This window comes from Nicotiana sylvestris, chromosome 4 (assembly GCF_000393655.2).
Source record: "Nicotiana sylvestris chromosome 4, ASM39365v2, whole genome shotgun sequence".
Taxonomy (NCBI): Eukaryota; Viridiplantae; Streptophyta; class Magnoliopsida; order Solanales; family Solanaceae; genus Nicotiana; species Nicotiana sylvestris.
Window position 1 is genome coordinate 101,814,504 of NC_091060.1, and position 72,089 is coordinate 101,886,592.

Sequence of the window (72,089 nt, forward strand, 5' to 3'; positions counted from 1 at the left end):
GAAGCACTCTGGGACATGAGCTGGGCCTACTGGAGCTGGAACCCCCTCATTATAGTCAACATGAGGCTCCACCTCTGGGACTGCTGCTCGGCGCTGGGCTCTGCTCCAACCTCGGCCTCTAGCACGTCCTCGGCCTCGGCCTCTGCCCCTAATAGGAGTTGTTGCTGGGGGCTCGGGCTGCTGCGCGGTAGAGAGGGAAGCATGTGTTCTCACCATCTGCGAAAGAACAGAGTAGAACGACAATCAATATTGAGAAACAGAATTGCACGACAAGAAATAACAAGGTGAAATCTTTCCTAACTCTGTAGCCTCTAGGGGATAAATACAGACGTCTCTGTACTGATCCCTCAGACTCTACCGAGTTTGTCCGTGAGTTGTGAGACCTACGCAACCTAGAGCTTTGATACCAACTTGCCACGACCCGGATTTCCCCACTATCGGGAGTCATGATGGCGCCTACTAACGGAGCTAGGCCAGCCAAACTTTAAACATTCTCTGATAACTTCTCAACAATAACCATATACGAAAGCAATTAAATAAAAAAAATGGAAGACTTTAAGTTTATAAAACTGAATTTCAAATGCGGAAGTTTAAGACAAATCTCTACCCAAAATCTGGTGTCACTAGCTCACGGACTGCTCAAGAGTGCTACAAACAAGTCTGAATGGAAATACAAAATATCTGTCTCGGTACAATGAAGACAAACTAAATATGGAGAAAGACTTCAGCCTGCGAACGTCAGCTAGGCTACCTTGAAGTCTCTGGATTGAAGTCAGATCCCGATCAATACGCTACTGTTGCGGTCCTAAACCTGCTCTGGTACCGTAATCTATGCAAAAAGCACAGAAGTGCAGCATCAGCACAACCGACCCCATGTGCTGGTAAGTGCCTGGCCTAACCTCGACGAGCTAGTGACGAGGCTAGGACCAGACTCCAGATAAACCTGTGCAGATATATAATATATTGCGGAAAATAAACATGAATAAGCAGTTTAAAATGGAAGGGGTACATGCTTTCGAGAAACATATCAAGACCAACAAAAGAAACTTATTATAATATGAAAGGACAACTCAATATCTACAACGATACCATAACAATATTGTTGCGGCGCGAAACCCGATCCCTTATCATTTAACATTGTTGCGGCGTGCAGCCCGATCCACATATATATAGCTGTTGCGGCACGCAACCCGATCCAATATAATATCTGTTGTGGCGTGCAACCCGATCCAATATATATAGCAGTTGCGGTGTGCAACCTGATCCAATTCATTATCTTGTTGTAGGCGTACCACCCGCTCCCATTTTATCATATCTTGTGGTGGGCGTACCACCCGCTCCCATTTCATTATCTTGTGGTAGGCGTACCACCCGCTCCCATTTCATTATCTTGTGGTAGGCGTCCCACCCACTCCCATTTTAGTTCATCAATATCGTCAATGAAAACAATCACGAACAATTCCAAATAGGGAACATAAGGAATATACTAACTTCCCGGCAAGGGAGAAATAGCTATAACCAAACTTGTTACCACCTAACTACCTCAGCTACATCTAGACTTGTTACAACACCTAACTAACTCAGCTATATCTAAACTTGTTACAACACCTAACTACCTCAGCTATAACCAAACTCGTTACAACATCTAACTACTTCAGCTAGAACTAAACTTATTACAACACCTAACACAAACAATCATCAACCTAAGCATCCGTAATATCAAATAAGAACACAATGCAAGGGAACCACAACTCAACAATAGCCCGGCAAGGGTGCAACGTGATAATCTCTTCCCTTTCTCACTTTTACTTCACAACTCCCTTCACCACTCGAGCCAATATTCTAGAGTTTCAATTATCACTTATACTTTCACAATTCGTTACACAATGGAGTCAACGCTCTTCAATGTTCATAGGTCGCAATTCTTTCCACAACTTCATACAACAAAAATAGAAATATTCATCAAGGCATGAATAATACAACAAAATCATGGAAATCACAATATAAGACTCATGGTCATGCTTGACACCAACGTATAGATACTCGTCACCTTGCCTATACGTCGTACTCAACATGGAGCAAGTAGCAAATATGACTCAACTCCTAATCCCTCAAGCTAAGGTTAGTCAAACACTTACCTCGAATGCTCCAACTCAAGTCTTGATTATAGCTTTACCTCTCGAATTCACCACCCAACCGCTCGAATCTAGTCACAAATTATTTGAATGCATTAATAATTACTATTGGAACTAACCCCATTGCATAAAAATAGTTTTTACAAGGTTTTTCCCAAAAAGGTCAAAAATACCCCCGGACCCACGTGGTCGAAAGTCGAGGTTCAGACCAAAACCCGGTTACCCATTCTCCCACGAATCCAAATATATGTTTTGTTTTGAAATCGGACCCAAAATTGAGATCCATCTTCTCAATTTGTAGAAAACCTAGGTTCTACCCAATACACCCAATTTCCCCATGAAAATCTTTGATTTGAAGTTGAAATCATGTTAAAAGATGTTAAGAAGTAAAGAAATTAAGTTAAAAATCACATACCAATGGTTTTGGAGAAGAATAATTATTTGGAAAATCACCTCTTAGGTTTTGGGTTTTTGAAAAGTGGAAAAATGACTGAAAATCCCGAATATATACTTTTGCTGGGGGCTGGCGCGGACCGCGCAGAAATGTACCACAGCCGCGCCGATGGAGGGAAGAAGTGGGCTTTCTCTGAATCCACCCAGCGCGGACCGCACTGATTTGGTGCGCGGCCGCGCTGGTCGACCCTCTGAACCCCACCACGCGGACCGCACAGAAAAGCACCGCGGCCGCGTGGATGCCAGCGCAGACCGCGCGGAAATGACCGCGGCCGCACTGGGGCCTGCAACATCTGAACCTGCATTTTTAAGTCTAAGACCTCTCGGGCCCTACTCAAAACTCACCTGAGACCTTGGGGCTCCAAACCAAACATTCATATGATCTCGAAGACACTTTACAGACTTACTCGTGCGATCAAATCGCCAAAATAACATCATATACATAGGATCAAGCCTCAAAACTCATGATTTTCTTTCAACTTTCATAAAACTCAAATTCCCCATTTTAAGTCCGAAATACCTCATATGACGTCCGTTTTTAGCCAAACTTTACAGATAGTGCTTAAAACATATTTAAGACTCGTACCGGGGGTCGAAACCAAAATACGAGCCCGATACCATAGTCTTCTGATCAATTTTATTCTTCATTTTCCTTAATAAATTTTCAGGAAATAATTTCACACAAAAAATTATTTCTCGGGCTTGGCACCTCGGAATTTGATTCCGGGCACACGCCCAAGTCTCATATTTTTCTACGGACCCTCCAGGACAATCGAATTACAGGTCCGGGTCCATTTACTCAAAATATTGACCGAAGTCAATATTATACATATTAATATCAAAATTCATCAAATTTCTCACATAATTCGCATATTTCAACATAAAAGCTTTCTGGCTACGTGCCCGGACTGTGCATACAAATCGAGGCAATTAAAAGCGAGGTTTTCAAGGCCTCGGAAGCACGGAACAAGGAAGAATTACGGTGATGACACTTTGGGTCGTCACAACAAGCAAAAAGATTGGCCAGCTGACCTTGAAGGAGATCAAATTATTTGTCCCTCCTTTCTAGCTGACCTTGAAGGGTATCAAATCTCTTCTTTTCTCTAGCCTTGGTCTCTTCAAGCTCTGCCGTCAGCTTTGCGATCTTCTCTTCCGTAGACGATGTAGCCGAACTATCAATTGCCTCGTCTTGGGCGGAAGTCCCTATACCTTGCAATCCAGCCTTGTAGCGCCGGAACGATTTATCTGAAAGGCCGTATGTTATCCCTTTTTTATGACCACCAACAGTATCCAACCATATCCTCTTCTCTTCTTCGTCTGAAATGGGCGGTCGCTCGCCTTGCTCATTCGGTGGCAAGCTCTGAGTGTACTCCTCCAAATTGATCTTGTAGCGACCCTTTATTTACAAGATAGAAAATTACTAACTATATAATATCATAAACATTTATAGTAGTTATGAAACTTACATGTGTAGTCTCTGCCCGGTCCTCGACCCATTTAGTTGGATCTGTCGGTGTCTTCTTCTTCCGGATGTGAGTCTCCATGAAATACTCATCATGACTCATCTTCCTCCCCAATTTTTTTTCCTACAAATATAATAAACGTGTCAACGAAAGTTGTAGCTATACTCGCATTTTGTTGTAAAAGTAGAGTGCAATTTAAGAGATAGGAATTTTAAGTAACCTGATCCTTGAGAGAAACATAGAATAAAAAATACAACATGAAGTTGGGATTATATGGAGTCCACTTGAGCTTCACTGATTATCCCCTGTAAATTGATTTTTTTTCAGTGAGTGGATTGATTATTTCAAACTGTATATAAATTTCGTTCATCCAGCTAACAAACTAACCACAGTCAACTATCAATCCATTAAAATGCACACATTTTATTTTTACTATACTTGTATGTTATGGTACTGTATTTATATGGCAATATATATATTTCTCTAAGCCAGGAAGCTGAACGAAAACAACCTCATTTAGTATAAATATGGTAGTCACATAATTCTGCAGTTAATAATATATACTACTTCAGATTTGTGGGAGACCATTAGTAGAGGAATCAAAAGGTCATATTTTACTTAAGTGAATGTTAAAAGACTCAGTCGAGTAGTACAAAAACTAATAACAAATTTTTGCAGTACCAAAATGAAAACAAATAGTGCCACTGCCCCAAGAAACTTCATTCCCACCACTTCAGTGACACAAAAGAGGAATAAAGTTTGGAACTTTATTCAAGAATCCATATATATAAGTGAAGAAGCCCCTTTTTAGTGACTTATTTCAAGTCTGTCAAATCAAGAAAACCAAACTTGACTTAAAGAAACCAGCCCCTTATGGATTTTATAAGGTCCTAGAATTTGTCTGACTTTAAATAGCTAGTAATTTTCATGTGGGAAACAAGAAAACCAAATAGCTGTAAATAGAAATCTGAATATAACAGTAGTTTTCACAAGACCTCATTATTGTATATGTCTGTTTTATGCAGATGCTTTGTGAAGAACCAGTTCTGTTTGTGGAAATAGCAAACATAATAATAGGAATTGGCTTGACCATCTTACACTAACAATACTAATTACACTAACTCATATATAGATGCCTACTGCCACATTCTGAGGAAAAAAAATGACAAAGAGAATCGCCAACTCAAACAAGATTTGTGCACAAACCACTTTAAACTCCAATGTTTACAAGGTACCTGAAGTAGATAACAGTACGTAGCAGAACAGCAAAACCCTATTTCAAGTCTTACAGTACCCTCTATCAAGTCGTTCTACCAAGGTAAATTCCCGAATACGAAAAGTTATACAAGTTGGTCCAACCCCAAGCTGCTTCACAAGTTTCGCTCCAAGTCAAACCTGGTTCACCTATATTGCACAAGTGTAATTAGCATTACAAAGAAATGAGGGAAAATAGATAAATACAGGAAAATAAAAGGATGTGCCCAATCTTGGGCCATCAGGAAATAAATCATGAATGTGAGTTAACTCACAAAACGTATCTCAAGTAGAAAAGCACAAATATAGAGGAAATAGCTTCATAGAATTGTAAGGAAAACAGTATATGTACACGATTCTCTAATTCCTTATTTTGCACTGGCGATTTGTGCACAAATTTGTATGAATTTTTGGCAGAACTCCACCATTAGAAAAAGTATATTTTGATTGTAAAGTTCACAAACAAAAAAAGAAACCAATCGGACATAACCCCCACATCAATTTACATACAAAATCCAAGTGTCTATTTATACAAACAAAAGAGTAGAAAGAGAGGGATGCAGCAGAAACAATTTTGAAATAATTTAGAACTTACCTAACCAAAGAGGTTGTGTAATGGTTGCTCTAGGTGTAGGTGTGTTAATAGGAGACCAAGAGAGCTGGTGTCACGACCCGGATTTCCCACCTTCGGGAGTTGTAATGGCGCCTACTAATGGGAGCTAGGCAAGCCAAACCTTAACTACTTGCTACACTTTCATTTTTGCTTCTTTTAATAAACACAAGCCGATAATATAATAAAAGAGGAATTTTAAATAATTAAGCGGAAGTCGACAATTATATATCTTAAGGTTACGTCTATTATAACTTTTAAAACCTCATATACCCAAAATCTGGTGTCACAGACTGTCTAATAGTTACTACATACAAGGTCTGAAAAAATACAATATACTGTTTCTGAACAAAGGAAATGAAACAGGAGAAAGAGATAGAGGGAGACGCCAGGGCCTGCAGACGCCTGCAAGTCTATTTTGGGTCTCCGAATGGATTGAAGGAAGCCCTCCAACTACTGTCCGAAAGCTGCTCCTAGATCTGCACACAGTGCAGAGTGTAGTATCAGCACAACTGTCTCATGTGCTGGTAAGTGCCTGGCCTAACCCCGACGAGGTAGTGACGAGGCTAGGACCAGGCTCCAGATAAACCTGTGCAGTTATATAATATATAGCGGAAAATAAACAGGAATAAGCAGTTTAAAATGGGAGGGGGGTACATGCTTCGGGGAAACATATCAAGTCCAACAGAAACTTAATAAACTATGAATGGACAACTCAATATCTACAACAATACAATAACAATACTGTTGCGGCGCGCAACCCGATCCAATATAATATCTGTTACGGCGTGCAACTTGATCCAATATAATATCTGTTGCGACGTGCAACCCGATCCAATATAATACCTGTTGCAGCATGCAACCCGATCCAATATAATATCTGTTGCGACGTGCAACCCGATCCAATATAATATCTATCGCGGCGTGAAACCCGATCCAATATAATATCTATCGTGGCGTGAAACCCGATCCAATATAATATCTATCGCGGCGTGCAACCCGATCCAATATAATATCTATCGCGGCGTGCAACCCGATCCAATCTTGCTACAACATCTAACTACCTCAGCTATAACCAAACTTGTTACAACATCTAACTACCTCGGCTAAAACCAAACTTGTCAGAATACCTAACACTAAGAATCATCAACCTAAGCATCCGTATCAATTAAGAACACAATGTAGAGGGAACCACAACTCATAATATCCCGGTAAGGGGGCAACATAATGATCTCTTTTCTTTCTTACTTTTACTTCACAATGCACTTCACAACTCAAACCAATACCCTAGAGTTTCAATTATCACTTATGCTTTCACAATTAGTTATACCATTGGAGTCAACGCTCCTCAATGTTCACAGGTCACAATTCCTTTCCACAACTTTACACAAGAAGTATAAATCTTCACCAAGGCATGGATAATACAACGAAGTCATGAAAATCACAATATAAGACCCACGGTCATGCTTGAGACCAATGTATAGATACTCGTCACCATGCCTATACGTCGTACTCAACAAGAATCAAATAGCAAATAGGACACAACTCCTAATCCCTCAAGCTAAGGCTAGACCAAACACTTACCTCGATGCCTTGAACACAACTCAATCTTCAATTATAGCTTTACCCCTTGATTCTACCATCAATTCGCTCGTATCTAGCAACAAGTTACTTAATTAAATCAATAAACGCTAAATGAATCAATTTGAATGCCTAAAAATGAGTTTTCCAAAGTTTTACCCAAAAAGTCAAAAATCGCCCCAGGCCCACATGGTCAAAACCCGAGGTTCGAACCAAAACCCGATTACCCATTCCCCCACGAACCCAAATATGTAATTTGTTTTGAAATCGGACCTCAAATCGAGGTCCAATTCCCCAATTCTTGAAAAACCTAGGTTTTACCCAAAACACCCAATTTCCCCCATGAAAATCATTGATTTGAAGTTGAAATCATGTTAAAAGATGTTAATGATTGAAGAAAACTAGTTAAAAATGACTTACATTTGATTTGGAGAAGAAAGGTTGTTTGAAAAATCGCCTCTTAGGTTTTTGGGATTATGAAAAATGAAAATAATTGGAAATCCTGTCTATTTATACCCCTCTCAGGCCCCTTGTGCGGACCGCACAAAATGGACTGCTGCCGCACATGCCTTCCTGAGGTACTGCGGTCCAGTGCCCTGTGCGGACCGCACGAAATGGACCGCGGTCAAACAGGCCTCCACCGCGGACCGCAAGAAATCGAGCGCGGCCGCGAAGGCTTGGCCTTGCTTACCGCGGACCGCACAAAGCCCACCGTGGTCGCGGAGTCCCCACCGCGGCCGCGAAGTTTCCACTGCGGATCGGATGATCTGGCTTTAGAGACTTGCAACTTTTTCCTAAGTTCAAAACTTTTCGAAACACACCAGAGCCCTCGGGGCTCCTAACCGAACACACGTACTAACTCAACAACATCATATGAACTCATCCATGCGATCAAATCGCCAAAATAACCTCAATAACAATGAATCAAACCTCAAAATCAAGAACTTTTTCTCCAACTTCATCAATTATTAAATTCAGCAATTTAGATCCGGATCACGTCAAATGACGTCCGTTTTAAACCAAACTTTACAAAAATGACTTAAAATCATATATAAGACCTGTACCAGGCGCCAGAATCAAAATACGTGCCCGATACCATCATGTTCTAATCAAATTTCTGTAAACAATTTCAGAAAATAATTTTCTCGGGCTCAGGACCTCGGAATTCGATTCCGGGCATATGCCCAAGTCCCATATTTTCCTACGGACCCTTCGGGACCGTCAAATCATGGGTTCGAGTCCGTTTACCCAAAACGATGACCAAAGTCAAATTAGTTCATTCTATAAAAAAACTTATCGTTTTTCAAAGATTATCATATTTAAGCTTTCCGGCTACGCGTACGGACTGCGCATGCAACTCGAAGTGACTCTAAATGAGGTTTCAAGGCCTCAAAACATAGAGGTTTCGTTTTAAAACAAGTGATGACCCTTTGGGTCATCACAACTAGTTTGCTGCGGCTTCTATTGCTGGATGAAGCGCCCAGATCCACTTCCAAGCGGGGATTTGCTAAGAAAGAGAAAGGTTAAAGAGAAATAGAAAGGCATGAGTGAGGCGGAGAAAGAGAAGAGTAAAAAAAGTTAGGGCTTTGCTGAGAAAAGCTAATTGTAACTATTATACTTTTTTACTTAATGTAATTATCAATTAATTGCCTAATAAATTATTAATATTAATTAACGATATTGCTAATATAGTTTTACTTACTTTAGTTGTCAGTTTAAGATAATTAAACAAATCATCAGTCTTTGTCAATTAATTAAATTCTAGCTAACAAAGTACTATGAATCAATGAAAATCAAACTAATATAAAAACCTAACATATAATTCTTCTTATTGTATAATTTATGTGTAATATTATGTGTAATTATTGTAATATTATTTAAGGATATCACTAATGCACTTCTACTTAGTATAGTTATCATTTTATAAACTAATCAATGATTATTATTTTTTAAGGATATTGCTAATACACTTCTACTTAGTAGAATTTTCAGTGTATAGGCTAATCAATCACTAATTTTTCTTATTGGTATTACTAATATACTTCTACTTAGTGTAATTCTCAATGTATAAGCTAATCAATCAGTAATAGTTCTTAAGAATATTATTAATACACTTCTACTTAATTAGTCTAATTATTAATACGTGGGCTAATCAATCATTAATATTACTTAAGGATATCACTAATACGCATCTGCTCTCTAATGAATCAATAATAGATTTTAAGACTATATTAATACATACTTAATTAGTATAATTATCAATGTATAGGCTAATGAATCACTAGCGTTACTTCAGAATACCACTAATATTACTTAACGATACCACTAATAAACTCCACTTACTTTAATTATCAAACTAAAGAAAAACAATCAAAAACATTTCTCACAAATATCATTAATACACTTCTAATTAGTGTATAATTATCAATGTATCGGCTAATGAATCACTAACATTACTTAATAAGGATACCACTAGTTCACTAATTGTTAACGTTGCTTAAGGACACCATTGATACACTTCTACTTAAAGTAATTATCAATTTAAGATGTGTGTGTGTGTATAACATTAGCTATCTTAATATAGCTAATGTTATGTTGAATATATATATGGGGTCGGTTTTTTTTCCAACCAAATACTATACATTTAGGTAGTGTGATTATGAATTTAGAATAAATCATCGGCCAATCCACTTATGCTTAGTGTAATTATAATTTATATAAGTTAATTGTCACTAATACACTTCTACGTAATGTAATTATCAATTTACTCGAATAAAACCTAACATTACTTAAGTATACTACTAAATGAAGTATACTTAGTGTAATGTCAATCTATAAGCTAATTACAACTAATACACTTACTAATTACTATAAGCGACAAAAAAAAGTCCGTCGGTACTACTGCGTCGGTAAACAACTATTTTTTGGTAGTGTGTATAGTGTGTGTATATATATATATATATATATATATATATATATATATATATATATATATAAGCTATATTCGATATAACATTAGCTATATTAAGATGTCTCTATAGTATAGTATAGTATATCGAATTATAGTATAATCGAGCTTAACATTACTTAAGGATACTTAAACTTCTACTTAGTATTATTATCAATGTATAGGCTAAAGAATCATTAAGTTACTTAAGGATATATATAAGATATATATATATATATATATATATATAGTATAACGTAGTATATAGTATATACTAAGCTATATTCGATATAACATTAGCTATATTAAGATGTCTCTATAGTATAGTATAGTATAGTATATCGAATTATAGTATAATCGAGCTTAACATTACTTAAGGATACTTATACTATATATATAGTATATAATATATATCTATATATACTACGTTATACTATATATATATATATATATATATATATATATATATATATATATATAGTATAATGTAGTATTTAGGTAGTGTGATTACAAATTTAAAATAAATCATCGGCCAATCCACTTATGCCTAGTGTAATTATCAATTTATATATGCTAATTGTCACTAATACATTTCTACGTAATATAATTATCAATTTACGGTCGAATCAAACCTAATATACTTAAGGATACTACTATATCATATATATATATATATATATATATATATATATATATATATATATATATATATATATATATATATATGTATGTATATATATATATATATATATATATATATCGAATATAGCTTATATATATACGTTATATTAAATATTGTTTATTTAAAACCTCTTTATTATTTACATACACAATATAATTAAATTTATATTTTAATTTTTATATATGCATTTTTCCGACCGAATTCGGTCGCAAATATTCAATTATAATTATTTCGGTTGGTTAATTTTAATAAATAATTATTTTTGAAGATTATGTACAAGGTTGACCAAATATTTGACCACTTTCCGACCGAATTCGGTCGGAAATACTGAGTTATAATTATTTTGATTTTTTGACTTGCGCGAGAAACAAAAAAATTCAAAATTGTCGACCGAATACTGTTGCCAATTTGGAAATTTTTTAATAAATAATTATTTTTTACATTATATGCAAGGTTGATTAAATATTTGACCAGTTTCCGACCGAATTCGGTCGGAAATTTGAAAATATTTTTATAAATAATTATTTTTTACATTATATACAAGTCTGACCAAATATTTGACAAATTTTCCGACTGAAATCGGTCGGAAAGTTTATTTTTTTGCTGTCAGTCACTTCTGTTGACTTTTGCGACCAAATACTCTTGTTTCCGACCGACTTCGGTCAGAAATATTTTCGACCAATTTTGGTCGGAAATCCTTGGACGGAAATCATCTGATTTCTAGTAGTGTTATACAAGTTTCGCATTCGCAGGTTTCGGAGTGACCTTCTGTTATTTTTCCTTACACTGTTTAATTCTATTCTGGAATAGTTAAATTTAGATATTTTCTAGTAAACTCTGTAGAGCTTGTGACTTGTACTACCGGTTTGGAAATCCTATTAAATTTATACTTCATATTTATTCCAGATATTTGGTTGATCTATTATCATTTCAAATGAACTATTAAAAATAGCTAAGTTTTATTCTAACGTTGGCTTTCCAGGTAAGTGAAATGTTAGGCATCACCACGATCCCAAAGGTGAGAATTTCGGGTCGTGACAAAAGGCGAAAGCAACTTTGTTTACTGGTGTGTCTGCAACAATTTTCACGAGAGTCATGGTTCTTAAATCAGGAAAAGAAATCTGGGATTATCTGTAGGAAGAATATACAGGCAATGAAAGAATACGAGGCATGAAAGTATTAAATTTAATAAGGGAATTCGAGTTGCAAAAAATGAAGGAATGTGAGATAATCAAAGAATACTCAGATCGGTTGCTTGGCATTATTAACAAGGTAAGATTGCTTGGTACTAACTTTAAAGATGCAAGAATAGTTGAAAAAATCTTGTTATGGTGCCTGAAATAACGACCCGACTAGCCGTTTTGAGCATTTGCACTTTGCTCGGTATTTTATGGGCATGAGTAGCTCAGGATGATATTTTGACTTGTGTGAATCGTCTGTTTTGATTTTCAGGTTATTCGGAATTGATTTGAAAGAAAGATTCTCAACTAAGAAGCTTTAAATTTGAAAGAGTTGACCAAGTTTGACTTTTTAGTATATGACCCCAGATTTGAGTTTTGATGGTTCCATTAGTTGTTGGGTAATTTTGGACTTAGGAGCATGTCAGGATTGTGATTTGGAGGTCCGTAATTGAATCTAGCTTGAAATGGTGAAAATTGAATTTTTAGAAAGTTTGACCGAGTGTGGACTTTTTGATATCAGATTCAGATTTTGGTTCCAGGAATGGAATAGCTTCTTTATGTCATTTGGGACTTATGTGCAAAATTGAGGTCAATCGGACGTGATCTGATAGGTTTCGGCATCGGTTATGAAGTTTGATGTTTCAAAGTTCTTTGATTTTGAATTGAGGCGTGATTCATCGTTTCAATGTTGTTATGTATGTTTTGAGGACTCGAGTAGGTCCGTGTTATGTTATGAGACTTGTCAGTATATTCGGATAAGATCCCGAGTGGCTTGGGTGGGTCTCGGACGAGGTTCGAATCATTTTCATTTGATGTTGCATTGCTAAAGATTTCTGTTTCTGGTGTGACCGCACCTGCAGAGTGTTGGTCACCATTGCGTAGCCGCAAAAGCGCAGTGTGATCACAGAAGCGTGAAGGGAAGCTGGACGTGAAGATCGCAGGTGCGGATGCTTGGATGCACCTACGCAACCGCAGATGCGATTCAAGTGCGCAGAAGCACGATTGCAAAAGCGGCGTAAAGACCGCAGGTGCGAGGTATTGCTCGGTCAGGTTGTTTCGCAGAAGCGAAGTTTTACTGCAAAAGCGGTGGTCGCAGATGTGACGATTTGTCCTCAAATATGGAATCGCTGGGGTAGACTTTTATAAGTTCGAGGGTTGGTCATTTTTATCACATATTTTGATATGGACTTCGGATTGGAACAATTTTTGGAACAATTTTCAGCACAAGAATTGAGGTAAGTATTCTGCACTCGGTTTTGATTACATTTCATGAATCCATATTTATTTTAGCAATTGGTTGATAAATTTAATGAGAAAATTGGGGGTTTTGCCTGAAGTTTCATAATGTGAATTTTGAGATTTGAACATCAATTTAGAGTCAGATTTGAGTAAAACTAGTAGGGTGGGACTCGTAATTGAATGAGTTGCCAAATTTTGTATGTTTTTTCGGGTTCCGATGGGCAGGCCTAGGTGTGATTTTTTGCCGGTTTTAGGTTTTGATTAAGGATTCGATCTTTATCATTTGGAATTATTTCGTTGGGCTTTATTTGATGTATTTGAGTTGCTTTTGGCTAGTTTTGAGCTGTTTAGAGGTCAATACGCGCGAGATGGTGTTCTTGGAGCATCGCTTGGCTTGTTCGAGGTAAGTAACACTTCTAAACTTGATGATGATGGTATGAAACACTGAATTATGTGCTATATGATTGATGTTGAGGTGATGCACATGCTAGGTGACGGGCATGTGGGTGTGTACCGAGTGAATTGTGTCTCTTTTATTTCTGTGGTACTGTGTAGTTACCTGATCTTACCAGTAACCATAAAATTTCTACGTACTTGAGCTATTGAGTTGGGATCCATGCTAGATATCATGTCTAGGCTTTATGCCGATACTATTAGGACCCATAGTGGCCATTTCTTACTGTCATCTCACTGATTTTATTGATAATTTGTACTTAGTCATATTCATTCATTCATATCATATCTCAGTCTCAATAATTATTTATTGATGCATCATATCATTGTTGTCGACCTAGTTTCATGACATTGTAAACCCGTGAGTTAGATTGGAGAGATTGATAACAGAGTGAGGCCGAGAGCCTGATTATGAGTGATAGTTATGGGATCGGGCTGCACGCCGCAGTAGTTATACTTATTTTATGATAGCGCTTGGGCTGTAGGAACCTTTCTAAAGTCTGTACACACCCCAATGAGCGCGGTTGATTATATTGAGGGATGAATCTATTTACCGTAAAAATGCTAACAACAATTAAATTTGTAAATGGGATTCTAAAAATACGTGATCGATTGTCGAGCTAGTTGTTAAAGCAGATGATGCTAAGAATGCGAAATTTAATGATGAAATGCAAGCTAAATCGAGGCAGTAAACAAACCGAGGGGCCTGCCACCCCGATATAGGATTGGTGTCATGACCCAGACCCCGATCCAGTTGTGATGGAGCCTCTCGTGAAGACAGGGCCAACCAACCAACCCATTTCGCCTTTTCAGAATAGTTAATGTTAATAAACAGTTCTAGCATAATTAAATAACCACAGTTTAAACAAAAGTTTTCTCTATTACGTGCGGAATACAACCCAAACACAGCCCAAACCGGGGTGTCACAAGTCACGAGCATCTATTAGAGTATAAATACAACTGCAAGGCCTGAAACATATAAAATAGGACTGATAAACAAAAGGAAGAAATGCGGTGCTGCGAACGCTGGCAGTCACGTCACTAAACTCCGATAACTTAGCCTCCGACCAGCTCAAAACCCGCTACCGGGTGAACAAATACCTGTATCTACACACGAGGTACAGGGAGTAAAGTGAGTACTCCAACTCAGTGAGTAATAAAGGTAAATAATAACTGAGTAGTAAGAAATCACGAAACGTGCATCAACATGATGTATAGAGCAGTCTAAAACCCTTTGAATAAAAGTAGTGAAACTGTGAAATCCTTGGAAAAACATCTTAGCTCAGTTTAAACCTCTTTTAAAAATGACTTTTTCAACGGTTACACAAATGAGTGCAAAATAATAGTGCAGATAAGCATGGAAATCTGCCCCTCGGGCACAAAACTCAATTAACAGATAATGCCAGACGATCAGATAGATATCACATGAAGTAGCACAAACAACAGATAATGGCAGACAAATGAAATAAATTAAACAAATAGAACAGTGCCAGCACCGCTGCGGCGTGCAGCCCTATCCATGTTACGCTACGGTGTGCAGCCCGATCCATATTTTACGTCGACGGAGCTCACTGGGGGTGTGCAGACTCCGAGAGGGGCCCCTTACAGCCCAAGCGCAATATCAAGCCATCTCGTGGTATCAAATCTAGGCCCTCGGCCTTATATCAATATCAGTATAACACTGCTGCGGCACGTAGCCCGATCCCATAGTATCCTCATATTTGACCCTCGGCCATACTCAGTCCAGAAATCACATAAGCCCTCAGCCGTTAGTAAAAACAGTAGTTCTCATCCTCAAAACATCATTTGATATATCATTTTAGTTTCAAAATCGAGTAAAAGTGGTTGAGTTGTACAACAGTGGAAAAAAATACGACTGAGTTCAAGTAGTAGGTCAAAACAGTTTAGGAAATAGTGATAAAAATCCCCGAAGGGTTCAAATAGTTGGCTCGAAGTCCAAATAATGATGATAACAAATAAGTTTCAATCAAATACGCGGTAAAAGCATCAATCGGGGTGGACCAAGTCACAATCCCCTACAGTAAATGACCCCACACTCATCATCAAACGCGTGTATCACCTCAATATAGCGCTACGATGTGCGAATCCGGGGTTTCAAACCCTCAGGATATCATTTACAATCATTACCCAACTCGAACCAGCGAAATTTCTAGCTCGCGATGCCTTTACCCTCAAATTGGCCTCCATGCGTGTTGAATCTATCTAAAATAAGAACGAATTCATCACAATATGCTAAGGGAACAAAGCCCAAGTGAAAACAATCAATAACGGGCACAAATCTCGAAATTACCAAAAACTCGAGCCCCGGGCCCACTTCTCGAAACTCAGAAATTTTTACATTAACGGGTTCCTTATCCTTCCACGAGTTTATACATATCAACAACATCAAAATCTGAGTTTAAATGACCCCTCAAATCCTCCATTAAAGGCCTCTTAAACTCAAGCCCTAATCCTCCATTTTTAGCCCTTTAAACTCATTAGATACAACCCTAAATTCATGAAATTCTACTATATAAATGTGTTTTAAGTCCAAAATCCTTACCTCAATGAAGTCTCTTTGATTTCTCTCTTCAAAATCGCCCAAAGCTCCCAATTCCGAGTGCAAAAATGGTTAAACCCTTCAAAATCCCGAAGGAAGACATATATACATTCTGCCCAGACATGACCGCATCTTCGGTCCAAAATCCGCTTTTGCGGTACCGCATATGCGGTCAACACATCCGCCTGTGGAGTACATTAAACCGGCCTAAGCCGCATCTGCAAAACACTTTCGCAGATGCGATTCCTTTAGCCACTTCTGTGGTCTAGCTCGCCTGACCCATTTTCGCTTCTGCGATGATACACCCGCATCTGCGGCGCTGCATCTGCGATCCACAAACCGTAGATGCGGAAATACCAGAAGCAGCAAATCTAAAGCTGCAACACAAATTCCAATTTCCCCGCCAATCATCCGTAATTACCCCGAGGCCCCCGGGGCATCAACCAAAAGCACGAACATGACCCAATATCTTATTCAAACTTGTTCCGATCATCAAAAGACTTCAAACAACATCAAATCCATCAATTCACATCGAATTCAAGCCTAAGTTTTCTAAAAACTTCTGAAATACACTTTCGATCAAAAACCCAACCAAACCACGTCCAAATGACCTGAAATTTTGCGACATAACAAAGCTACTACAACTCTCGGAATTCCATTCTGACCCTCAAATCAGAATCACACCTATCAACCAGAAATCGCCAAAATACTAACTTCGCCAATTCAAGCCTATTTCTACTCTGGACCTCCAAAACTAATTCCGATCACACTCCTAAGTCATAAATCACCCAAAAACACTAACCAAATCATAAAAATTCCAATCCGAGCTCATATACAAATAAGTCAACTCTTGGTAAAACCTTTCAAATTCAAAGCTTTCAACTGAGACTGTTCTTTCGAAATTATACCGATCTCCGCGAAAACCAAAACCAACGATTTACATCAGTCATAATACATCATACGGGGCAAGTCATGCCCAAGAACAGGCGATCAAAGTGCAAAAGCTCAAAATGACGGGTCGGGTCGTTATATCCTTCCCCACTTAAACATTCATCCTCGAACGTACACAGAGTTATTCTAAAAGCCAACCCATAGCTGAATAACTTTACCATGCATATACCCGGAGGTGATCCCACGTCACCCTCTCTTATATAGGTCCGATAGCACAATGTGACTAAAATTTCACAAATCATCCTAGTCCCTAAACCATAGAACCACGTTTCTGCTTCTAAAATCCTTAATACGATCAAAATCTCACATTTATACTGTGGATAAGTTCGAACAAGCTGTAACAAACCATAACCGCTATCTTAGGTGCCATCACATGATATACCACATAGCTCGACACTCATAGCGATAACTTCTTTTCACAGCAGTTGCCCACAATAACTGAATACTGGTAGAAGACTTCCTATCAACTAAAGCCTCATTCCAACACTTTCATATACTGCCAATGATAAATGAAATATGCACTAAACCACGACTATTTCTCAGGTCAACCATTCATGGAGCCACTTCTCCTTTGGCAAATACCATAGCAAATTTCTGAGCCGAACCTCGACATTATCCTCCCAACATGCTGAAATCGAATCCGTTCGTATTCATTGATGATCCCAACGATCTCCTCTAATCTAACACATCACTCTGGTGACATGACACATCAATAGAGGCCTAAGCCACAACTGGCATAATACGCGCGCCAATAAGCAACAGTCCTAACATACTCAATCATGAAAATAACTCAATGAAGGAGTTGTACCTCAAGCTCACCCGTACCACCACAACACAAGACTGAGGACCCGTCTCACCTCATAGAAATAGAACACCCGAATCTAACCCGCAAGGTCATATCCCACATAGCTTCGCTGCAATGTGCGATCATATCCAAACACTGCTCCACATGAGACACCTCAAGTCACTATACTCGAAATTGACAACCACGCACAATTTGATGTTTGGAACCAAAGCAGATCATTACACCCACGGTGAAACAAGTAACATATACCACACAAACCCGATAAGACATAACCAATATATCATTCACCGAGCAACTCCCAATTACTCTTCCGGCTCGACTTCCACTATGAAACCCCTATGGAACTGCACCCTATGTGCCCATAACCAACAAATCATACATCTCGCAACACAAAAAGGTAATTCAGAGACCTCCCTAGATTACTAATAAGCTCAATAACAGTCGAATCAACACACCCTTCAACAATGCAATTCTGAGCCAACCAAGCTGACTCAAGTTAGAACACGCATCCACATCGGCCTACCAATGAACTCTTTATCAAGGAAGTTCGGAGGTTGTTACTCCCACTACTATAACTCCTATCGGTGCCATACAATACGGTTCCCGACAACAAATCAATACCGAAATAAACAACCTTGCCCGGTGACATGCCCGACCACAAGGAACACATCCGGAGTGTTCCTCAACACCGGAACTGAATCAGTGGTAGAATCCTCTGCACTGACATCCATCACGAAGGCTCAATTATGAAAGGCAATCCTTCCCAGCCGTTTGCTGGGTCTTTGAAATATAAACAACCCTACTAGAACATAATCTATCGCCCCTCTCCACTCAACCTGTGGCATTTCCGGCATAGCCCATAGCATAATAGTCCAGGATAACCTAACACTGAGACGACCAGTTTGAACTCCAACATCACATCCAACATCTAACATACAAACAAAGAAAAATCCACTCGAGCCTCCAAATCCCGATAGTCGCTAAACAGTGCTGATACACACAATCCACAACCTCAACATAGCCTGAATTTGAGAACTTCCATCTCCAAATCCACACGGCCCATGAATCACCACATCCGATCCTAATTTCGCCGTCCGAATACATGCAATGCCTCAAATACCCAATCATTCCATGATAGATACTCAAATATTTCCTTGTGCCCCAAAGCAAACTCGAATATCACCAATCGATCTAACAAGAAAGTGCAACAATACTATCAAAGTACTATCAACTTAATCACATTGTCTCTTCTGAAACACATACCCTTGTCAAATCATCCCAATTAGAACTACCTCTTCCTTAATCATCTGAAGCTGCCCGTGCTCCCTAAGAATTCATGACTTTCCATTCAGAACTGAATCGTAACCTTCCACACGCAATTGTCAATCCTCCACAACCTACCTCATATACCATACCATCTCAGGATAACATGAGAACTTCATCTTCCTTCCAAGCCATAAACATCTACGTACTCAATTGGTCAAGAACTTTCCATTGGTCCTAATCTAGAAGAAAAATCACTATACATCCCATGCTCCGTATTCCCATAGAAAATATACATCTCCAAACCGTGGTAAAAACCATCAAGAACTCTCTGAGTTCCCTTTTGCACAAATTAGACATGTCAGGACTGAATGCTTCTAACTCAATCAAGCAAAGCAAGAAATCAAAACCTAAGAGCATCGCCGCAAAATACCTGAAAGAACTCATTACCTCGAACACACACAAGGAATTAATCATATCCTTACCATACCGATTCGGTCTACTATAAAATTATTCGATCTATCTAAATTTCCTTTTGATTCATTCTCAACTTGATATTCTCTCTTGCTGTAGTACCACAATTCCTCAACCCAGGCTCACCACACGAGACCCAATCACAAGACCACATTGTCTAAGACCTATACGTCGCTGAATACTCACTCAATTACTCCCAGAAACACCATATTCTACAACACTTTACTCTGAGGAACTTCCTGTGAATCTAAATTCGTTACCTTTACTTTCCTGATATTGATACATAGAATCCCATAAGTAACATAGAATAACCACAAGTCTTGACCTCTTCCAATGAAAACTCAGTTTCTAACCGCATATACAACTCTAAAATACCCGATTGCTCCCTGTAGAATCTTGAACACATTTAAACCATTCTCAAGAGTCATTAACCCTTATTCAAACTGCAATTTACTTGACCCAATAAACATAACCACCTGTGCCTCATTGGCACTCCGACACTGCAAAATGAAGTCCTTATCCCAATACAACCAAGCAACTTCCTGCTCTTTGCACCGAGCATTCTTTACCAACCACAACTTAAGACATCCCGTGGTTTTCTTACCCTATGAAGCATAATATAACCTTTGTCAATATTTTTTTTCCTTTACTCGAGCCATCCTCGGTCTCAATTTCCGTAAGCCATAACTGATTCACCCGCACACCTCAAACAGGAACCAACATAGCACCTAACCGTGCAATTAACCACTCACAGCAGACTCCCCCACTTGGTTCGGATCCATAGATCAAAATACTCTCAATAACGCATATCACTTATACTCTATTGATGCCACAATACCATAGTGAGATTAAACTCAAATCTTTTATAAACTGATGAAAACACAGCTTATCTAGAATTTTAACTCTTCTGCAAATCTCGTAATTCACTCGCGTAACAGTCAAGCCTGCTCTCTGAAGCGACCCACATTCAAATTTCAATACTTATATTTCACTGGTAAAGGAGATCTTCTAACGGACACATAAGGATCACACAACCCCAAAATTCTTCGCAGGGGATAACCCACCTGCTTTGCCTTCAATTTAACATTTCTATATACCTTCCACCGTCACAAACCGTACGCAGTTACTTAGTCTTCTTGAGTCTGAACTCATACCACAACATGAAATTTACTTCATTCTCCACTGGGAAACATTGAAAGATCCTTCATACGCCCATAACCGGGGCTATACCTTAAATCAAGATGAAAATCAAGCACCTAATAGTTCTTCTATCCCCCAGCAGACCTTCCTCATCACTTTCAAGTCATATAAATACATCTCGCAGTACTAACATACTTACCACACAGTTATCCAGCTATCACTTCCACTAATAGGGGCAATACTGAACATATAAGTTCAAAAACACTGCCTCACACAATCAGCACCTCGGTGCTCAAGCCATAGGCTATGATCCGGCCACAAGTCCTTCAGGCTGGCCCAACCTCAAACTCACAAATATCACATTTCGCCCCTTGATCGGGGAATCACAAGCCATCAAGGCACGTCTGATACTGCGCGTACGAACGCGTTGAAGGAATTTCAAGAGTTACTTTTCAAGCTGGATCAAAGACGCACGATAAGAATTCAAGAATGTGAAGTTTTTCCCAAAGGTTCTGCAGCCTCTCGGGGATAAATACAGACGTCGCCATACCAATCCGCGAGACTCTACTAAACCTGCTCATGAGTCGCGAGAGTTATGTAACCTAGGTTCTTATACCAACTTGTCACGACCCAGACCCCGATCCGGTCGTGATGGCGCCTCTAGTGAAGACAAGGCCAGTCAACCAACCCATTTCACCTTTTCAGAATAGTTAATATTAATAAACAGTTCTAGCATAATTAAATAACCACAGTTTAAACAAAAGTTTTCTTTATTAAGTGCGGAATACAACCCAAACACAGCCCAAACTGGGGTGTCACAATTCACGAGCATCTATTAGAGTATAAATACAACTGCAAGCCCTGAAACATATAAAATAGGACTGATAAACAAAAGGAAGAAATGCGGTACTGCGAACGCTGGCAGTCACCTCACTAAACTCCGATAACTTAGCCTCTGACCAGCACAAAACCCGCTACCCGGTGAACAAATACCTGCATCTACACATGAGGTGCAGTGAGTAAAGTGAGTACTCCAACTCAATGAGTAATAAGGGTAAATAATAACTGAGCAGTAAGAAATCACGAAAAGTTCATCAATATGCTGTATAGAGCAGTCTAAAAACCTTTGAATAAAAGTAGTGAAACTGTGAAATCCTTGGAAAAACATCTTAGCTCAGTTTTAAACCTCTTTTAAAAATGACTTTTTCAACGGTTACGCAAATGAGTGCAAAACTATAGTGCAGATAAGCACAAAAATCCGCCCCTCGGGCACAAAACACAATTAACAGATAATGCCAGACGATAAGATATATATCACATGAAGTAGCACGAACAACAGATAATGGAAGACAAATGAAATAAAGTAAACACATAGAACAGTACCAGCACCGCTACGACATGTAGCCCGATCCATATATCGCTGTGGCGTGCAGCCCGGCCTATATTTTACGTCGACGACGCCCACTGGGGTGTGCAGACTCCGAGAGGGGCCCCTTATGGCCCAAGCGTAATATCAAGCCATATCGTTGCATCAAATCTAGGCCCTCGTCCTCATATCAATATTAGTATAACACTATTGCGGAGCGCAGCCCGATCCCAGAGTATCCTCACATCTGGCCCTCGGCCATACTCAGTCCAGAAATCACATAAGCCCCTCACGCATTAGTAAAAACAGTAGTTCTCAGCCTCAAAACATCATTTAATATATCATTTTAGTTTCAAAACCGAGTAAAAGTGGCTGAGTTGTACAACGAGATGTGTAGGCGATGTTTCGAGATTAGGTATGTTCCTTTTGACCCTTTCGAGGGTGGAGGTATTGACTCCGGCGATGCGTCATATGGAGAGGAATCTCCCCTCATCGTGTATTGCTCCTTGTCAACTATTTTAATCCCTCTCTTTTCATGGGATTTCATCCTTTTGGCGAAGTGGGGTCGACGCTGTCTTCGGGCAGTGTGCCATCTGAATAAGACGTTCATGCCTTGTGCCATCTTTGATTGGTACCAAGTTCGGCATCCCAGCCCGAGCTTAGACGGGCTCAAGAGAATGGCCTTTGTGGTGATCGTCGTTTGCAATCCGTCAATGATTCGAGATGCGGGTAAGATTTGGTTCGTTAGTCTGAACTGCCCCATTGACTTTGGTCCGACATCATTGGTATGCTTGATCGAACCACCTGAATTCATGAACTCATGTTTTATTTGAAGTAGATCAAATGAGGGAGAGGATTACTAATGTGTCAGTGTGAGGCCAATTTGAAGTCTCAATGCCTTTTTTGCTGGATGTAAGGGCGTCCTCCAAAACGTATCTCGGAGCCATCTTTTCCTAGTAACGAGCATTTTTACTTTCCATTTTTAGAAGTCTTCAGAGGGTGTTGCCGCTTCTCTGCTGTCGTGGCAATACTTCGTGGCTCATTTTCTTCGTTCTGCCTGGTTTCCCTCCTCCATTGGGGCTGAATTCGAGCCTGATTGCTCGACAGTGCTCGACAATGATTTTTATTGAGTAGCACAGCTGTTCTCCTCCTGAGCTAGTGACCATTTCCAACCCCGTGGCTGCGCGCGCTCTGCGATTCCTACGATAGGTTGCAGTTCCTTTGAAGGGGTCTTGGTCGAATAGGCCTGAGTCGTTAGGCATCCCTAGTTTCGCTTATGGTGATCACGATTTGGTATAACAATGGTGAAATCGTACTCTACCGGGTGGGATCCCCCTGTCGACTGTACCTCATCTGATCTGGTTTTACTGAAGATTCCTTGAGGATATTGCCCTCGAGCTATTTCCCGATCGTTGCGAGGTAGGTTGCATCTTGTGGCGTTCCTCCTATCCGCACCGCATGGGTGGTACCTCCACCTGTTTGGCATTAGTCTCTTTGTCGGGAGCCTGCTTGGGTACACCGAGCCCGAGGAGGCTTCCGGATGGTCGTCCACGGCCCTGTTTCGTGGTTGGTGCCTAGTACGGGCATCCGACCAGATCTCGGTTGGGTATCAGATCAAGCTTCATTTAAAATGTCCTGAAGTCGTCGAGAATGGTTCGTTTAGGCTTCAGGCAAAGGCTTGTGTTGCCTAGTCAATTGAAACCATGGGCGATCTCGTTCGTTCTATTAGGTAATGAGGCACAACTTCCTGTGGCATTTCAATCTCTCTTATTTCAACCTCAGATGTGTCGGGCTCTCCCATTGCTGCTTTGATGGCATCGACGTATGCCCCTGCGGAGGAATTTACTGGTACGGTAAGCGAGTTTGTAAGGTCAGGCTCTAGGTTATGGCGCCATATCATGGTTCCTTTTGAGAGTGTTTCCCCGAACTTCTTCAGCGAGATGGGCTCGAACTCATCATCTTGAAGGTTGTTGCCTTTTACCATGAACGTGTAAGCGGTGGTGCGCTCGTCGGGATCCGATGTCCTATCGTACTTAGGGAGTTTTGGCATTCTGGATTTTTGTGAAATGGGTCTCGGGACCGCTTCCTTAGGGGACAACTGTTGTATGAAATTCCACGAACCTGACTCGATCCTCTTAGAGAGATCCCCAAGCATCTTTGTTATGGTAGGGTCGGTTACTGATCCGTTATTGCTCGATCTCTCGGGTATTCATCCAGTGTGGGGAGCTGTTTCCGACGCTACTATGCTGGGAGTCTCAAGGTGGCTTTGTAGTTGAGCGACCCTATGCTTCTCGAGCTTCTCGTGAAAACTCACTTCCCGTGCTTCTCGAGCATGGGTGTTTTGGGCTTCATGTCGGTTGATTTGATGTATGCTCATATCGGTGTGCGAGGCTTCGTCGACCTGTTGCATGCCTCACGAACCTGCCTCCGCTAGAATCGACCCAGATACATTATCGGGATTCTGTGGCATTGCGCCAACCACTGGAACAACCACACCATTTCCGCCGTCATTTTCAAGGATGTCGTTCTCGACTCTGTTTACCGAGCCTGACATTTTCACCTAAAATCAAAGGATCTTGGACAAGAAAAAGTGTGAAAGATAATGTGTGTTTGTGCAATGAAACCATCAAGAAAATAATCACTATTATTTTTAGCCCCACGGTAGGCGCCAAACTGTTTACCGTGAAAATGGTAACAACAATTAAATTTGTAAATGGGATTCTAAAAATACATGATCTATTGTCGAGCTAGTTGTTAAAGTAGATGATGCTAAGAATGTGACATTTAATTATGAAATGCAAGCTAAATCGAGGCAGTAATCAAACCGAGGGGCCTACCGCCCCGATATAGGACTAGTCGATGGGTGACCTCGGGGTCGATGTCAGGGCCGAGCTCGAGGTATCGGGGGTAGTCGGGAATAGGATAACAATTAAGATATGATCAAACTAGGCTCTTTATATCTAATACCAAGCAATAAAATGAAGAACAAGCAGGAGAGCCATTAATATTAAAGCAGCCTCGGGCCAGTGAGAGCAAGTTTAGAAGGAAGAGAGAGAGATATTATTGCACTTGTGAAGAAATGGAGCAACCTCAGCCTTTTACAAGGTAGTGCTAGTTCCCTTTATATAGGATGGGAGCTTGGCTATATTACAATGTGTGTTAATTATTAAGTACGGAGATGGGACGGCTAGACGCGACACCTCGGCATAGGCTCTGGATAGGCCGACCCTGTCAGACTTTGCCGTGTGCCTTGGCAGCTTCCCCTTCTGTCCTGGCATTGATCTCCGTCTTCTCTGAGTTGGGCCTCGATGAGCCCTGAGGGAGGGGACTTAGCCGTGGCTTCACGTCGTCGGGGTCTCGAGGCATCCCTTCGAAATGACTTGATAGTAAGAAAATAAGTCTTCAGATTTTTGCCGCATAAAGGATCTTCCCTAGACATAGATCTAAGCATTTATATATCGAGGGATGGATCTTCCCTTGACATGGATCTTTTCCGAAGCATTTATATACTTGGGGATGGGTCTTCCCTGGCTGGAGTGGGCCCTACTCAGTATTAAGCCATTGTTGGTCAGTTGATGTATATATTCTGGGATGGATCTTCCCTGGGCCGGATTGGCCATATATAGTACTGAGTGATTGAGCATGATGAGTAGAAAGTGTGAGATAGTGACATTGAGTACTTTGAGAGTGTGAGTACATGATTCATCTCTGAAATACATGGCATTTACATGCACACATGACATACAGACATAGAGATGCATTTTCCTCATACTGTATGGTATAACGTTATTCATGACTTCTCACACATATTGATATATAAGCATAGATAGATATTTTCACTAATATACTTGAAAAGCTAAACTATTTTTCGGAAAAACTATGAGAAAGTTGAGCATCTTATCTCTGAGTTACTTTTTTTATTACTTGCTTTACGTTGTTATGCACTGTTGTTAGCTATTGGTGTTGGACCCGACCTTTGTTTAAGCTCGTAACTACTTTCAACCTAAGGTTAAGTTTGCTACTTATTGATTACATGGGGTCGGTTGTACTCATACTACACTTCTGCACCTTGCGTGCAGATGTTGACTGATAATGTTTCTATGATTGACGGAAGCTGGGATTGAAGACGTACTTGTGTTTTGGTTGTAGCTGCCTCTTGTTTATGGTAGCTTTAGATTTATTAAACTCTATTTATGTACTTTTCAAATAGAAGATGTATTTACTTCATATCATCTTTGTAAACTCTATTCTTATGAGCTCATGATTTATATTACCAGTCCTTGGAAACGTATAGGTGTGATGCCCCAAAATGTCATCACTTGTTTTAAAAGTTAATTCTGTGTTCCGAGGCCTTAAAAACCTCTTTTTGTCTTACCTCAATTTGCGTGCGCAGTCCGAGCACGTTTCCGGAAAGATTTTATGTGAAAACAAAGTAAAATATGGAAATTAGCTTTTAAAATTGAATAAAGTTGACTTTGGTCAACATTCTTGGTAAACAGACCCGGACTCGTGATCCGACGCTCTCATAGGGTCTGCAGTAAAATATGGGACTTGGACGTATGCCCGGAATCGAATTCCGAGGTCCCAAACCCGAGAAATGAATTTTTAAAGAAAATTGTTTTATGAAAAATATAAAGGTTTTTAGAAGTGAATTGATGTAAATTCTTGATGTTATCAGGTACATATATTGATTCCGTAGCCCGATACAAATTTGAAATAATAATTAAGATGAATCTGTAAAAATTGGTAAAGATTGGAGTTGGTTTGGTATAAAACGAACCTATAGTTGAGAAAATAGTAATTATTATGTTCTTGAGTGATTTCATGAATTTGAGGTTTAATTCATAGTTGTTGATGTTTTTTTGATGATTTGGTCGCATGAGCAAGTCCATTTGATATTTTTGGACTTGCGTGCATATTTGGTTTGGAGCCCCGAGGGCTCAGGTGAGTTTAGGATAGGCCGCAGAGTGAATTTGGACTTAGAGAAATAGTTGTTGCAGGTTCAGCTGTGTTGCAGGCTCCGATCTCGCAATTGTGAGGTCAAGTGTCGCAATTGCGAGCCCAACATGCTTGGCAATTGCGAGGGCTTGATCGCAATTGCAAAGAAAGCCTTGCCTGCCAGTGTTCGCAATTGCAAACCATCCTTCGCAAATGCGAAGTCATAAGAAAATGACCAGTATCGTAATTGCGACTATTTGTTCCCAATTGCGAGGTTAGCAGAAAATGCCCAGGTTCGCAAATGCGAGGCCTTATTCGCATTTGTGAGCTTTGCAATTGCGACATCTGCAACCAGTTAATTGGGATTTAGAAGGATTTTTCTTCATTTTTCAAACTCTCTCAAACCTTAAGCTCTCTTGGGCGATTTTTTAGAGAAAAGTTCTTCTCCAAATCAATTGTAAGTAATTTCTAACTCATTTTCTTTAATCTATAACATCTTTTCACATGATTTCAATTCAAAATCAATGGTTTTCATAGAGGAAATTGGGTGTTTTGGGTAGAACTTAGGATTTTCAAATTTTGGGATTTCGGACCTCGATTTGGGGTCTGATTTCAAAACAAATTATATATTTGAGTTCGTGGATGAATGAGTAATCGGATTGTGGTTTGAACCTCGGGTTTTGACCATGTGGGACCAGGGTCGATTTTTGACTTTTTGGAGACATCATTGGAAAACCTATTTTCATGCATTAGAATTGATTCATTTAGCATTTATTGATATCGTTAAGTAAATTATGGCAAAATACAAGCGAATTGGTGGTGGAAATAAGAGGTAAAGCGGTAGTTGATGCTTGAATTGTGTTCCTGGCATTGAGGTAAGTGTTTGGTCTAACCTTAGCTTGAGGGATTAGGAGTTGTGTCTTATTTGCTATGTGTTAATTGTTGAGTACGACGTATATGAATGGTGACGAGTATCTATACGTCGGTGTCAAGCATGCCCGTGAGTCTTATACTATGATTAATGTGACTCCGTTTTGTATTGTTCATGCTTTATATGATGATTTCTATTGTTGAACAAGGCCTGTGGAAGTATTATTGGTAATTGAACATTGTAGAGCGTTGGCTCAAGTTGAAAATTGAGTTGTGAAGTAAATGTGGAAAATAGAAGAGGTTAATGATATTGTCTCCCTTGGAGGGATGCTATTGCTTTTGATATTATCTCCCTTGCCGAGATGTTATTACTCATGATATTTTTTTCCTTGCTGGGATATTGTTGTTATGCTATTGTTCCTTTGCCGGGATTTTATTGTGATATTATTGATTCACTTTCCTAAATTGCTTTGTGATTGTTGCTTGGGTGAGGATAAGAGTAAAAGCACGAAAGGTGATGTCGTGCATGATTTTATGAGTGTTAATGCACGAAGGGTAATGCCGTGCCGATATTGTGAGGTAAAAGCACGAAGGGTGATGCCGTGCCGCATGATGTGCAATGTCGTGCCATGATATGAGTGATAATGCATGAAGGATAATTTTGTGCCAAGATTATGTGAGGTAAAAGCATAAATCGTTATATTGTTTCGATTCTATTGATTTTTATGGTGAGGATGAGAGTAAAAGGATGAAGGGTAATGCCGTGCACGTGTTATTGAGTTTTTTATTTTTGCTGATAATTGTATTATGGCTTCCTTTACATTCTTCTATTGGTTTTCTGTTGTTACCTGCTATTCCCCAGGGCATGTTTTCCGCTCTTTTCTTTAACTGTAAATTTATGCCTTTATATTTCACTGTATATGATTTAACAGCACATGCTTACTCGGTAGTCTTGTCTTGGCCTCGTCACTACTTTGCCAAGGTTAGGCTAGGCACATACCAGCGCATATGCTGATACTACACTCTACACTATATGCAGATCCCGATGCTACAACTCTTGGACCACTGTGAGGTTGCTGCCTTCAGTCCATCAGGCGACCTGAGGTAGTCCTACAGGTATCCGCATGCCTTGGCGTCTCCTTCTATCTTTCCATACTGTTTCTTTTATGTATTTCAGAAACAGCATTGTATTTATCTTTTGGACCCCTATTTGTTGTATTCTTAGACAGTCTGTAAAATTGTGACACCAGTTCTGGGAAGATTTTGTTTATGGATTTGTATCGGTTTTATTTTAAATTGTTATATTTCATTCTTCCACTATTTATGAAATGTTAATTACAACTATTTAAAGACTAAAAATAAAAAAGGTAAAATATTTGGAATGGTTGGCTTGCCTAGCTTTCACTAGTAGGTTCCAGGGTGGGAAATCCGGGCCGTGACAATAGAATTCGGATAATATCTTTTGTTTAATTGTCTCATTAAAAGTTATTGGAATTGGATAGTTATTAGTTGGATTACATAGCGGGTTGAGTTAGGTGCCATCACGACTAGTGGATTTTGGGTGGTGATAGAAAAATATGAAACATCCATAACTACCTTGAAAAATACAAAGGATCTATCCTAGATTACCTTGACAGAGTTGTTAAATACATTGTAGGCACAAGAGCAAAGGAGGCTTATGAGGCGAGATGGTATGGTTCAAGGAGCCCTGACAGCCAACCACAAAACTCAAAGCAAGGATAATAATGTGAAGAAAAATTACCCTCATTGTCAGCACTACGACAAAAAAGGTCATCCACCGTTCAAATGTTGGAAGAGGCTAGGTGCAAAGTTCAAATTTGCAACCAACTTGGTCATGAATATGTAATTTGCAAAGGCAAATCTCAAAAGCATGAAGCAGATGCCCAAGTCGCCAATGAAGAAGAAGAAGATCACTTCTTTGCGGCAACTTTTCTTTTAACTAAGAAATCTGATTTCTGGTTGATTAATAGTGGATGTACAAACCATATGACATATGATATAAATCTTTTCAAAGAGTTCACGTCTATGAGAAATAAGAAAGTTAGAATTGGAAAAAGTGATTATATTCTTGCTAAAGGAAAAGAAACTGTTGCAGTCGCAACAAATTCAGGTATTATGAAGTTTTCAGATGTACTTCATGTACACTGCAACAAATTCAGGTATTATTGAGTGCTGGACAACTAATAAAAAAAGGATTTAAAGTATCTTTTAAAGATAAATATTGTATCATTTATGATGCAACTGAACTTGAGATTTGAAGGGTTAAAATGAGAGATAGAAACTTCTCATTTTATCCAACAGAAGATGAAATATAAATCCAAAAAAATCCACAAAGTGCGGATAGTTCTCCAATTAAGGACATATGTGAAATGAGGCAAAGAAAACGTTGTCAATATTTCAGAAAAACAAAATCTGTAAGAAACCTCCAGGCAAAATGCAAATATGGAAGAAAGTTGATAAGCCTCAAGGCAAGATGCAAATAAAGCCGAGAAAAGAGCCAACTTATTTCACTAACAATCATAAGACGCATCAAAATAGGAAAGTGAACTCAATTTACTATAAGTCCAAAGATTAGTTGGTAGATTTACGTTTAAAGTCGTTTCAAGTTAAAGGATTACAAGACATAAATTCAAAATTTGCAGCTTCAAAAGCAAGGAGGAGTGTTAGAAATATGCTTTAGAAGCTGCTCTCAGTAAAATTATTTTATTGTTTCAGCTTAAGAGTTATTTACTGCAGTAATTTAGTTTGAATTTGAAATAATTTTGGACTAGACTTGAGGAGTGAACTAGTCTCTAGGAGTTTATTATTTTCAGCATATTTTGTGCTGATTTTGGGTCTTTTAAGTTAGTAGTTCTCTTATAAATTGTAGTCCAAATGCAGTGAATAATATAGAATTTTCCGATTCAGTTCTTTAGAGATCCTTTTACATCTATTCCGGTATATTCCTTTAATTTTCCTGTCATCTTCTACTATTATTTTTCTTAGTTTCTTTTATCAAGAACCAACATATCTGTAAGACAAAATTTTCAATATGCATTTTAGGGATAATTATTGTTTCAGCGATTACACATTTGTATCTCAGATTTCATCTCGAATTTCTCTGATCCATTTGGTAATCTACATGAACACAAAAAAAAAGTCACACAGAAATAATCATTTGAAGCCTATTTGCTATTGTTATTGTCGATTCCCAGACTTCACAGAATCTCAGCTATTTCTTTTTCTGGGTAAGTTAAAAGATTCTTCTTGAGAGACATTTTGTATGTCGGCATTCTATTCTTATTTTGTCCTTGTATGGTTATGTGCCTAAATCAATAGGCATGTTGTCACACCTCCTATTACACACCCGAAAGTATATAAGGGAGTTTTTCCACTTTAAGTGACATTATTCGAAATAGGATTATTTATTTAATTCTTTAGAGTCGCCACTTGGAATATTTTAATTGGTATCCCAAGTCACTGGTTTTATTTTAAATCCCAAATCGAGGAAATTTGACTTTCCTTTTTGAAGTCTGCGAACCAGAAATTCTATTAACCATGGAGAAGGTGTTAGGCATTTCTGGGTTCCGTGGTTCTAGCACGGTCGCTTAAACTATTATAATTGGCCTATTATCTGATTTTAATACATGTTTTAGCCTATAGTACAATTTTAAACTTATTAACCACTTTTAATTAGTTTTAGGAAGATTCAACGTTATTTAAAACATGCCTTGAACCACGCCACATGAAATACACCCGCGGTCCATGACACATTTTATTTAACGTTGTGGAGAATTGAAATTGGATCATATGAAATGCACACCCGAATTTAATAAATAAAGGAAATCAATTTAAATAGCGTGCTTAAAGCAACTACAAAATTTTGAATTAATAACAAGATTTGCGAAGGCCATGGAAAATTCAGTTGATGACACATCTTGATTTTGAAGAGTTAGTATTAATTATCCGAGGGCCATGGGTTATCTAATTTTGCTTATGGCACACCTCGAGTCAAATTGTTCGGATGATTCTCAGTTTAGAATTATGAGGGACATAAACTATTGGTGTTATTTAATATGGCACACCTCAACCTAAGTAAACAAATTATTTTAAAATAACGTAATTGAAATAATTGTTTGCACGACTACTAATTACAGGGAAGCGTTAGGCTTCTGGGCTGTACTCAGCCTAAGAGAATGAACGGACAAAGGACAGTCCATGTGATTAAGTCACTTTACTGGGCCAGCATTAGGCCCAACTCTTAAAACAAAAATTTATACAAAATCATTTAAACACATATCAATTAAGGCTTCAAGAAATCTGAAATTAAATAAACAATTTAAAGATGAAACTTTTGTTAAAATCCTATTCTTGTTGAACCAAACAAACTCTCTTAAGAGAATGAGCATATACTGAAGGCCATAGGGCCCCAGGTCGAGCTCTCAATAGAGCCAAACCTTATGGCTATGGACTGATTTCTCTGTGCCACACGTTAAGCCCAACAGTCCTTGAAGCTTTGCACTTTTAGCACATATTGGGAAATAGTAGCCTTTGGGGCATTAAACACTTAACTATTGAAATTACACAACCTGCCTTTAATAAAAATACAAGAGCATGTTTTTTCTCAATTTCAAAACAAAACAAAACCCTTCATGTTCAAAGAACATACAAACCATATGTATTTGAAAATCAGAACTACTACTAATCATCATTGAACTAACACACTTAGTGAATCTATAGTAGAGTATTATAACCATTCGAATCAAATATAAAAAATGCAACAGTATGTACTGAATTTATTCAGATGCCCAAACCAACATCTAAAAAAGGTAAAACCACAAATTAGTTAACTGTAGCCTTGTAATCACTTTCCAGCTTGAACCAATACGATCAAAAACCTAACAAAGGGAGTTTTTCATCTCAACTAGGATTATCTTATGATAATCCACACATGACAGAAAGATTCAACCCTAAATGAAATCAAAATGACAAAATCTAAAATCTAGATACAAACTCAATACACATTTTAACATTCATGGCATAATTAAATACAAGGCATGATGTAATTAAACATAAACTGATGCATAACTAAGACAGGTTTAATAGTACACATAGGCATTCAGCCAGACAAAGATCTACATCTCCAACAACGCTTCAAATTCAAACTTCATATATTGACAAAAGGTCCACAGTGGTACCTGGTTACATCAAACAAAAACAAGAAAAGTGAGCTTGAAGTTTAAGAGGAAAGCAGTAGTAAGTTTGCATCAATGGAAAAATGCCAGAGCAGCAAATCGAACCAAACTTTCAAACCAACTCAAACCATTTTCAACCTAGGTGCGCGATTTTGGAACTCTTTAGAAATTCTGACTAACAAAAGGGAACCAAAGAACCAAAAACCAAGCAAATATTTCAAGCAATTTTCAGTATTTTGGAGTTTAAAAGAAACTCAGTCGTTTTCTAAGTTTTTCAGTGTTTTTAATCTCTGAAAATCTGTACAGGAATGAAGGAAACAATGCCCTTTATAGATAGCAACTAGGGCAGCCTATGTTTTCAATTTTTAGCCATTGCCCCTTCTTCAATTTTCAATTTGTTCATTTTTACTCAGAATTCCCAACCTGCTTGTTAAACTACACCAAAACCCCACCTTCTTAGCACCTCCCTATTCAGTTACACAAGATTCTCTTGTCCAACCTCCCCAAACAACCCTTTAAAACCTTGTTATTTACCCTTAGAACCGGATACGGGTCAAGTTGACCCAAATATCAATCCCAAATCAGGCTAGCAAATCCGACCTGATTCCCCTCCTTGGGCCTCAGTTGACAGAGCCCAAATCCACTTCAAAATCAAAACCCACAAATCTAATGGGCTAACAGAGTTACCAAAATCCATAGTTCTTTTTGAAAACGAGACAAACAAAGAGCAGGGATTAATTAAAACTAACACAAAAATTAAAACAAACATAAACTAACAGGTTTTTAATTTTAATCATGCGAACAGAAAACTAATTCGAAACAAAAGAGTAATGAAGAAAAAGAAAAAAGGAAACAGAAAAATAGGAAGAATGGGGAGAGATGAGAACAAAGGTGGGGAAAGAAATGAAATAGAGATACCTAAAATAGACAAACATTAAGCTTGACAGAACTCTGGCATCTCCGATTTGACCCAAAATTGGTATTAAATGCATGTTCTCCTTGAGAACAAAGGAACAATACTAGTTTTAAGCCTAATCTTTCTTGGAAACTCGAAGACTTGGAAGATTTTTCATTTTCTTCTTTTTTAGATCCAAAAACTGGCCGGATTTGGTGATGATTTTGGGGATATTAGTGTTATATTTGTGTTTCATGGGGTGTGGGGATTGTGTGGTGAAATTTTGATGGCGGTTTGGGGTGGCGCTTCCACCGGAGATGATGAAGAGCATCAGGGCGGCGTTAAGGTTAAGGTTTAGATGAAGAAGATGAAGTGGGAGGGTACTAGGTTCTCTGATGGGGGATTCAGATATTTTTAATGGAGATGGGGGAAGTGTTTAGGGCCTTTAGATGAACCTGAGATGGAGGGCCAGGATTAATTTAAATCATATGAACTCGAAACGACGTAGTATCCCTCCCATAATACGTCGTTTCAGGGCTCTTATTGCTTGAACATTTGGACTGGGCATGGGCGTGATTTGGTCCTGATTCTGAGCGGGTTTGTGGGATTTAAACATTTGGGCTGATACAAATTGGCCCAAATCAAAGCAATTTCTTTCTTTTTCTTTTAATTTCTAATTCTCTTTTTCTCTTCAAATTGAAATAAAAACCTAAATTAACTTCTTAAAACTAGATTAATTTACCCAAAATAAGCTAATTATCCTTCATAGTAATTACAAAAATTAATTAAGTCCTAAATTAAAAGAATTCAAAATTAAAAGTTAAAAATGCAAAGTGAATTATTTTTGTGATTATTTTCATTTTTATAAACAATTAACTTACTAAAAAATGTAAAATAAATCCTAAATGCAAATGGAAAAAATATTTTTGTATTTCCAGGAATTAAATGAAATCAAGCATGCACAGAAAAATGCAAATAATTAAGAAAATTCTATATTAATTCCTATAATGACAAATAATTAAAGGAAAAATCTAATTCTTTGGGATTCTGCAGGAATAATTCATGTGGGGCAAAAATCACGTGCTCACAGCAGCCCCTCTTTGCTCGGAGACACGAAGGGTTTTCGGGCAAATATAAAATAAACAATTATGAGGGATATTTGCCCGTTTGAAACTCCATCAGAAGCATTTTTGAAAGAACCTGACCGAACCTTGCTTTAGAGGTTACCTACATATCCTTGGCTATAAAGGAATCAAGTCAGTGTAGTTCTGGAAGTTTCGGTAGCTCGGACTACCAGGAAGCTGTGATTTTACTGTTGTTGCTGCTGCTACTGATTGCTGAACTCCTTATTACACCAAAATGCAAAAAAAAACTAAACTAGATAAGCCTATCAACTACGAGTTTCAAGATTCCTATCTATAAATCTTCTGAAGCTTGATCTTGAGTCTTGGTTGGTTCTTGCTGCAGACTCCGATTTAAATCTTGATGCTCATCAGCTGCAACCGCTAGTTCATTCTTCAGCATTGGATCAAGGCGGGACATGCGAAGCTTGTGACTTTAATCATATCTCGAGCAATCCGCATCTTTCTCTGCTTCAGCACTTTGAGTTCACTTTTTTTTTTTGCTCTTTCTTCTTCTTTTCTTTATTCTGAATTGAGACTCATTCTTTTAGTCATCTCAAAATCTGTGCCTCTAGGTAAAACCTGCTCAGACACCAAAACAAACAAATGAACGAAATTTTTCTGCCCCAGTTTTTGCTAGGAAAATTTCGTGAGTTATCTGTAACTAAAATGTAAACTATTTCTTTATTTGAAAGCGATAAAATAAGGATTGTGTATCCTTGGGAATGATATTAAGGAGTGGATCCCTATATCTTACTAAAAATCAACTAGGGAGTGGAGACCCTATGTTGGCAAAAGGCAACTGGGGAGTAGAGACCCTATGTCTAAAATCTCAACTAGGGAGTGAAGACCCTATGTTGGCCAAAGGAGACTAGGGAGTGGAGACCCTATGTTGGCTAAAAGGCGACTAGGAAGTGGAGACCCTATATCTAAAATCTCAACTAGGGAGTGTATACCCTATGTTAGCAAAAGGAGACTAGGGAATGGAGACCCTATGTCTAAAATAATCTCAACTAAGGAGTGGATACCCAATGATGGCAAAAGACCACTAGGGAGTGGATACCCTATGTCTAAAATAATCTCTACTAGGAAGTGGAGACCCTATGTTGGCAAAAGGCGACTAGGGAGTGGAGACCCTATGTCTAAAATAATCACGACTAGGGGATGTAGACCCTATGCTGGCAAAAGGCGACTAGGGAGTGGAGACCCTGTGTCTAAATAATCTCAACTATGGAGTGGAGACCCTATGTTGGAAAAGCGTAAAAGTATAGATTGGGGGTCCTAAGCTACCATTTTTTGAATTTTCTTCTCTAATTTTTTTTTCAAGCTTGTTTTGTTTTCTCTTACTTTTTTTTATTATTTTCATGGAATGAGTAAATGCGGGAAAAAATTTGGAGGGGACTTCCCTTTTTGTTGCTGCAAAGCTGTTTTTAGCACTTGCACATTTCTTTTTTGGTTGCACCTGCTTCTTGCAAGGTCGCTTTGGATTGCACCTGTTTTATGTTTTTAACAAAGAATAATTGTTAGTTTGAAACAGTGGCAGATTTTGTGGCCTTGATTGTTTTTGGTTACTTGATCTCGGCCCAACCTTTTGATGAGAACCTCTGCTACTTGCTGGGTTTCTGAAGATCGATCTCTCTTCAAAAATAGAGGACCTCGACTTCCAAAATTGCACATGAGGGTTCGCTCGTATGGGACTTTGGCCTTTTCATCTTATTCTTCCTTTATGGGCACTTGACTTTGGGTTATTTTCATTTTCAATAATTTCAACTTCCGAGCATCGGCCATCATGGCCAGTTGGGATCGACTTGATGCACCCGCTGAGGCTGGGTGCTTTTCTTTGGATTTAGTTTTTGTTAAGCAGAACCCTGTAAAATTAATCATGCCACCTTTTATTTGTATTAGTTTCGGAACAGCGTTAGACCGAAAGGGATTCAAAGAAAAGTAAACAAAGGACAAAAAGTGAATTTAAAGAGAAGTGTCCCTTTCGGAGAGGAAAGAAGGACTTATTTGGAGTGTCTGCAAACTTCAATAGACATGACATGCTTCTTGGACTGGATACCCGATCTGCACAACTATCCAACTTCTCATAAACCCATTATGACCCGTGTTTTAAAATTGAGAAAACTTGCCAGGACTCTTTCAGTGCCAATGGTGGTGAGGGATTTTTTCTTTTCGATCAACGGTGACATTTGGGGGTTTTCGCCAATCAACCTCTCTCATTTCTCTTCTCACCGTTTCCTTATAGTGCTCTTTACGAGTTTTCACTAACAAGACTCTCTCATTTTAAATTTCTCTTCTCACCGTCGATTTATGGTGCCAGTGGGTTTTCACCAATAAGACTCTCTCATTTTATTTCTCTCATCTTGATTACATTAGATCCAAACAACTACGTTCTCTGATTTTGAACACCTTTCACCGATTGATCGGAAGGACTTGAATAATGTTTGGGTAAAAAGCATTTGGATCAAATTACAACTTTGGAACCGTTCAGGCGGGATTATCGCCAAACCATTATAATATCTGCCCCAGTTTCATTTTTGGTGGAAATTAAATTTTTGTTTTAGTGTGACTGAAACCCAGAGGGAGGCTGCATACGTAACCTTTCGGAATCAAATCGAACGTAGTTCAGGAAAACATTTTGTTTTTTGTTGTTTTTCTTTTTCTTTTCTTTTGTTTTGATGATTTTTTTTGCAAACGTCTTCAAGTTCCCAAGAGGTAATGAAAGAAAGGTAACCGGCTCAAATGGTTAGCAATGGGTTTGAGTGTTTGGAGTAGCGAGAATTAAAGACTTCATCATCCCAATTGGATAATGCTGTTGCTGCAGAAGGATTAGACATAGTACCTTTTGACTGTGTCTGCATTTACAGCTGTTCGAGGTCATTCCCTTCGATGTCTCCCAGGTATAACACCCATTTTGGCAATAATTTTCTGATAATGTATGGTCCCTTCCAATTAAGAGCGAACTTTCCTTTTGCTTCCTGATGGTGGGGGAGAATACGCCTCAAAACGAGTTGCCCCACTTCAAAGTTTCTAGGTCACACTTTTTTGTTGTAGGAACGGGCCATTCTTTGTTGATATAACTACCCATGGCAGACTGCGACCATTTGCTTTTCATCAATTAGGGTTAACTGTTCTAGGCGGGTTTTGACCCACTCACTGTCCTCGAATTCAGCTTCAACAATGATCCGAAGAGAAGGGATTTCAACTTCTGCGGGTATCACGACTTCAGTGCCATAAACCAAAAGATACGGGGTTGCTCCGACTGATGTGTGCAGAGTAGTGAGATATCCCAACAATGCAAATAGCAACATTTCATGCCATTGCCTGGAACTTTGGATCATTTTCCTCAGAATCGTTTTGATGTTCTTGTTTGTTACTTCGACGGCATCATTGGCTTTGGGCCGATAAGGAGTAGAATTTCGATGCATGATCTTAAACTACTCACATATCTCCCGCATCAAGTGACTATTCAAGTTTGCAACATTATCTGTAATGATAGTTGCAGGAATACCGAAACGACAAATAAGATTGGAGTGCACGAAGTCTACCACAGCTTTCTTGGTGACAAATTTGAGAGTAATTGCTTCAACCCACTTTGTGAAGCAGTCAATAGCGACCAATATAAATCTATGCCCATTTAAATCTTTTGGCTTGATCGGCCAAATGACGTCCATACCCCAGGTAACCAATGGCCAAGGTGGTGACATAGGATGCAGTTCTGTAGGCGGTACATGAATCAAGTCACCGTGCACCTGACACTGATGACATTTCCAGACAAAACTGAAACAATCTTTTTCCATAGTCATCCAATAATAGCCCGCTCGGAGGATTTTCTTTGCCAACACGTACCTATTCATGTGGGGTCCGCACACTCTTGTGTGCACTTTATACATGATTCATCCGGCCTCTTCAGCATCAACACATCTCAACAAGTTGAGATCCGGAGTCCTTTTGTATAAGACCTCACCGCTCAAGAAAAAACCACTTGCGAGCCATCTAATGGTTCTTTTTTTTTTGTCTCCACTATCTTGCTGAGGATATTCTTTAGTTTTCAGAAATCTCTTGATATCATGATACCATGGTTGAACATTCGGTTCTGCCTCAACCATGTTGCAGTAACTATGCCTTTCTCGGATTTGGATTTCCAAAGGGTCAATGTGGGCATTTCTTGGGTATGGTAACATCGAGGCCAAAGTAGCGAGTGCATCGGCCAATTCATTGTGACAACGAGGGATGTACCTAAACTCGATTGACTTGAACCGCCTACTAAACTCTTGCATATGTTGCATGTAGGAAATAAGCTTGACATCTCGAGTTTCCCATTCTCCCAGATCTTGTCGGATAATCAGATCCAAATCTCCCATGATCAACAATTCTTCGACCTCTTGGTCGACTGCCATATTCATACCCATAATGCAAGCTTCATACTCAGCAGTGTTGTTTGTGCAGAAAAATCGAAGCCGAGCTGTTACTGGGTAATTCTGACTAGTGGGTGAGATGAAGATTGCCCAAATTCCAACACCTTTTGCGTTTATAGCCCAATCGAAGAACATTTTCCAAGCATTGGTGTCTTCTTATGTTATCTCAAATGAATTTACCTTTTCATCCGAAAAGTAAGTACTCATAGGTTGATATTCATCATCAACAGGGTTTTCAGCTAGGTGATCCGCTAAAGCCTTGGCTTTCATTATCGTGTGGGTGACATAGACTATGTCAGTGAGCAGGATCTGACATTTTGCTAACCTCCCTGTGGGCATCGGCTTCTGGAATATGTACTTTAAAGGGTCCAACCAGGTAATGAGGTAAGTGGTGTAGGCCAACAAGTAGTGCCTAAGCTTCTGAGAGACCCAAGTCAAGGCACAACAAGTCCTTTCCAACAAGGTATATTTAGCTTCATAGCTTGTGAACTTTTTACTCAAATAGTAGATTGCCTGCTCTCTCTTTCCAGTCACATCTTATTGCCTGAGGACACAACAAAAAGAATTTTCCAAGACCGTCAGGTACAAAAACAAAGGCCTCCCAAGTTCAGGTAGGACCAAGACTGGCGGGTTCGACATATATTCCTTGATTTTGTCAAAAGGCTTCTTGGCACTTATCCGTCCATTTAATCACTGCATCTTTCTTTAACAGCTTGAAGATGGGTTCACATGTGGAAGTCAACTAAGCAATGAATCGGCTAATGTAGTTCAACCATCCCAGTAGGCTCATATCCTCTTTTTTGGTTCTTAGAGGAGGCAAATCTCGAATAGACTTTATCTTTGTTGGGTCTAACTCGATGCCCCTCCGACTGACTATAAATCCCAAGAGTTTTTCAGACGGAACCCCAAATGCACATTTGGCCGGATTTAGCTTCAAATCATATTTACGCAACCGCTCAAAGAATTTTCCCAGGTCTCGAACATGGTTGTCCTACGTCCTGGATTTGATGATCACATCATCCACATACACCTCTATCTCTTGGTGCATTATGTCATGTAAAATGACAGTCATGGCCCTCATATAAGTTGCCCCGGCGTTATTCAGACCAGAAGGCATGACCCTGTAGCAATAGGTGCCCCAGGGTGTGGTGAAAGCTGTCTTTTCTGCATTTTCTTCATCCATCAACTCCTGGTGATATCCTGCATAAAAATCCACGAAGGACTGTATCTCATGTTTGGCGTAGTAATCAACAAGGATATGGATATTTGGCAGAGGGAAATTGTCATTGGGACTTACTTTGTTCAGATCTCTATAGTCCACACACACTCGAGTTTTCCCATCTTTCTTTGGTACGGGAACTATATTAGCCAACCATGTGGTGTACCGGACCACTCGGATCACTCTTGCCTTCAACTGTTTTGTGACCTCTTATTTAATCTTGTCACTGATATAAGTTTTGAACTTTCTTTGCTTTTGCGGGACAGGGGGATAATCGGGGTAGGTCGGCAACTTGAGTACCACTAGATCAACACTTAATCCTGGCATGTCATCATATGACCATGCAAACATATCTTTGAACTCAAACAAAAGTTGGATCAATGTGTCCCTGGTTTTTTCATCTATGTGAATGCTTATCTTGGTTTCTTTAACTTCTTTAGAACTACCCAAGTAAACCGACTCGGTTTCATTTAAGTTCAGCTTAGGTTTATTCTCAAATTGTTCCAATTCTCGATTTATTTCCCTAAAAGCCTCTTCTTCATCATATTCTGGCTCTTGGTTCATTATTTCACAATTAGATAGTGTGTTTGGATCTGGGCATGAAGTCTGCAAGCATGTCATGTTATTTAAAGCCGCATTATTAGAACTAAAAGAAGAAATAAGAGAAAAAATAACAAAAATCAGAAAGAATAAAGAGAGATGAACGATGAAATATTGATTTGATTTCATTAAATTTTGAAGATAACATGGTTTACTTTGGAATTTAAAGACAGGAAACTAAAATAAAACATCCGAGTTACACCCTAAAATAACTCGTGATGCAGAAAAGGTGGCAAGACTGGACTACCGGGATTCCTGCCTTACTGGGAACGGAGTAGCCTTCCAATTTTGCAACTTGGCACCGGGCCACAGATACAGCACTTCAGCGGTGCTCGAGCCTTCCCCCGGTTGGACCATGTGGGTTTCATACATCATCTGCCTCATAGCTCCACATATTTATTCTATTTCCTCGGTCGTGAAGGCCTCATCTTCTTCTTCATTATACTTGGGCCTGACAAAGGTTTCGAACATAGGCGGGATCGGCTGAGGCAAAACCCAACCGTTGTTCTTTCGCTCATTTGCCCATGTTTCATCAGCTGGCGTGGCTTGGAAAAACACACCAAAGAACTTTTCGCTAGAAACCATAGTGATAGGTTCTATGATTCGTTGCAATGACGTCCCGAGCCCCTTCCCGAGTTTATAAACATGCCTGACATTTCCTTGGCAACCATAATTGATGCATTTGAGAGAAAGGGTTAAGGACAAGGGCTTCCTTCTTCACATTGGTCTGCGACCACAACCTCGAAAGCTTGATAGACTATGTAGCTTCGAGACATGGGACTAACGGGTCCCGATAAATCGACTGCTCATCTTCTCCGTGAACTACAATCTCCTGATCTTCATATTCAAATTTTACTATCTGGTGGAGAGTAGAAGGTACAGCCCCTGCTGCGTGAATTAAGTTCTTCCCAAGAGGAAATTATATGATGTATCCATGTCTAGGACCTGAAAGGTCACCTCAAAATCCACCAGACCAATAGTCAGAATCAAATCAATCTCACCTATGGTATCTCTCTTGATGCCATCAAAGGCCCGCACACAGACAATGTTGGGCCTGATTCTCTCAGTACCGATCTCCATTCTTTGCAGAGTTGAGAGAGGGAAAATATCTACTTCGAAACCACCATCCAGCATAACCCTTTTCACATAATATCCCTTGTATTTAACTGTCAGATGAAAGGCTTTATTGTGGGCGGCCCCTTTCTGGAGCAAATCATTCTCACTGAAAGAAATATGATTGACTGCAAAAAATCTTTCTGCCATCCTTTCCAGCTGTTCCACAGTGTTTTCAATGGGAACATACACTTCATTGAGGGTTTTGATAAACACTTTCTGATGTTCAGTTGAATTCATCAGCAGAGACAACAAAGAGACCTGAGGAGGAGACTTCCTGAGTAGATCAATTATCTCGTAGTTTGCCATTTTCATTTTCCTGAAGAACTCTTCTGCTTCTTCAGCACTAATTGGCTTCTTGAGTGGGAAACTCTTATTCATGGCTTTATTCACCTCCTCCAGATTGAGTTATTTCTCTGCCGGGTTAGTTTCATTTGCTTCTCCCAGGACTTCTTTTCCTTTGTAGGTTACTACCGCCTTTTTATAAATCCATGGGATGGCAGTAGGATCCGTCATGGGCCTCTGCGGTGCGTGGCCAATAACTACGGGCTCATTTAACCTTGGTGAAATTACTGGCCCCGTTACCACATAGGTCCCTTTAGGCACATACATTTTGGATCCCTTGTTTTGCTCAAACCTTATTGGAGGGCTCAATGTCACTTGTCCTTTCCTGTGACCCTGGGGAACATAAAGAACGACATGTTTTGAGGGCGTTGCCCCAGTTTCGGTTTCCACTTTCTTTTCTGTATTTTGAGGGGTGTGTTTACTCTTCTTCTCCCCCTTGTCTTGTTTTTCCCTGTAGCCTTTAGCTTCTTTTCAACATCAACGATTGTAATTATGGGTTTCAAAGAAGGATCGAACTCCTTATCTTCACAAATCATTTCAATAACCGGTCCGTTGTTGTGAGCTGATAATGGATTGTTGGTCACATTAGGAATGTCTTCGTGCTTTAGCACTATCCGCTTTTGTTCTATGAGATTTTCAATAGCCCTTTTCACAATCCAACAGTCATTTGTATCATGACCTCCGCCCCCGAATGGTAAGCATATCGAGTACCGACTCTGTAGGAGGGCGACTCTAGGTTCTGCCTGGTTTGGGGTACGAGCTGCAACAGACCCATCTGGACTAGTTTGGGGAAAAGGCTGGGATATGACTCACCAATGGGTGTGAAGTTTGCCATCCTGGGTGGTTCCTGGGCACGGGCATTATAGGGGAAGTTATTCTGTGGAGGTCGGGGATTATACTGAGCTTGGTGAGGAGGTTGGATTATGGGAAATAGAGCTCAGTTTTGGCTGAACTATTGTTGTGGCCTAACGTAGGGCTGGGTATTCATCATTGCGTATGGCTGATGAACCATAGCATAGGCTACATCCTGATGAGGATAGTAATGTTGTGGGGTTCTTGCGGGGAGGTAAGGTCTGGGTGGACGGGGTTTTCTTACACTTGAAGTTGCCATTGCAACTTCTTCCTTCTTCTTTCGGTTTGCTACACCTCTATACCCGCCTTGAATTTCTTGGGAGGTAGCCCTTATAGCAGATTGACTCAATATGCACCCTGTTTTCAGACCATTCTCGACCATTTCCCCAATTTTGATGGCCTCGGCAAACAGTTTCCCCATTGCGGACATCATATTCTGAAAATAATCAGCATTTTGGGCTTGAATAAAAACACTAACCATCTATGTTTCATCCATTGGAGGCTTGACTTTGGCCGCTTGTTCGTGCCATTTGATAGCACACTATCGGAAGCTTTCCGAGGACTTTTTCTTGAGGTTCGACAACGAATTCCTGTCAGGGGCATGTCTATGTTATACTGAAACTGCCTGGAAAAATCCCAAGCCAGGTCATCCCAAATATGCCAACGAGATATATCTTAATCCATGTACCATTCGGAAGCAATGCCAACTTGGATCTCTCCAAAATAAGCCATGAGAAGCTTCTCTTTTCCACCAGCACCCCTTAACTGGTTGCAGTACCTCTTGAGGGGGCTATGGGATCCCCATGCCCGTCATACTTTTCAAACTTCGGGATTTTGAAACCCAAGGGTAAGTGCATGTGTGGGAACATACACAGATCAGCGTAGGATACTCTCTTTTGCCTGCTCAAACCCTGTATATTTTTTAGACTCTGCTCCATACTCCTCATTTTACGGGTAATATCCTCTTATTCAGGGTTCTTTGGGGTTTTCTCCTATACCATAGTAAACTCGTACCGGTGTTGCTGAGGGTAAGAATTAGTAGTGAACTGGGTAGGTTCCAGTGGGAAAGAGTGTACTTAAAAGGTGAAGGATGATGGATCAAATCTAGGCCTGATAGAGTGGGTTGTGTCGCAGCTGAACAAGGTGGCACAATGAATATATTGGAGGTCGCACCTAAAATTAACACCTGTGGGCGAGCCTCAGAACGTGTTCAAGCAAAGTGGGCTGAGATGGTAGGATATCCCAGTGGGGTATTTGGATAACTTATGGGGACGTTGGAAGTCCCACTTGCCCTGGGAAGTAGCTCAGGAAATCCAGGTATCACACTCGGTAGTTCTCTATCATTGGACCATGCGTCCAATGTTTCCATCATGCGGAGACGTAAAATTTTTTCCTCAGCAGTTGCTGACTCGGAAGTTGGGATGGCCGAGATCGGGCTATCCTCCAAGATAGGAACTGTGGGTAGATGACTTTCCGACGACATTTCAACACTTCCTTTTGACCTTGTGAAGTACGGATATGAAGCCAGATTATTACAAAACTAACCACTCTAATATAGAACATGTGCTTAACAGTTGATAACAAACCGATCAGTTTGAAGCAATTAACACATAGGTAGTCGCACATTGGGGTGTGATGCACCTGTACAGTTAAATGTGTTTCTACATATTATTCAACGGCTGTGTTTTTCATCCAGGCTCTTGCTTATTTCCCAATTTTTTTCTTTCCACTTTGGCTCTTTGATGCTTCTCCTCTTATTCCTGTTTTTCTCTATTTTCTTTCATCTCTTTTCTTGTTCTTCTCGCTTTTCTTTTGTTTTTTCTTTGGCTCCCTTTTCTCTCTTCTTTTTTTGGTTTTTCTTTAGGTTCTTTACTTCCCATATTCCTCTTTTATTAGAGTTATTTATAAAATCATGGTTGGATCCGATGAGGATTGCCTACGTATCACGACGCCGCGTGAATCAGATCATTACGTAGTTTAAGAAATAATTACGAAAAATAAGGAAACAATTTTTGAAAATTTTCAATTTTCATTAATAAAACTCCTAAACTTTTCTATTACAAAGGACTCTAACATACTCATTTTTTGGGAATTTTTAAAAAAAATCTACAAACAGACTCAAAACAACAACTAAAGTACAGACTCGATAAATGAAAATCAAGAGTACATAAGTGCTTCTACTCCTGGGGCCCGTGGGACATCATTTGATCTTGCCATGGGCCTATGTGCAAGATCCCCTTGAAGACGCTCCAGATCACTCATTATTTGGCAAATAAATATCATTACTGCAGTAAAGAAAGTGGTTCTCATCATGTCTTCACATTTATGACACTTCATGACGATGTAGTCGGCAATTGCTCTAACCCTCTCCCGGATGATACCTTTTTCTTGAAGCAAACACCCAATTTGCTAAGTCCTAGGTTCTAACACTTGGGTGTCATGATGGTTTTGACTCTGCAACTGCTGCATATCTTTCTCCATCTGGAACATTAAGGGATAGCAATATTCCCTTTCGGCTTTAAAGTTCCTAGCTTGTTTGGCCACCTCATTTTCAAGGGTAGTTAACTTTCTCTTCAAATTTGTAACTGTCCCCTCATTATTTTTTTCAACTGCCGTACAAATTCCGCCTGTCCTTCTGCATTCTTTGTCAGCTGTGCTCGGGCTCTTTCTAGACTAGCCTCAGATTTTTCCAAGTCATCTTGACACTCGATTACTTTATATCTAAGACCACTTATAAACCTTTCATCTGCTTGGCTTTTTTCCTGGCTTACAGTGGCTGTTTTCATTTTTTGGATCTAAACTTTAAGGGTTTTGTTTTCTTGAGCAAACTTCTTCTTTTCCCCTTCATCGGCAGCAACTTGGACACTATTGTCAAATTTGAGGTCCCTAATTTGTCCCTCCAATTTACTTATCTTGGCCATGTAGCTTGCTTCTTTTGCCAGCCAGCCCCTTTGCTCTTATGAATCGTTAGTGAATTGCTGGACGTGGGGTCTTTTAGCAAGTCTTTCTGGCTCTCGAGGGATTTGAAACCTCTTACCAAACCAATTCATGTAATTAGGGTCTAACTCACCTTTAGCTAGATCCCGTACCAGAGTCTTTGGTTCTAGAAATCTGCACTCATTCCAAATCTGACGAACTTTCCCTTCTGGGAATACAGCTTTTGGACCCAATTATATGACTTGTCGGCTCAGATCTTCATCATGGGGAATAGATTGAAACCTGCCTAGTTGGCACAACACCTTGTGAGGGGCATATGGTTGAACGCTTTAGAGACCCATTAGGAGAAGATAGCACACCTCGACTGACATGTAGATGACTTCAGTGATAGGGAGCCATCCTTTGTCCACTCAATTTTGTCTGAAGTTAAAGAACCCAAGTGTGCAAACCAAGCCTCTATACCTTCTGGAAATTCAACACCCACCACTTGGTTTTCATACTCTTCGATGCAATTCAGCCCAGTCATGCCGTAGTTTATATACCCCATACGGTGACAAAGATGTTCTTTTATCCAAAGTTGTAGTAGAAGGTTACAACTCTGGAAGAATCTTCCCTATTCTTGGCAGATGGTTAAGGCTCGGTAAATCTCAGCTAATATCATTGGAACAAGAGTGCCATTAGCTTTGTTAATCATGACGCCGACCATTCCCACAAGACCCAATTCTATGTTGCCATCTTTTCTTAGGCAGATTATGACACCTAAGAATGCTACTATAAAGGCCAAACCCCGTCGTACCTCCCATTTATTTTTGTTTCTTACATGGCTTAGACTAGTATCCGGTGCGTCAAAACCGTGGAAATTGCCATAGCGCTGGTACAAGAAGTGGAATGTGCAAAACCCTTTGGATAAATTCTCATCCTGAACCTCCCGAATAATACTCAACATATCTAGAAACATGTGAGGAGTCACTGTTCTTGGTGACACCAGGTACCGACTTCTTAGGTTCCCAATAAGACCAGCATAGCTCGCAATTTCCTCCGGTGTGGAGGTGAGTTCAAAATCAGTAAAGTGAAACACATTGTGAGTCGGGTCCCAGAAAGGTATCAAGGCCTCAATCACATCCAACCTCGGCTTGATTTTTTGAAGTCCCACGAGACCACCCAAAACTTTTACCACAGTCCCTCTGCTAACTTTTCCTAAGTCGTTCCACTACATATGGAGCTGTATAAGGATTTCCTCAAGAACTGCAAAGGGTGATTTAGTTAAAGGATCATAATTTCTTTGGACTCAAGAAAAGTCATCATTACTTTTTTTTCAAAAAATTTCAATTCAAAAATAACACCCGACTTTGCAAATACGGCCCTTTATCACTTTGGGAAAGAAGATTTTAAGGCTGTATTTGCTAACCAACCAAAAATTTGAAAAAGAGACCATAGGTGGCGTTTCTTGCAAAAACAGCCTTCCGGTGCCCTTTTGAGGACATTTGGCTATTTTAGGCAAGAATGACATCAATTTACTTATTTATGACAAAACAATAAATTTTTTTGTTCTTTTTGGGTTGTTTTTGCAAAAAATGAAGTTGGACCCGGTGGGGGTTGCTTACGTATCCCACATACGGTGAGAATCAAACTGGCACAATTCGGGCAGATTTGACATAATAAAAACAATACTAAATATTTTTTAAAACAAAAATTTTCTTTTTTTTCTTTTTTTTCTTCAAAATTTCGACAGAGTTTCGATACCTTTTGGACATCGGGTTTTCAAAAAATAAGTAATTATCTCTCTAGCCCTCAAATTGATTTTTCTTTTTTCCAACTTTTCGCCTATTATTCATAAGCCGGTCAACATGCAAATCCGAAGCAATAAATGCACAAGTAGCAAGTAGAATGCATCAAGATAGTCTTTTCATTTCGGGTACACCTGTCCTAGATAGACCCAACCCCTGTGTTACGTCTCCAAAGTCAAATACACGTGATGCAAACAAAAGTTCCTACTAGGGATCCAGCATGAGGCTTTGTTATACTAGGTTTAAAATCTGGGTGTATTGTTCTAGACCTGGCTTACCCGAGCGGACAGCTCGAGCTGAGGGGGGGCAGCGTACCGGAAATACAAAAGTTTCACCGGCTTTGCAACTTGTCCGAACCTCGTTCTAAATTGGGATATAACTCTAACAGAAAAGAAGTCACACGAAGTGCACACTTCCCAGATGATTTAGAAGACTCAGAGAGAAGAAGGTTTCGTAACAATTTATGTACAGTTCTAACAATATCAAAACGGTAAAAAACAGCAATTAGCACATTAGGCTCAAAATGTAAAAATCAGATAAAAACAAGCCAACTATAACAGTTATTCTACGCTCGAATTCTTAAACCCTAAACCAAAAGATATGGGTTATGATCCCTAGCAGAGTCACCAGAGCTGTCACACCTCCTATTACACACCCGAAAGTATATAAGGGAGTTTTTCCACTTTAAATGACATTATTCGAAATATGATTATTTATTTAATTCTTTAGAGTCGCCACTTGGAATATTTTAATTTGTGTCCCAAGTAACCTGTTTTATTTTAAATCCCAAATCGAGAAAATTTAACTTTCCTTTTTGAAGTCTGCGAACAAGAAATTCTAAGTAAGGAATTCTTTTAACTCGGGAGAAGGTGTTAGGCATTCCCGGGTTTCGTGGTTCTAGTATGGTCGCTTAAACTATTATAATTTGCCTATTATCTGATTTTAATACATGTTTTAGCCTATGGTACAATTTTTAAACTTATTAACCGCTTTTAATTATTTTTAGGAAGATTCAACGTTATTTAAAACACGCCTTGAACCACGTCACATGAAATGCACCTGCGGTCCATGACACATTTTATTTAACGTTATGGAGAATTGAAATTGGGTCACATGAAATGCACACCCAAATTTAATAAATAAAAGAAATCAATTTAAATAGCGCCCCTAAAGTATCTACGAAATTTTGAATTAATAACAAGATTTGCGAGGGCCATGGAAAATTCAGTTGATGGCACATCTCGATTTTTGAAGAGTTAGTATTAATTATCCGAGGGCTATGGGTTATATAGTTTTGCTTATGGCATACCTCGAGTCTAATTATTCGGATGAATTCTCAGTTTAGAATTATGAGGGCCATAAACTATTGGTGTTATTTAATATGGCACACCTCAACCTAAGTAAATAAATTATTTTAAAACAACGTAATTGAAACTATTATTTCCATGACTACTAGTTACAGGGAAGTGTTGGGCTTCTCGGCTGAACTCAGCCCAAGAGAATGAACGGGCAAAGGACAGTCCAGGTGATTGAGTCACTTCACCGACTGGGCCAGCATTAGGCCCAACTCTTAGAAAAATAAATTGTACAAAATCATTTAGACACATATCAACTAAGGCTTCAAGAAATCTGAAATTGAATTAAAATTTTAAAGATGAACTTTTGTTAAAATCCTATTCTTGTTTAACCAAGCAAACTCTCTTAAGAGAATGAGCATATACCGAAGGCCATGGGGCCCAGGTCGAGCTCTCAATAGAGCCAAATCTTATGGCTATGGACTGATTTCTCTGGGTCTCACGTTAAGCCCAACAGTCCTTGAAGCTTTGCACCTTTAGCACATATTGGGAAAACAGTGGCCTTTAGGGCATTAAACACTTAACTATTGAAATTACATAACCTACCTTTAATAAAAATACAAGAGCATTCTTTTTCTCGTTTTCAAAACAAAATAAAACCCTTCATGCACAAAGAACATACAAACCATATGTATTTGAAAATCGGAACTACTACTAATCATCATTGAACTAACACACTTAGTGAATCTATAATAGAGTATTATAACCATCCGAATCAGATATCAAAAATGCAACAACATGTACTTAATTTGTTCAGATGCCTAAACCAACATCTAAAAGAGGTAAAACCACAAATTAGTTAACTATAGCCTTGTAATCACTTTCCAGCTTGAACCAATACGATCAACAACCTAACAAAGGGAGTTTATCATCTCAACTAGGACTATCTTATGACAATCCACACATGACAAAAAGATTCAACCCTAAATGAAATCAAAATGACAAAACCTAAAATCTAGATACAAACTCAATACACATTTTAACATTCCTGGCATAAGTAAATACAAGGCATGATGTAATGAAACATAAACTGATGCATAACTAAGACAGGTTTAATAGTACACATAGGTATTCAGCCAGACTAAGATCTACATCTCCAACAATGCCTCAAATTCAGACTTCATATATTGACAAAAGGTCCAAAGTGGTACCTGGTTACAGCAAACAAAAACAAGGAAAGTGCCTTTGAAGTTTAAGAGGAAAGCAACAGTAGTAATCCAGCAACAATGGAACAGTGCCAGAGCAACAAATCGAACCAAACTTTCACACCAACTCAAACCATTTTCAACCCAGGTGCACGATTTTGGAACTCTTTAGAAATTCTAACTAATAAAAGGGAACCAAAGAACCAAAAACCAAGCAAAATTTTAAGCAATTTTTAGTATTTTTTTAAAAATAAACTCAGGCATTTTCTAAGTTTTTCATTGTTTTTAATCTCTGAAAATCTGTCTAGGCATGAAGGAAACAAAGCCCGTTATAGAGAGCAACTAGTGCAGCAGAAATGTTTTCAATTTTTAGCCATTGCCCCTTCTTTAATTTTTAATTTATTCATTTTTACCCAGATTTCCCAACCTGCTTGTTAAACTACACCCAAACCCCACCTTCCTAGTAGCTTCCTATTCAGTTACACAAGATTCTCTTGTCCAACTTCCCCAAACTACCCTTTAAAACCTTGTTATTTACCCTTAGAACCAGATACGGGTCAAGTTGACCCAAATATCAATCCCTAATCAGGCTTGCAATCCCGGCCTGATTCCCCTCCTTGGGCCTCTGTTCACAGAGCCCAAATCCAATTCAAAATCAAAACTCACAAAGCTAATGGGCTAACAGAGTTGCCAAAAACTAGAGTTCTCTTTGAAAACGAGACAAACAAAGAGCAGGGATTAATTAAAACTAACACAAATATTAAAACAAAACATAAACTAATTGGTTTTTAATTTTAATCATGTGAACAGAAACTAATTCGAAATAGATGAGTAATGAAGAAAAAGAAAAAAGGAAACAAAAAAATAGGAAGAATGAGGATAGATGAGAACAAAGGCGGGGAAAGAAATGGAATAGAGATACCTAAAATAGACAAGCATTTGGCTTGACAGAACTCCGGCATCTCCGATTTGACCCAAAACTGTTATTATCGCATGTTCTCCTTGAAAATAAACGAATAATACTAGTTTTAATCCTAATCTTTCCTGGAAACTCAAAGACTTGGAAGATTTTTTATTTTTTCTTATTTGGATCCAAAAACTGGCCGGATTTTTTGATGATTTTGGGGATATTAGTGTTAGATTTGTGTTTCATGGGGTGTGGGGATTGAATGGGAAAAAATTGGTGGCAGTTTGGGGAGGCGCCGCCACCGGAGATGATGAAGAGCATCATGGCAGTGTTAGGGTTAAGGTTTAGATGAAGAAGATGAAATGGGAGGGTACTACGTTCTCTGATGGGGTATTCAGACACTTTTAATGGAGATGGGGGAAGTGTTTTGGGCCATTAGATAAACCTGAGATGGAGGTCCAGGATTAGTTTAAATCAGATGAACTCGAAACGACGTAGTATTCCTCCCATACTACGTCGTTCTAGGGGTCTTATTGCTTGAACATTTGGACCGAGCATGGGCCTGATTTGGGCTTGATTCTGAGCGGGTTTGGGGGATTTAAACATTTGGGCTGATACAAATTAGCCCAAATCAAAGCAATTCCTTTAATTCAATTCCTTTCTTTTTCTTTTAATTTGTAATTCTCTTTTTCTTTTCAAATTGAAATAAAAACCTAAATTAACTTCTTAAAACTAGATTAATTTACCAAAAATAAGCTAATTACCCTTCATAGTAATTACAAAAATTAATTAAGTCCTAACTTAAAATAATTCAAAATTAAAAGTTAAAAATGCAAAGTGAATTGTTTTTGTGACTTTTCATTTTTTAAACAATTAACTTACTAAAAAATGTAAAATAAATTCTAAATACAAATGCAAAAAATATTTTTGTATTTTCAGAAATTAAATGAAATCAAGCATGCACAGAAAAATGCAAATAATTAAGAAAATTCTACAATAATTCCTAAAAAGATAAATAATTAAAGGAAAAATCTAATTCTTTAGGATTCTGAAGGAGTAATTCTTATGGGGTAAAAATCACGTGCTCACACACATAGTGTTTTATTTTATAAGGCACATATATATGTTATTGTATGGTTATAAGAAAATATAATACTTCTTTGCGAATGATGTTCTTCTAAAACATTCTACACATTTTTGACATTAGAATTAGATGCATGCATTTGGGCACTTAATCAATAATCTGAATGTGAAATATTTTCTTGGCCATCTAAAAAAAGAGTCTAGAGCCTATCAATTTAGGATTGGATGCATATATATATGTACACATATTATTTGAAACAAAACTTTCAACAGCAGATGCATTTTGCAACTATATCTTCCTGCACCTGGTAGATGAAGGTGGTATTTGAATTAAGTTAGAGATTATAATGGTAGTTTCGTCATTTGGTTTCAAATGCATATTATTAGATATGATAATTGATTAGTTGACTTTTCTTTGATATTTTTCTAGATGAGTAAAAATATTGATATGATTGAAGCATAACTATGTAGGCAGAAATTGGACTAAAGGAAATTTTATAAATTGAGTTTTTGGTTGTCGTCTAGTGTTCATGCATAAGAATTTGTTTTGCAGAAGTCTTGTTGGCAATTTTTTTTTGAAATAGATTATGTTTTGTGTTTCATAAATATATAGTCTCATGCTCACAGAAGCACTATAGGTTAAAACGATTGATTTGAACAAAAGATATGATTCGTAATACTTTGAGTCTAGTTGGGTAAGATATATTAAATATGTTTACCATTATGGTGTTTATATTATGTGGCGGTGTACAAATTCTTTTTATGAAGCTTTTTATTTGCCTTGTTAATCAAAAGGTGTGTAAGAGAAAGAAAACGTGATGACCTAAAAGGTCATCTCGTGTTTTAGAATCTGAATTCGGGTTCTGAGGCCTTAAAAACCTAATTTTCTTCCTCCTCGATTTGCGTGCGCATTCCGGACGCGTTTCCGGAAATCTTTTATGTGAAATTTAAGAAAAATATAGAAATTTACCTTTAAAATTGATTAAAGTTGACTTTGGTCAACATTTTGAGTAAACGGACCCGGAGCAGTGATTTGACGATTTTGTAGGGTCTGTAGTAAAATATGGGGCTTGGGAGTATACCCGGAATCAAATTTGAAGGTCCCTAGCTCGAGAAATGAATTTTTGAAGAAAATTATTTGCTGGAAATTATAAGGATTTTTAGAAATTGAATAATAGTTAAACTCGTTAGTATCGGACCCGTATTTTGGTTCCGGAGCCCAGTACTGGTTTGATATAGTATTCAAGTTGTATTTGTGAAATTTGGTAAAAAACGGAAGAGATTTGATATAAATCTGATCATTGGTTCAGAAAATAGAAATTTTGAACTATCTTATAAATTTAATATGGTTTGGTGTTAAATTCGTTGTTTAAGATGTTATTTTAGCGATTTGATTGTCGAGCAAGTCCGTATGATGTTTTTAGATTTGTGTGAATGTTTGGTTTGGAGCTCCAAGGGGTCGGGTGAGTTTTGGATAGGGCACAGAGTTAGTTTGGACTTAGAAAAATCTCCGCTGCATCTGATATTTTGTTGCAGGCTCTGATCTCGCAATTGCGAGGTCAGTTTTGGCAATTGCGAGCCTCACATGCTTGGCAATTGCGAGGGATTGATCGCAATTGCGAAGAAAGCCTTGACCAGCATAGTTCGCAATTGCGAACATTTCCTTCACATTTGTGAAGTCAACAGGGGTCAACCTTCGCAATTGTGAGAACTTGTTCGCAATTGCAACAGAAGTAGATGTTGCAGTTGGTTCGCATTTGCGAAGCCTATCTCGCAATTCCGAACCTCCTGTCGCAAATGTCACATCTGCAGCTGATCAAAACATCACTTGGACTGGATTTTGAACTCATTTCATAAATTTTCAAATCCTAAGCTCCCATAGGCTATTTCAAAAGAAGGATTATTCTCCAAATCATAGGTAAACGATTTCTAACTCATTTTCTTCAATCTATTTTATCTTTTTACATGATTTCATCTCAAAATCTAGAGTTTTTCAAGGGAAAATTGGGTGTTTTTTTGGGTAGAATTTAGGAATTTGAAATTTGAGGATTATACCTCAAATTGAGATCGGATTTAAAACCAATTGCATATTTGGGTTCTTGAGTGAATGGGTAGCCGGGTTTTGGTTCGAACTTTGGGTTTTGACAAGCAGGCCTGGGGTCGGTGTTGATACCCAATTTTTCCCTATATATTTTTATATGCAAAATACTTTCAAAATAGCAGGTATATGCATATATAAGTATGTCCCAAGGTTTTACTATTTTTCTCTTAATTGTTATAGATTTTTAAATCTATTTATTACCCTATTTTATCAAGAAAAACCAAATAATTATCCCCAAAATTATCATTTTAGGTGATTCACTTATTGAATTCTCATATTTATATTAAATTATAGTTGGCATAATTTTGCATATTTTTAAAAATTTGTTTAGTATTTTTAAAGATAAATTGCGTATAATTGCGATATTAGTCTATTTTAAGATTTAATAATTTTCATAATTATAAAATTGACTCCAGTATTTTTAATTTGATAATTATGTATTATTAATCATTTCAGTACCTTTAATTTATTTCTAGAAATTATTTTACTATTTTCTGTAAAATAAATAAGGAAAAAATAGCTATTTAAATACTAGCCCTACCTATTTAAACTTAAGCCCAAATTGACCGCCCCAATTAACCCAAATTTCAATTTCAAATGGACCGGCCCAATTCCTAAACTACACGCCCCGAAAACCCTCCTTTTCTTTTTTAATATACCAACATCCCTTAATCCTAAATCAGTTCACCTAACCAGCCGCCTCTGAACTCTCAAACTCTCTTGAACATTCCCAAACCCTAACTGCCTCTTACCCCCACCTCCACTTTGAAACCCACCGGAATCCATGGCTTTTTAGGCTATGGGAGTCTTATACTCACATTCTCTTGCTCCCACGCGCCTGATACCTGAAGATTCGATGCCTGACCTCGAAGGTTTGCACCCAGATCCCTGTCGATTCAAGGTTCCACGGCCATCTTCAGCTTTACTCCAGCATACCATGGTGGTTTGAGCCTGATTCCGACCGTTCTGACTCAGATCGGTCACCTTTCAAAGCCTATCTCACTTCTAGGGTTCTTTTGAAACCCTAACCCTTTGAGGTTTTCTCTGATCTCCTTAGATCTGTTGTGTATCTGTGCTCTCCTTGAGTTTTCAAACGATTTCCCTAACTTTTCTTTCAAAAATTACTTTCAAAACCGCTTCGTTTCCGATCTAGGGTTTTCTTAAAATGCTTAAGTGTTTCTCTGACCTTTTTTCCTTTTCTTTTGTATGTATTTGCCTCTACTTTGTTCTATGTTTTTCTTCTACCTTGTATGTTCTTCTACTGAGTTTTTACACTCTGTTCTTGTATGTTCTTCTACTGAGGTTTTACACTCCATTCTTGTATGTTCTTTTACTGATTTTATATACTTCATGATTGTATGTTCTTCTACCATGTTATCCATACTATGCTCTCATATGTTTTTCTATTGTGTTCTTATATTTTTTGTCTTCTACTATGTTCCAGCATGTTTCTCCTACTGTATTTTCCTACTAAGTTCTTAAGTTTCCTTATTTTCCTTCTATTAAGCCCTGTTTAAGTTTCTTCTGAAAAATCTCTTAAGCATGTTTCTTTTACTGTTCCTATCAGTGTTTTTCTTTTGAGTGCTTCTACTATGTTCCGCATGTTACTTTGCTATCATGTTTTTATCATGAGTTTCTGTTGATGAAAGAAGCATGCAAGAGGTTTCAACTCTGAAACCTCTGAGCATGTTTCAACTACTTGCCTTCTCATCTTTGTACTTGATTCAAGGTGGAAACCCTAGAATTTGGGGTTTCTGTCGAGGTTTGATTGAACTAGGGTTTTATTTTAGAACCCTTAACTCTTTCAGACTAACTTTGAGTCTCTGAACTGAGTTTGGACATCTTTGTTTTCATACAATGCTGAACTTTTTGCTTAACTCTTCTACACTAAATTTTTCTACTGATTTACACGATAGTCTTCTTTCATGCTCACATGCTCCTTATATATGATGATTTTCCTCTAAATGTTTTTCAAATTTGCAATTAGTGCAAACTTTCTTCTGAATATAGCTTGATTGATTTCTTTCCATCTTTTACTGATTTCCTCTGTTACTCGACTTAAGTAAAATCCTTCTTTATCTTTTCTGACTTGGTTCATTCATACCAAATCTCAAACCTTGTGATTTACTGGCTGTTAATTGACTCCCTTACCTTATTTGCACAAATCGTGTATTTCAAAACCTTGTCCTTAAATAACTTTTTATGTATTTGCCCCTGATTGCATGCTGTGCACAAAGTGCTTACTCAATTTCTTTCCTTAAATGGTTTTCACCCGTTTGAATCTGAACCCATTAATTAAGGGAAGCCTTATGTAATTGATTGACAATTAGTTCCTTAACTGTTTTTCTTGCCTTATTTCTGCCTGATTTTTATACAATAAAAGGCACGACCTTTCTTCACTACACTTCAGATTTCACAATTCACAATCTCTTCTGAACTCTTAATCACATAATAGAACTCTCTCTTTTTGTCTGCACTGAGATTTTTACCAGACTACTGCATTTTTCTCTACTTGTTTCTTTGAAACTGGTATGTCCTAATATCAAATTTCACATCCCCAAAATGTGTTTACTTACAGCTTTCTGCATCTATGTCTACTTTACTACTTCTACAGAGTTAAATACTAAAACTAGTATGTTGATTCCCTTTTGCTTGTTTCTGCTATGAATCCCTATTCCTGATTTCCCTTTATGTGCTTTGAGTTATAATTTAAAACATGGCAATATACAAGTTATTGTCTATGGATTGAACTTGATCCCTTAGGTGATCCTAACCTCTAAACAATGTATTCCAGTAGGCTTATGGGTGTGCCAGCATATCCCATTGTTGGGTTATGCCCACTAGCCTGCTTTTTACCTCTTGCAACTCCCCATTACCTATATCCCTATGTGTGCTATTTCCCTTTCCCTTTTCCCCTTTCAGAATTCTGCACTTACACTCTCTCTTAGTTCATAAGTTCCGCCCCCTATTGTGAGCCTTACCTTGGGACCTTGAGTTCTCTCTGAACTTGGACACCTGAGGGCTGGCCCTTCCACACTGCACTTTGGCTTAATATGGTGATACATTTGGGTGTAAGCACTGCCCGGAGTTCTTATGAAACTCTTAGGGAACTCTGACACACCCAAGTGAGAGAAAGGCTTTGATGCATGATCTTTGGAGTTGGTTTACTTCATACTTTAGATAGGAAGTCTGAATCAGGCTCTCATTGGTTGTAATTTTTAATTTCTGATGTATTTTTCTTTATTTTATTTGGACTGTAATAAGTTGTAATAACTTTTGGGGATGGTTAGTGAAAAGGGAAGGGTAACCATGCATGTAAAAAAGGGTAGATAACTTGCCTATAAGATTCCTTCATTTTTCATATAGCTACCATGCCTATAAGATTTATGCATTCTCTTTTAGTCGCCATGTCTATAAGATTTTCTGCATTCTCATTTAGTTACCACGTCTATACGAACTTCAGCATTCTTATTTAGATACCATGACTATAGGGACCCTGCACTTTCATGTAGATATCGTGACTTATGCATATGCATGTAGAGAACATGTCTATAGGTTATGAAAATCAACTACAATTAGATGTCATGCCTATACGGTTTTTGCATTCTTATTATGTCTAAAAGTTTTTTTTTAAAATCATCAACGCATAGAAAGCATTCCTATAGGAACTATCAACCAAGTTTGAAACGTTTCACTAGCTTATAAGTCTAAAACCAGTAACAACAATGTCTAATGTCTGCAAAATTTATGATCTTTTGTCAAAACTCGTCTTTCCTGAATAATTGACAACCTTTTCTAAAATCAGTATACTTCGTCTTTTCTGTGATCAGTAGATATCATGCCTATAGGTTTTCGTCTAACACTTAGGCAAGCCATAGGATAGTTTATAAACTGAATCAGATTTTATTAACTACAACCAGTAGGCAGGCCTGATTCGGGATTCTTATCTGAAATATGCAATAAATCAGTCTGCCCTAACTTTTAAGTTTAATCAGACCCTAATCAGTACGTGTAAGACATACTAAACTATATGCTTTTCTTTGATTTAAGGAGGCCTGTTTGAGCCTTATTTGCTTATGTGCTTCCCATACTTGCTATATATATATATATTTTTGCTTGTTGCCTTAGTATTTTTACCTTTGAAACCACAAATAAGCCCAACTTCTCATCCCTTTTCGGAATAGTAGTCCCAAGTACCTCCGGGGCTGATAGGGTTGAGGCGGGTAATAGCATGCAATAAGTAAACGAGGCCGATCTGCACTTTAATACCTTAACTAGGTGGGAAGGGTAGATATAGATATGATGACCACACGATAATGTCACATGTAACCCCTCATCGAGGAGCGATTACCGGGCATTGTGTGGGGTGATCAATATTATTTATAAACCTAGGACCCTCTTCCCTTTATTTGTTTATTTCATTGTTTACTTTCAAATTTCAAACTATTTTTCTCAAAATTTCAGCTTTTCTTTCATTTCTTTGAACTTCATCTATTTGCAACCACTATGTGAAACCCCTCCCCCCCCCCTATTTGAAAGCCTTACTTGCCTACATGTTATTTGTACTTAAAGTCACAACCATAGCCTGGCCGGGAACCACACTAGTGGATCCTGAGGGGTGCCTAACACCTTCCCCTCATGATAATTTCAAGTCCTTACCCAAATCTCTGGTTTGTCTCAAAACAAAACCCTCATAGTGTCCTAATGCACTTTAATCATTAGGTGGCAACTCTTCAATTCAAACCCAATTCCCGAAAGGGAACGAGTTGTCCTCCCAAATGTCATAAACCCAATTTCACGAGGAAAAGGGGGTGTGACAGCGTGGCGACTCCGCTGGGGATATCTTTTAGGCTTTTACCATTTCATGCTATTTGTGACTTTACGCTTCTTTACATGCCTTTAATTAATGCTTTTAAATATTTATTTCCCTCTTCAACTACGAAACTGACTTGGCTCTTTGTTTCTTTCCTTTATTTCTTTTACTGCCTTCCTTTACTGCTTTCCTTTATTAACATTTTAAATTATGAGGAATTGTTGTAATTATTACTTTATGAACGTGCAAATATGGGACAACTTGTTTAATTATTGCAACTGCATATTCAACATAATATTCCACTCGTGCCAAACAAAATACCATAGCAACATTTATAATGAGTGGTTTCTCTCTTCCGATATTATTACCCTTTAAATCCGGCAAAGGCGTATTTGCGATAAAACCAGTCGATCAACGGTGTAGTCGACGGTTCCGTACCTTTCCCTCTTGAGTTGTCCACTCAAGGGCACCAATCTAAAACCCCCATAGAAACCTTACTCTGTTTAATTGTGCATGCATTATGGTCAAACCTAGCTGAGTCAGTTATGTTGTCCACATAATGACTCTTTAAGATAGCCTTATCCAAAGTCCACTGGGTTTCCCAAAAACCCAAACAGACACTATCATGTTTTGTGCATTTATTTGGAGAACTAAATGCTTTTATGCCAATTATTGGTATTTAATAGTCGAGTCTGGTGGGGGTAAGGGCCTAACCCTTTTGTCTTGCAGAAACATAAGGCACGAAGTCCCCAGATTCGGCATGGTCACAAACATCCACCCAAGGTTGCTAAGCTGGTGGGAGGATCTTCATTCCAGTGATCAGACTCTTGTCCGGAAATACCTAGGAAATCTACCTTCCCTCCTAGAGGTCCAACCCAACAACAAAATCATAGAAGCTGCTACTCTGTTCCGGGATTATGGTAGGTCTGTGTTTTGCTTCGGAGAGATTGAGATGACACCCCTGCTAGAGGAAATAGGAGGATTGGCTGGTATACCATTGGAGACCCCGGGTTTGTTAATGCCTGAAAATCGCAAGGGTAGAGGTTTTCTCAAAATGATGGGCCTAAAGAAGAATCTAGACTTGACCTGTTTGAAGGAGTCCTACATTCCCTTTAATTACTTGTATGAGAGGTACGGTCACAACAAATCCTACCGTGCTTATCTGGATGAGTTCTCCCTTACATCGTTGGGGCATATTCACCGAAGGGTCTTTGTCTTCATGTTCTGCTTCTTGGGTCTTTGTCTTCATGATAGTGTTTCCAATTAAGAAAGCAAGGATCCACACCAGGCTAGCCATGGTCACCAAAACTTTGATGGAGGGAATTGGTGGACAACCATTTAGCACAGTGCCTATGATCATTGCAGAGATATACCGAGCCTTGGAAAAGTGTCAACAAGGAGCCCAACACTTCGAGCGCTGCAACATGCTACTCCGGCTCTAGCTCATGGAGCATCTTCAAAGGGGTGTATATTGGCAAGAGATTCAACATAGAGACTGGGACGATCATATAGCCTTCCATCAACCAAGGCGAATGAACTACATGCCCAACATGTTTGCTCAGCCAAAAGAGGCCAAGGGGTGGGTGAAGCTATTTGAAAATCTAACTGAGGATCAAATACAATGGATGTTCGAGTGGTTCCCTGCTGAAGAGTTCATCGCCTGATCCAGGGACGCACCATTTCTGATACTGATCGGTTTGAGAGGAACCTACCATTATGTCCGTCTCTGAGTTGTGAGATAGGCTGGTAAAAAGCAGGTTATACCAAAGGTCGACAAGATGAATCACTTCCGGGATAACTTCCAAGTTGATGACAATCCTTATAAGTGCCAAGCTCAACATATGTGGCATTGCATGATAATCATGGGAAGAGATACTATCGAACTAGACAGATACCATGCTGGCTGCACCTCATACTATTCAGGTTGGCTGGAGGATAATCACAATGGTTTGGGTCAAACCGGGTTTGTTCGAGGTCACAGAATCATCGATGAAAGGGCTGAAGCACAGTTCAAATACAACCAATTGCGCAAGAGGATTTGGGAATGTGAAAGCAAGCACCATGAGATTCAAGAAGCTAACCAAAAACTGATTGAAGAGTGGAAAGACATGGCTGTCAGTGCCAACAAGCGATTAGGATACCTGGAACGATGTTTGGTGGAGCTGGAAAGGAAGTTTCTCAAGAGGATCGAGGACTGCCAGAAAGCTGAAGGAAATGAGGGTGGACACCTGGCCAGAGCCTACCTGCTGCTGGGACTTCGCGAGTTGGTGAAGCTGTTCAATAGAGCCAAAGATGCCGAGACTGGGGATGGTTCTTCTAGGACCAAATAGATATGAGTTTTCTTTTACTTTATGAAATGTAATAAGGCCAATGGGCACTAGTGACAGTTTATTCCTTGTTATTTAGCATCGTTTTGGGATTCGTCTACTTTTTATCAATAAAATGAGGCATTTAGCATTCTAAGTTCTCTAAATGAATTTATCGTTGGCCTACCTCGGGCACAACGAGGCTCCTAAATTAGGACGCGATTTACATTGTTGCACTATGTGTTTAAATAATGCAACACTTTCTTATAATCCCCACTGACATGTTACCTTTTTGTTTTTACTTTTTGTTTATTTACTCCCCTCCCCAAAGGTTAGTTCGTGCACTCTTGCATCATCATCATATCCCACAAGATCAAAGGGCCCTCCAACTACTCCTCCTCCTAGTCCTATCAAATGCAGGAACAAAGGAAAGATGGAGGATTTGAACAACACCAGAAAGGAAAACTCAACTGAATGGGTAGAGGTCACTCATGGTGCTCAGGTCTCCCAAGAAAGTGCGTCCCAACTCGAGCAGAAACTGGTGAAATTTCAGGAGGAACTTGATCATGTTCGGAATCTGGCAAACTTTTCATTTCCCTCACCACTCCAGATACCAATTTTCCAAACCCTCAGAACCACAAAACCATCCCTCTCCTCACCACCACTGCAATACTTGCCACACTCCACTACTCATCCTAGAACCTCTGAATTCCACAAATGACCATTTACACCATAACACTCCCATCTATGTGGAAACCATGCCACACTCCACCCAACTTGTCTCAAGAACACCCGAGTCTGATAATAAAGATTCACTTATCAGAAACCTGGCTGCAAAACTCAAGAAATTGACTAATCGAATTCAGGGAGTTGAAGGAAGTAAGGGGATTGAAGGGTTGAACTATGAAGATCTTTGCATACAACCAGATGTCGAACTGCCCAAGGGGTACAAACCTCCTAAGTTCGAGATGTTTGATGGTACAGGGGATCCGAGAGTCCACTTGAGAACATACTGTGACAAGTTGGTCGGAGTAGGGAAAAACGAAAGGATTCACATGAAGCTTTTCATGAGGAGTTTGAAGGGAGATACTCTGTCTTGGTACATTAGCCAAGACCTGAAGAAATGGTCGAACTGGGTGAGTATGGCGTCCGACTTTATGGACAGGTTTAGGTTCAACACAGAAAATGCACCAGATATGTTCTACATTCAGAACTTAAAGAAGAAGCCCGCGGAAACATTCCGCAAGTATGCCACTCGCTGGAGATCAGAAGATGCTAAGGTCAAACCTGCTTTAGAAGAAGAACAAATGAACAAGTTTTTTGTCCGGCCTCAAGACCCGCAGTACTATGAAAGGCTGATGTTGATTGAGAGCCAGAAATTTTCCGACATTATCAAGCTGGGTGAAAAGATTAAAGAGGGCATCAAAAGTGGTATGGTTACAAACTTTGAAGCTTTGCAAGCTACCAATAAGGCTTTACAGTCTGGTGGTACGTTCAAGAAAAGGCACGTAGGTGCCGTAATGGTTGCACAAAGAGCCAAATCCCCTATCAAATACCAAGCCTATCTGATACCTCCACTCACATATCAAACTACCCCGAATTACCAAGCACCCTCACCCTCTTACCAGACTCCATCACCTACTTACCAATCACCCCCACCTCCTACATATCAACCTACTTCACCCAGATATTCCCAACCCGCACATGTCTACCAAGCCTACAATGCTCAATCATCCCACTATCAATCAACTCCCACACGTCAAAACCTTCCTAGACCTCGACCAAATTTCGACCGCAGACCCCCCAAACAGTATACCGCCATTGCTGAACCGATTGACCAGCTGTAAGAAAGGCTCAAAGCTACTGGTTATGTCACCCCTATCCCAGCTATAACCCCTGAAAACCCTTCTTAGTGGTTCAACCCAAATAAATCCTGTGTATACCATTCTGGCATGAAGGGGCGTACCATTGATGAATGCCGCTCTCTGAAAGATAAGATCCAGACTCTGATCGATAACAAGATCATTGTAGCAAAGAAACCTACTCCGAATGTCTGCAACAACCCTCTGTCAGACCATAAGGGTATAGGTGTTCACATGATTGAAATATAGGATGATTGGGATCCCAAAGGATCAATCGGTTTAATCATAGAGGGTGATGAACCAAAGAAGCCGATAGTCACCCTTAATCCAATCGTAGTCTAGACTCAGCCTTCTGGGGATGCTGAGGTAAACATGTCTGTACCACTTGAATTTGAAGCACCACCCCCTACAAAGATGCCAACACCAAATGAAGTCGAGTTTGGGTCTCTAGCAAACGCACATGCACCGTTTGAAGTTGCGATTTTACCCTCCAAAACACATGCTCCGTTCGGAGTAAAGGTGCCCATCCTAGTAGCAATGTCGGTAGTAACACCGTTCCATACAAATGGAATACCTTGGTATTACACAGTCGAGGCGAGAAGGAAAGGGAAAGCTAAATTCGGGGAAATAGTTGTGGCATAGGGTACGACAAGAACCGGCAGGGTTTATACTTCAGAGCATTTAGCTGAGTCGAGTAAGCAGGCATCTGGTCGGCCGAACATTACTGAAACCGGGCCCGATGATTTTTGGAGAAATATACGAGCCAAGGAAACTCAGTCATTGATCAACTGAACAAAAAACCGGCAGAGATTTCTATCCTAGCTTTGCTACAAAGTCCCGATGCACATAAGAATGCCTTGTTAAAGGTGCTGAGTGAGGCATATGTACCAAGCAACATCACCGAAGGAGAAATGGAAAACATGGTAGGTTAGGTATTGGAAATTCAGAAGATCATTTTTCATGAAGATGAGCTGCCACCAGAAGGGTTGAGTCACAACAAAGCATTGCATATCACCGTGCAATGTGAAGATTATTTTATCACTAGGGTCCTGATTGATAGAGGGTCCAACCTCAATATTTGTCTGTTGGTAACACTCAGAACATTGGGAAAGGGTCTGTATGAGATCAAGGATGGGGCCCTCAGCGTCAAAGCTTTCGACGGTTCCCAAAGATCCACCATTGGGGAAATAAACCTGTGTTTGCAAATGGGGCCTACTTGGTTCGACGTTGATTTTTAGGTTATAAACGTGCCGACATCTTACAACTTGCTGTTGGGACGGCCGTGGATTCATGATGCTGGGGCCATAGCCTCGACACTGCATCAGTCGGTGAAATTTGAGTGGAACCACCAAGAGGTGATCATTCACAGCGACGGTAGCAATCCCATATACAGTTGCCAAACCATCCTAGCAATTGGAGGGAGGAGAAACATAGACGGGAAACCTATCACCACATCGAGCGAGTCAACGCCATTGACAAAAACAAATGGTGGGACAACAAAATTGAAAGCATATTGAACTGGAGCGGATATGAGCCTGACAAGGGACCTGGCAAGAACCTCCAAGGAATCGCCAAGCCTATCAAACTGAAGAAACATGGCACCACTTTTGGTCTGGGATATGAGTATACTTGGGAGGAATTCAACAACTGGTCGCCACTATGGCGCGGTCCATACTACCCGCTAGAGTAGCTAATACCACATTTGGAGCAGACTTTCCATCTGGCTGATGTTATCTATGGGTCAGAAGAAGAGGAAGCACTGGTAGCAGTAAGGAATTTGTTCTTAAAAGATGATGACATAGATTGTTGTGTCATTTTCGAGGAGGAGGGGGAGGAAGGCCCTTCCATACAGGCCGTAAGCCGAGGAGCATGCCTCAACAATTTGACCATCAGAACCACCAGAGCTCAGAAAGCCTCGGGGTAGCAAGGATGAACAAAGCATGCACTATCTTTTATTTTACTAGTTGATTTTCCTTTAGCATTTTTGAGTTTTCACAATAAGATCTTCCAATGTTCAAAACAGCTATGAAATTTATCAACGCATTTTGATTTCTTTACAAATCTTACTCTTATTATTTTCTCTCATTACTTTACTTATACGGCATTACTATTACCTATCTTGATGAACAAATGGCTGTGACATGCAACGAGATAACGCAACAAACGGACATAGATTCAAAAGAAGATGATATACCGGAAGAGATTGTTAAAAAGGTTGAAAATTTTGAGAACAGACCTAAGTCCAACCTGGACGAGACCGAGATTGTTAACCTGGGAGATGCAGAAAAAATCAAAGAAACTCGAATCAACGTTCATTTGTCATCGTCAGAAAAGGAGAATACCCAGATCTCGCAAATGCTATTCAGAAGTGCACGCTTCGGAGGTTATCCAACAATTTCTTTCACAACGGAGGAATCCTGTACAGGAGGACTCCTAATTTGGCATTATTAAGGTGTGTCGACGCAAAGGAAGCATCCAAGCTATTAGAGGAAATTCATGCAGGGACCTGCGGTCCACATATGAATGGCTTTGTTTTAGTAAAGAAAATACTCCGAGCTGGTTACTTTTGGATAACTATGGAATCAAACTGCATCCAGTATGTCCTAAAGTGCCACCGCTGCCAGATACATGCAGACATGATAAAGGTGACTCCAAATGAGCTTAATGCCACAAGCTCGCCATTGTCGTTCGCCGCCTAGGGAATGGATGTTATTGGACCAATCAAACCCACCGCATCAAACGGGCGCAGGTTTGTCCTAGTAGCAATTGATTATTTCACCAAATGGGTTGAAGCAGCATCTTACATGGAAATGACTAAGAAAGTCGTGGCGGATTTTGTCCGCGACCGTATCATGTGTCGGTTCGGAATTCCAGAGTCAATCATTATTGATAATGACTCCAACCTCAACAGTGACTTGATGAAATCCATGTGTGAAACTTTCAAGATCAAACACAAGAATTCTACAGCTTACAAACCTCAGATGAACAGAGCCGTAGAGGTTGTCAACAAGAATATCAAGAAGATACTAAGGAAAATATCAGAAAAGCATAAGAAGTGGCACGAGAAGCTCTCATTTGGTTTATTGGGATACCGCACCACAATCCACACATCGATAAGAGCAACCCCCAATATGTTGGTTTACGGTACAGAGGCAGTCATTCTCGCCGAGGTGGAAATTCCCTAGTTAAGAATCATACAGGAAGCAAAGCTAGACGATGCAGAATGGGTGAAGAATCATTACGAGCAGCTAGCTCTTATAGATGGAAAGAGAATGAATGCAATTTTCCATGGTCAACTTTATCATAACAGGATGTCCATAGCCTTCAACAAAAGAGTCAAGCCGAGACAATTCACACTGGGGAAGTTGGTGTAAAAGAAAAAAAATTCGCATCAAGATGAAACCGAAGGGAAATTCTCTCCCAACTGGCAAGGTCCGTACATGGTTCATCGGGTTCTAACAAGAGGATCCCTCATACTTGGAGAAATGGACGGAGAAGTTTGGCCACAGCCGATCAATTCAGACGCAGTCAAGCGATACTATGTGTAATCTTTATGCTTTTCTTATATGATGTAATTTGAACTACGCCTGACCTTATTCCCATGTAAGAGGGTATACGTAGGCAGCCCTATGGGTTCGGTCACAATCCAATAAAATTTCCATTTCCCCCGCTATTGGAAAATGGGGCAGAATTTTGAGGAGGACCCTCAAAATTCCGAAGTCGATTCTAGCCATTTATCATTAACAACCGTCAGAAGCAACAACCCTATAAAATGGGGCAGAATTTTGAGGAGGATCCTCAAAATTCTGGAGCAAGAGATGTTGCAATGTCTTGAACCACGTCGCAGTCATTGGTCCATCTAAAGAATACTATTCTTAATTATGTACTTATGTTATGCTTTTACTAAATCATGCATGTTTATTACTAAAATTGCCTTGTTTAGCAACGCTACACCAGTGATATATATTGTATCGCCGATCAAAGCCGAGCAGGTCAAGCAAAGCCAGCGGGGATACAAACTAACCTTTCCCCCTTTACAAACTCACTATTTTTCTTTGGATGTAGGCACTTGAGTTGCAAAAACATCAAATATACTATACGCCCACTCACAAAGTTCAGGAATAGAACTCTCTAAACCGTTTCCCTTGCTCGCAACTGCTATCCGCACAATTGTGCCCCTAGCAGGCACCATATCCCCAGCAATCATGATACTGTAATCTGCTATCAGCTAAGAAAACTCTATTGCCATTTTTACTTCCTATATAAGGCTACCATTCTGCCTTTCGAAACAAAGCTCTGTCTCCATCTGCATTCTCTGCATTGTATAAGGCTACCATTCTGCCTTCCGAGGTTAAGCTATACTTCCATCTGCATTCTCTGCATTGCATAAGGCTACCATTCTACCTTCCAAGGTTAAGCTCTACCTCCATCTGCATTCTCTACATTGCATAAGGCTACCATTCTTCCTTCCGAGTCTAAGCTCTGTCTCCATCTGCATTCTCTGCATTGCATAAGGCTACCATTCTGCCTTCCGAGGTTAAGCTCTACCTCCATCTGCATTCTCCGCATTGCATAAGGCTACCATTCTGCCTTCCAAGATTAAGCTCTACCTCCATCTGCATTCTCTCCATTGCATAAGGCTACCATTCTGCCTTCTGAGGTTAAGCTCTACCTCAATCTTGCATGGCTGAAATATCTCCACTTCATTTACATCTTGCATGGATGAAAGATCACCACTTCATTTACATCTTGCATCGGCTGAAAGATCGCCACTTTATTTATATTTTTCATTGGCTGAAAGATCGCTACTTTGTTTACATCTTGCATGGCTGAAAGATCGCCACTTCATTTACATCTTGCATCAGCTAAAAGATGGCCACTTTATTTACATTTTGCATTGGCTGAAAGATCGACACTTCATTTACATCTTGCACGGCCGAAAGATCGCCAATTCATTTACAATTTGCATTGGCCGAAAGATCGCCACCTTATTTGCATTTGCACTGGCTGAAAGATCGCCACCTACCGCATCTCATAGGCTGAAAGATCACCAAATCATCCAAAGGCGTCATTGTTCGGAGGCACCATTTTCATAGCCCGAGAACGCCATGCCATGGCCTAAGGACCCCTCTTATCTTTTGCATATCATTATTCAAAGGCATCATAGTTTGGAGGCATTATTCTCATAGACCGAGAGCACCATTTCATGGCATGCGAATCCTTATTATAAGCTTCATGGCCCAGGACGTCATGGTCTGAGGACGTCATCCTAACCGTCCAAAGACAACATTTCATGGTCCGACGGAAAATTGCATCATGTTTAAATTTTCGTACAACATATGGTTCATTTGCAGGTAAACCAGCAAGCAATAGCCGTCTCAGCAAGAGCAATCCTGCCCCAGTTCCTGCAGCCCTATTAGACTTTAACCATCCATCCTAACCCAAATATCGCGTCCGTCATGGAAAATCTCCATCGGCATATTCCTCCGATGGATCCTGGACTACATATGGCCTGATTCCTATAAGACCAGGGATATGTAGGCAGCTCAGGAACCAAAGCATGGTCAACGTCTTCAAACAATCTCGTTCGGTCAAAATTGGCCATCATATCTTTACCCGACAACTCTTTCGTCCTTCCCGGGTAAAGAGGGGCAGTTGTTGATACCCAATTTTTCTCTATATAGTTTTATATGCCAAATACTTTCAAAATAATAGGTATATGCATATATAAGTATCTCCCAAAGTTTACTATTTTCCTTTTAATTTTTATAGATTTTTAAATCTATTTATTGCCCTATTTTATCAAGAAAAACCCAATAATTATCCCCAAAATTATCATTTTGGGTGATTCACTTATTGGATTCTCATATTTATATTAAAATATATCTGGCATAATTTTTCATATTTTTACAAATTTGTTTAGTATTTTTAAAGTTAAATTGTGTATAATTGCAATATTAGCCTATTTTAAGATGTAATTGTTTTCATAATTATAAAATTGGCTCAAATATTTTTAGTTTGATAATTACGTATTATTAATTATTTTAGTACCTTTAATTTATTTCCAAAACTTATTTTACTATTTTTTATAAAATAAATAAGGGAAAATGGCTATTTAAATACTAGCCCTGCCTATTTAAACTTTAGGCCAAATCAACCCCCCCAATTAACCCCAATTTCAATTTTACATGGACCGGCCCAATTCCTAAACTACCCGCCCCGGATCCAATTAAGTTTAACCTGTCCGGCCCCCTATTAAATCCAGGTCATTGATCAAAATGATCAACGGCCACAAACCCTCCTTTCCTTTTTAATCTACCAACAACCCTTAACCCTAAATCAATTCACCTAACCAGCCTCCTCTGAACTCTCAAACTCTCTCAAACTCTCTCGAACATTCCCAAACCCTAACCGCCTCTTACCACCACCTCCACCTTGAAACCCACCGAATCCATGGCTTCTCAGGCTATGAGAGTCTTTTACTCACCTTCTCTTGCTCCCACGCGCCTGATACCTGAAGATTCGATGCCTGACCACGAAGGTTTGCACCCAGACCTCTGTCGATTCAAGGTTCCACGGCCATCTTCAGCTTTACTCCAGCATACCATGGTGGTTTGAGCCTGATTCCGACCGTTCTGACTCAGATCGGTGACCTTTCAAAGCCTATCTCACTTCTAGGGTTCTTTTGAAACCCTAACCCTTTGAGGTTTTCTCCGATCTCCTTAGATCTGTTGTGTATCTGTGCTCTCCTTGAGTTTTCAAACGATTTCCCTAACTTTTCTTTCAAAAATTACTTTCAAAACCGCTTCGTTTCCGATCTAGGGTTTTCTAAAAATGCTTAAGTGTTTCTCTGACTTTCTTTTCCTTTTCTTTTGTGTGTATTTCCCTCTATTTTGTTCTATGTTTTCCTTCTACCTTGTATGTTCTTCTACTGAGTTTTTACACTCAGTTCTTGTATGTTCTTCTGCTGAGGTTTTACACTCCATTCTTGTATGTTCTTTTACTGATTTTATATACTTCATAATTGTATGTTCTTCTACCATGTTATCCATACTATTCTCTCATATGTTTTTCTATTGTGTTCTTATATTTTTTGTCTTCTACTATGTTCCAGCATGTTTCTACTACTGTATTTTCCTACTAAGTTCTTAAGTTTCCTTATTTTCCTTCTATTAAGACCTGTTTAAGTTTCTTCTGAAAAATCTCTTAAACATGTTTCTTTTACTATTCCTATCAGTGTTTTTCTTTTGAGTGCTTCTACTGTGTTCCGCATGTTACTTTGCTATCATGTTTTTATCATGAGTTTCTGTTGATGAAAGAAGCATGCAAGAGGTTTCAACTCTGAAACCTCTGAGCATGTTTCAACTACTTGCCTTCTCATCTTTGTACTTGATTCAAGGTGGAAACCCTAGAATTTGGGGTTTCTGCCAAGGTTTGATTGAACTAGGGTTTTATTTTAGAACCCTTAACTCTTTCAGACTAACTTTGAGTCTCTGAACTGAGTTTGGACATCTTTGTTTTCATACAATGCTGAACTTTTTGCTAAACTCTTCTACACTAATTTTTTCTACTGATTTACACGATAGTCTTCTTTCATGCTCACATGCTCCTTATATATGATGATTTTCCTCTAAATAGTTTTCAAATTTGCAATTAGTGCAAACTTC

At 39.1% G+C, this 72,089-nt stretch overlaps 1 protein-coding gene and 1 long non-coding RNA gene across 2 annotated transcripts; both read right to left on the reverse strand.

Moving 5' to 3' along the window:
• Window positions 1-39,475: 39,475 nt before the first annotated feature.
• On the reverse strand, window positions 39,476-40,132 carry LOC138889912 (uncharacterized). Its single transcript, XM_070173256.1, has one exon. The coding sequence runs from the start codon at window positions 40,130-40,132 to the stop codon at window positions 39,476-39,478; it is 657 nt and encodes a 218-aa protein (XP_070029357.1).
• Window positions 40,133-51,050: 10,918 nt separating this feature from the next.
• Window positions 51,051-52,577, reverse strand: LOC138889035 (uncharacterized). The gene is made up of 2 exons (XR_011406593.1): window positions 52,273-52,577; window positions 51,051-51,356 (listed from the first exon to the last, which is right to left on the reverse strand). It is a non-coding gene; the product is annotated as an uncharacterized lncRNA (long non-coding RNA).
• Window positions 52,578-72,089: the final 19,512 nt, after the last annotated feature.

Excerpts from the sequence above, each read along its gene's own strand:
- LOC138889912 (XM_070173256.1), bottom strand. The coding sequence starts at position 40,132 with ATGTTCTTCGATTGGGCTATAAACGCAAAAGGTGTTGGAATTTGGGCA.